The following is a 72,089-nucleotide window of genomic DNA, read 5'->3' as shown; positions in this document are numbered from 1 at the left end:
ATACTTATACCATTTTGCTTGTATATTATTAGTTTCTTGACATTTCGAGAGAATTATTGCTCTGCAACTATCTTGAATTGATGACTTCAGTTGCTAAAAAGTTTTTTATTTTAGTCCATGATTAGCTTCAGCTTTTATTTTGAAGTCATTGTCTAGTGGAATTTTGTGGTGTGGTTGACCAAATTCAACTGATCACTTGACTATGCTTCATCACAGCACAAAATTCCAAAGAAAATGGCTTCAATATATACGCCAAAAACAGTTGTGGATTTTATAAAAAAACCTTTTTGATATTGGAGTGCTTATTCATCAATTCATTTGCAAATGTGTTCTAGAAACATTCCTTAACAATCTACATAGTACCAACCACAGGCAGGCTAAAGGAGAACAGGGAAATCCACTAACATTGCATCAGAATAAACTCAGGTCTGCTTGTGTTACATGCTGCTACACAACCATGTCAAAAGGGAGCATTTTTCATGGACCTCAGCTGTTCAGTAAGCTCCCTACATGTGTAAAACTTAATGAAAACAATAAAAATCTAATAAAGCCATTTAGTGTAATTTGCTGTGCCACTATTTTTGCTCTGAAGAAGAATATGTCGTATAGTAAATCTGCTGGTTCTGATTAACTACAACTCATGAACTATTCAGTGCAGAAAATCTTACATAAACCTGCCCGAATGTAATTTGTAATGTTACCATCGTAAATATTAATATTTTTGTCACTCATCTGTAGCACACTTTGTAATATCAGATGACATAGACCAGACAAATACACATTAAAAGAAAATACATTTATTTTAAGTTGACAGAGGGATAATTCAGACTTTTCTCACAATTATCTTTACAATTTCCTGCAGTTAATTTGTAGTTCATTTAAATTTGCTCTTCAAAGATGAAAAATAAAATAAAGTAGCTTGTTGAGCTAGCGATCAGTAACAGATTCTTAAGAAAACAGTTTCCACATCATATGTGCTATTACCAATTTCAGTGCTTAGTTCCACACATTGATGGTAGATATTTATTGTATTTTATTTTATTTATCCATCCATAGACAATAAATATTGTATGTATGTTATCTAAATGTACACATAAATTTATGGGAAACAATTTAAAGAAAATAAAATATACAAATAAGTAAAAAAAGGACAGGCAAAATAATAAAAGGTCATGCAATACATTGTAACACAGGACAATACATGGTCGTACAATACATATTAACACAGACTAATGCATAGTCATATAATACATTGTAATACAACTTTAAATATGTGTATGCTTATGGTATTAAAATAGCATAGTCTGATTTCCATACAGCTTACCTTTTGTTCTCTCTAAACAGCAAATCCTTATATGTTCTACAGTAATTAAGCGAAACTTTTACATCATGGAACAGCAGTCCATTAGACATGCAAATACAATAAAAATTTTGGGGTGAAAGACAGTATTTTCAGTTTTTCCTTAATATAAACATTATCAGAGTATGTTTATTGGCCTCCATAGTTGTTTATTGAGTAGAACCATTATTCGAGTAAAAAATTTTTGAATTCTACTTTAAAATTCGTTTTCATCTTCTAACTTTCTGATGTTGACTGGCAGTCTGTCGTAAAATTTTCTACAAATATGGTTTGCTTACCTTTGAGTTTTTAGCAGTTTTCATGGATGTCTCCCAGTCTATGGCTTTGTCACCCAACACCAGATCAAGATCTATGTTGGGGCTTATTTTCCCAAATTGCATATAATTTGTATTATTTGAATCTAGAGTCAGCCAGTTTGTATTGAACCAAGAGTAGACATCCTTTAGGACTTGATCAGTAGCTGTTTGCAGCAGTTGCTTTGGTGAACTTATTATCATACTAGATCATCTGTGAATAGTATGACATTTGCTGCACCATCTGATACTTGGATGTGATTTATGTAGACAAGATACAAGTTGGGACAAAGAATGCTGCTTTGTGGTACTCCTACTTGCACTTCGTTTTGCATCTGATATTAAATTTAGTATAGTTTGGTTTGGAGTAAGCTGACAGTTTGGCTTCCAGAAAGATAAATGCAACATAGATGCAGTAGTGGATCTCATCTAAAATGTCATAACAAACTTGGACTCTAAAAATAAATGTGTAGGACTATTTATGGATCTAACAAAGGCATTCAACTGTGTAGACCACAAAGCTTTAGCAGAAATATTAGGAGTATATGGCATAAGAGGAAATGCAGGAGACTGTATTCTCTCATACCTGACAAACAGGACCCAATATACTGAAATTACAAAAACTACTGGCGAAAAAATAAGATCTAAAGCAAGAATTTTACATTTCTCTGTGCCAAGGGCTCCATTCTTGGCACAATACTCTACATTCTGTACACAAATCACATCCTAAAATGATTAGGTATGGTAGTATATTTACCTATACAGATGACGTAACTCTACTGTTCACAGATAATGACACAGAGGAGCTAGAAATATAAGCCAATGTAGAAGTAAATAATGCCATCCAAAGATTTAGTGAATTAAACCTGCACACCAATATTACTAAAACACTTCGTGTAAACTTCAGACTTCAAAACTTTCACAGCAAAGATATCAATGTATGCATAGATGAGTACATAGCAGAGAACACCAAATATATAAAATTCCTTGGGATAATTATTCATGAAAATGTAAACTGCCGCATTTTGTTATCATTCAGCAGGAAGCCATTTGCTTTAAATCAATAGGAAGCTTGAGCCATTCTCTCTGCAACAAAAGTTTTGAGGCTACTGAAATCATTACTACAATGAAAGAAAGTTGTATCATCTGCATATAGTACTGTCATGGACTCGTTGAATGATGGCAGATCATTGATCATTATTAGGAACATAAAAGGCCCCAGTATAGATCCCTGTAGTACACCTGTTTTAATTAATTCAATACTGGACTTTTCTTTACCTACACAAATAGCTTGCTTGCATTCCTGTAGTGATTTTAATAGTTTAAGGCTGTTACCTCCAAAGCCATAGTACTGCATTTTTTCTAGGAGTATTTTATGCTCTCCACCATCAAAAGCCTTACTTAGATCACAGAAGGTGACTTGATCAAATCCTTTATTCTCACATACTTGATGTATCTGTTGGACTACTGAGTCTATAGCAACAAAAGTAGACAAGTTTTTCCTAAAACCATGCTGTGATTCAGTAATTATTCCTGCAGTTTTGAAGTACACGGATAACTGTTGGTATATTACACATTCGAACATATTAGAGAGAGCTGGGACTATGGAAACTGGTCTGTAACTTGAAGGTGAGTCAATATCTCCTTTTTGTATACTGGGACTACACTAGACACCTTTAGCTCATCAGGACAATATCCCTCAGATATACACCTATTTATGCAGTGTGTTAAAGCATACACAATACAATCTATTACATTTTTAGAATGTTACAAGAAATGTCATGTAAGTCTACACTCTCAGATGATTTCAGATGTTTAACTATTTTTAGGATGAGACTAGGTGGGACCTCAGAGAAGGTAAATAAACATACTAGTATTTACCAGTGGTTTACAGACATTTTTTTAAAGAATCTCAGATGAGCTAATGACAGGTTTGGTGATAGCATTTCCTATTTCTTGTACTGATTTAATAAAGAAATCATTGAATTTCTGAGGGCATATACACATTTTTCTATTTCTTTCATCTTTAGTAACATTATGTATTAGTTCCCATGCAGCTTTGCATTTATTTGTGGAATTCTCTATACTCTTACACTGAACATAGGCTGATCTGGCATGGTCGGTCTTCAGATTTTTATGGATACTGTGCAACAACATAACTTGGTTTTACAGATTTGTTAGTTGTGCAGTATACCATGAGTTTTGTTAGTTTATACCCTTGCCTTTGGAGCCCTTGTTGATTATTTTGCATTTCTTTATTGGAATGATATCATTAAACTGTGTCAAAAATACTCTGAAAAACCTTTCAAATATTAGTTTTTCTGACAGATCGTTACATAGACTATAATTTGTGTCACCAGACCATTGGCCAAACCAGCCTCTCTTAGTAAGGGACTTACAAAACCTGTCAATTTTATCATTTGTGACCAATCTAGTGATTACCATTTTGGGACAGACTTATCAATGTTACTCTTATCAGCACAGAACCTACTTCTGTAACATAATGATACAGAATCATGATCTGAGAATGGGAGTACTGTCACATCATATGATTCTTCTATAGTACTGAAACTGACAAAGATATTCTCAAGACATGCTTCATCTCTTGTGGGTCTGTTATTGATAAAGTGCAGATTGTACTGTCTTGTTAGATTTTTGAGCCCAGTGGCACTATGTCTGGCTGTTGTTGCATCAAAATCTGCATTCAATCTCCAACTATTATAATGTCATAATGTAACCATTATGTCTTTCTAAATACATCTAACAGCATGTCCAGTTTTTCTAAAAACACACTTATGTTACCCTTAAGTGATCTGTATAAGGCTATTATCACTAACTTGAAGTTGTCACTAACTATACTAGTGGCTTCAAAATTCTGTTCATCACACTAATAGTCTAGATCCAACCCATTAATGGAGTGGCTGAGTGACTGGATAGTATACTATGCAACACCACCCCTTTAATCACTTTTCTACAGTAACCATTCGATAGCTGTATAAGTTCACTCTCTGTTGCCCAGTGTTCACTCAGATGAAAAGTATCAAATTTTCTCTAGTCCAAAATTATTTACAATGAATTCTTTGTCCTATACTCCTTGAATATTCAGGTAGCAAAATTTAAGATTAGAATTGTTATTGTCTTTAGAATGAACAGTTTGGTTAGGAGCTATAATATCTTTTGCACTATTTTATGGGCTTCTTCTTGCTGTGTACCACTATAAAATCATGTAGACGGACAGGAGGCACTGTTTTCCACTTACCCACAACACTTGATACTGCTTCTTCCGCTGTAGTTCTATTCCTTCCTTTTCGTAGTTATTGTTGCTGGTGTAATTTCTGCTGTGGTTTGTGAAGGTGCTTCTATAGCTGATCCGTTTCCCATTACTGCTTCTGATGATTCCAATGGTAACAATGATGGATCCCATTCTGATGCTGATGTCGGCCTAATTTCTTCTAGAGATGTAGCCAGAGATGTTTTTTCCTCATGTGCTGTTGTTGCAGTCTCCATTTATGTTATCACTGGCAATGACCCTATTGCAGGTAGTACAAGTTTTTTTGCGCATATCTACCCCTACTGCTTTTATTGCTTGGGGAATTTCTTTGGCCAGCACTTTCTTGCCTAGCTTATTTCTATGCAGTCCATATCTTGTAAAATGATCTCTGACAGAGCTGGTTGCCTCAATGTAGGTTGTGTGCATAAAACTGCTGTGGACTTTTCTGAGTTTTCAGTTTGTTGTAATGATTTTACTATTTTCTCATGAGTTTTCAGTTAAGTCATGTTGGTGAGAAATACTTACAACTAATACTTTTGCTTGTGACATTGTTCCTAGTGATTCTTTCAGTGCTTTTACAGCAAGGCTACTCTTGTTTTTATACACCTCGTTATGTCCTCTGATTATGACACAGTTCACACCACCTTTTACAGCAGTTTCACAGTTTTTCAGCGCTTCTCATAAAGGAGCTCCAAGTTTTGTAATTCTAGTGATTTTATAGTCTGACTGGATATTGGACATGATTGTAGCTAGTCCCTTACCATGACTCATTGTTAGAATGTAAATTTCTTCTTTTTCCTTAACTGTTTGTTTTTCTGTCTTCCATTTCTTGTTGTCACATATTGTGTTAACACCATGATTATGTTTAGTAGTACTGAAGCAATTTTGAGGACAAGAGCATTGTGGTCTGATAATCCCAAATCAGTATTTGTAAAATCTACTTCTGTAGAATCTACATTTGAAAGCATATTATCTATAAGACAGTATACATTATGTATTAATCTTGTGGGTTTCTGCATGGTGGGAAAATAGATTGAAACTACATATTAAATTTAAGAACTGGTCTTTTGGCCTAATTTCACTCATAAGATTAATACTGAAGTCCCCACAAACAATTAAAGTGGCTCTTTGAGTAAAGAGAATGTTAAGCAGTGTTTCTAAATGATTAATGAAAATGTGCATATCCCCTGTAGGTGGTCTGTATATTGCTATAACTATGACTTTTCCCTGTATTTCATACTACTGCACAGCTGCTGCTTCAAAATGATTTTATCTTCTCGGTGACTCAACTGCACATCTTCTTTTACACCTGATACTTGATTTGGTTAAGATACATCCACTTAATCAGGTTATAAACAAGCAAAGACAGATATATTGTAGTTAAACTATTAGCTGCACAAGAAGCATTTAGCCCTGGGAAGGAGTATGTACAAGAACTGTGGTCAAGTTCAGAAAAATAATTGAACAAATACTGTAATAGTAGTAGCTTTATTAATCTCTGGATTAATTTTACAATGACATTGTACATATCAAGATATTATAAATTAAGAAAAAAATAAAGAAAAACATCATTTACATGTACAGGTATTTACATACTTACAGGTCTAGTGCGGTAGGGATGAGACAGGTAGCTGGTCATGGCCTTATAGTTGTTGTTGTTGTTGTTGTGGTCTTCAGACCTGAGACTGGTTTGATGCAGCTCTCCATGCTACTCTATCCTGTGCAAGCTTCTTCATCACCCAGTACCTACTGCAACCTACATCCTTCTGAATCTGCTTAGTGTATTCATCTCTTGGTCTCCCTCTATGATATTTACCCTCCATGCTGCCCTCAAATACTAAATGGGTGATCCATTGATGCCTCAGGACATGCTCTACCAACTGATCTCTTCTTCTAGTCAAGTTGTGCCACAAACTTCTCTTCTCCTCAATCCTGTTTAATACCATCTCATTAGTTGTGTGATCTACCCATCTAATCTTCAGCATTCTTCTGTAGCACCACATTTCGAAAGCTTCTATTCTCTTCTTGTCCAAACTATTTATCATCCATGTTTCACTTCCATACATGGCTACACTCCATACAAATACTTTCAGAAACGACTTCCTGACACTTAAATCTATATGAGATGTTAACAAATTTCTCTTCTTCAGAAATGCTTTCCTTGCCATTGCCAGTCTACATTTTATATCCTCTCTACTTCAACCATCATCAATTATTTTGCTCCCCAAATAGCAAAACTCCTTTACTACTTTAAGTGTCTCACTTCCTAATCTAATTCCCTCAGCTGTCTCTGACAGCAAAGGAGTCATAGTAAGAACGCTTTTAAGCATTAGCTTGTAGTAATTTAGGGAGACAACAGAAAACCTAAATCAGGATGACTGCATGCATATTGGAGTCTCCTTCCAACACCTGTCTATAAAAACTGAGACAAAAAGATCACTTCTGGTTATAGTCTTATTTGACTCTCTCCAGTTTTTTTAAAAAGGTTTTGAGAGAGTGGTTCATAAGTATAACAATGTCATTACTTGTTTTTCACAACACAACTTGCTAATTATCTCTCCGTTTTACTTTCTTAAAACATTCTAAATAGAGTACACCACACATAATATAGCAAATGAAATCCCATCAGAACTTAACAAAGAATATGCTGTTGAAAAAATATGTGACCTCATCAAGATTTTTGGTTGTATATGCCATAAATTTCTACTTGGAAAACTAAAATGATATGGCATCCATGAACTCCCTTGTGTGTTGATTGTAACACAATTCGGAATGAACTAAAAAGTTATGCCAATGCTAATGGCCTAACAAGTGAGGGTGGTGCTCTGGGCACTTTTACTATGGTGGTATAATTTTCTGAAGGGCAAAAAGAGACTGAGAGAGGAAAGGACTAAAGAAAAGGCGAAAGGAGAATGTGAAAGAGGGTGGAGAAGATGAAGGCAAATGAGTGGAGGGTGGAGATGCGTGAAAGGAAATTAAGAGTTATATAACTTCATTTGCCGATGCCCAGATTTATCAACCACAGAGTACAGTGAGCAAACCAAATGGTATACACACAGAAGATCTATTGTGTTGCCAATGTAATATGAAATTTGTATGTCAAGAAAGCACTATGATCAGCTATACTGATGTGGAGATACATATAGCTATCTGTCATAAACTACTCACTGCATTCTGTTGTTGATTTATTTGGACAGTCATTTGGACTTCTGAGGATGGAGTTACATAACTTCAAAATTGATAACGTGTTGTTGTTTTCATCTTCAGTCCAAAGACTAGTTTGACACAACTCTCCACATTAGTCTATCTTGTGCAAACCCCTTCACCTCTACACAACCACTACAAAATACATTATTTGAATCTCTTACTGTATTCAAATCTTGCTCTTTATTTATCAATCTCATTATTCCTTTATGCCTATCAATGAATCCCTTCTTTGAGTCAAGTTCTGCCACAAATTTCATTTCCCCAATTCAGTTCAGTATCTTCTCATTAGTTAATCAATCTAGCCATCTAATTTTCAATATTCATCTGCAGTACCACATTTCAAAAACTTCTGTTGCCTCCAGGTCTGAATTCTTTATCAGTCTTTCCATTTAAGGCTACATTCCTAACCACTGAATGTATATCAATGTTGAAAACTGTTTTTGGCCTACTAATGCAACAACACTTAGAAACTATTTTTTTACACTTCACCAGTTTTTAAACAGAAATTTGTCCATGAAATGAAAACAGTTACCCAGAAGAAATGTTTTTAGGTTAGATTTAAAACTTGCTTTGCTACCTGTCAGACATTTTATGTTATTGTGAAAGTGATTTAGTTGCTGTATGTTGAATCCCTTTCTGAGGCCCTGACAGCTTTAGAAATGGATAATTAAGCTCAGTTTTTTCTCAAGTGTTGTAGGTATGGACATCACTGTTTTTACCAAATTATGATAGATTATTTACAATTAATTTCATTAGATAATACGTGTGTTGTGATGATGCAGTTAAAATATGAAAAAGAGGTACCTACTTTACAACTGTGGGTGAACACCACATATTATTCTTACTGCTTACTTCTGTGCAATCAATACTTTCTTTCACAGTGGTGAGTTACCCCAAAAATTATTCCATAACACATTACTGAGTGTAAATAAAAATCAGGATACTGATTTTTTTTTTTTTTCAGAGACTAGTAACTATACAAAGAACAAAAGAGTCAGAAGTTAACTGTTTGAGAAGCTCAGAAATATGCATCTTCCAGTTCAAGTTTTCATCAACGCACACACCCGAAAATTTGGAGCAGTTACTGACTTTCGTTCATATGCTACATTAATTGTGGGTATGTTTCTATTTCTTACACAACACTGTGAATATAGTGTTTTCTCAAAATTTAGAAAGAGTGCACTTTCAGATAAACACTTAATAATTCTTTGAAAACATTATTAACAATCTCTGCTGTGGTTTTTCCTCTAATGGGATTTATTATACCACTAGTCTGCAAAAAGGACCAATACTGCTTCTTGAATTGTTAGTGAAAGGTCACCCACATATATAAGGAACAACAGTGAACTCAGAAGTGCTTTGGTGATTTATACCCAGTCACTAAAATTTTCTACTTTTCCAATATCATTTGAACTATTGAGCACAACTTTTTACATTTTGTATGTTGAGTATCATTCAAACCAGCTACACATAAAGTCATTGATTCCATAAAACTTGCTTTCTTATTTAGAGTATTATATGATATACACAATCAACTTCCTTGAAAAGATTGATATCTGGTGATATTTTAATATTTAAGGCTTGCGATATTTGATTAGTGTTTATGGCCACTGCTTCATGAGGCAGCATTGCTGGTGGTCAACTTGGCTCTATTGCAACAGGCTCTCTGACAGGCAATTGCTCTGGTGACTTTACTACATTCAGATGTTTGTTGCATATGCTTATATGGTTAATAAATATTGTTCTTCAGAGTATTAAGGTCGTGTGGTTATTCACTGTAATAATCTCCTACACCCTGATGATCTACAAGTGAATGTGTCAATAGGGTTCTCAGTTGCGCAACCCTTCTGGAATCCAAACAGTGATATGTTTAGTGAATTGTTTCTAGTTTAATGTACAACTCCTCTTGAGTATATTATTTTTTGGATGTTTTGGAAAAAGAAGTCAGTAAGGAGTTCAGACAGTAATTATTCAAGTGTTTCATGTTACGTTTCTTGTAAAGAGGCCATAAGTAAAAGTAATGAAACTGTTGAAATGATCACCCACTGGCTTGAAGTGAATAGATTAATTCTCCATTATGAGAAAATTAATGCAATCCTATTTAGGAACAACAAAAGAAAAACAAGTGAACTGACCAATTTACAAGCGCTAGGTATAAGAGTAGCTGAAAGGGCTAAATTTTTAGGGACCACCGTGGACGGTTGTTTAGGATGGGAAGATCATATTTCCGATATAAGCAATAAACTTAGCAGTGCTGTTTTTGCTCTGAGACATATTAAGCCACTAATAACTAAAGATGATGTGCGCATGGTGTATCTTTCATACTTCAATGCTATAATGAGCTATGGTATAGAAATATGGGGCCACTCGACTGAGGCAATTAAAATATTCAAATTACAAAAGAGAGCAATTAGAATAACAGGAAACAAAAGAACAAGAGACAGTAGCAAGCCTCTTTTACAAAAATATAAGATTCTAACCTTCCTCAGCTCGTGCTCTTTGCTTGGCATCATAAAGATAAATTCAACAAAAATGAAGATGTACACCACCACCACACCAGAAACATCAAGAAATTAAGAATTCTGCAGCATAACACAACTCAATATGAGAGAAGCTATGGTTACATGGCAGTAAAGTTGTACAACTCTTTACCACCACATCTCACTAATGCCAAACCGAAAGATAAGTTTAAACAGTCAATCAAACAACTGCTATTAGAAACCCCTTCACATTCAGAGAATTTCTTTCAAACGAAAATAACTAAAGCAAACAGTATAGTACACTAAAAAAATTGTACACAGGTACAGGAAAAAAGAAAAAGTAAAATGTGTTAACTTCTTAATAGCATTGTTTTATCTAAATATTTAGTTTTCTACAGTATTATTGCATTAAATTTTTTTTTATAAATGTATACAAAATGGGATCTAGAATATGTATGTGCTATATGACTGTATTATACTGTGTATATAAAATGTTGGACCCATAGTATAGAATTATTGCTATTAAATTTTCTGTAATTGAGATACATAGATTATGTATGTCCCATAAAATCCGTTCAGATTACTGTATCTAAAATTTTTTAACAATGATGTAAATTTCCAGAAATGTGGCTGAAATTTATTAGATATCTTAGAAAAACTATAGTTAGAATCAGTAATAGTAATGTTTTTTATTGGAAAAGTGACAAAGCAAATATGTACTTGGACCTGCTTCATAGATGTACATCATAAGCTGCTAAATAAATAAATAACAGTTATATATTTTACTCAGTCTTGAAAAATTCCCTGTCTCAATGGTGATTTACATATATTACTAAGTACTACTTATTAAGTTAGAAGAACTTTACAGAATACCATGAATATCATATATACTAGCTCGAGTGGATACAGAAAAACCTCAAGGAGGGTGCACTAAAGATATCTTGAGCTACCTTTACTTATACTGTAATACAAAAATGCAAAGTTTAAGAAAGTTTTCCTTCAACTGATTATACACATATAGAAGACAATTCCATCCTATAATATAAAAAAGTTACAATTGTGGTTCTCTTCCTTAAATGATGAATTCTATGAACCTATTCTTCCGGCAAAATTGGTTAATTACATAATCAATAGGACAATCATTTTTAGAGTGAGTGTTCAACAGAGCTAAGCCATTACGTTGATCCTCCTTCATTGTTGACTTCAGCCATGTCTTTTTCACCACAATGTTGAAAAAATTCTTTCTAGTGTAGCAATAAATGCAGCTAGAAAGCAAATATTCTGTACAGCATGTGTAAAATAGGATAGTCAGATCTAGGACAAACAGACAACACTTGTGTAACAGAATCATGATCATTAAGGCTATTTATGCTCTTTTTCTTGTATTGGAGAATCTCTCCACCATTAGTCTCTTTTTAAACACAAAGTGCCAGATCATTTCAATAATGTTCCAGTAGTTGTGAGGGCAAAAGTATGTTGGGTTTTAAATGATAATATTTTCTTCAGCAAAATGTTCTCTCATGTCAGTCATAAGATGGTCCAGTATTGGAGTAAAATCAGTTCTTTTCCAATAAGTCATAGCATCATCATTATGATCACAGATTTCCCTGTGTCTCTGTCTGCCTGTAAGATGAGGAACACTCATCTCCACGTCTAACTCTTCCATAATTGCCTTAGCCTGTTCAACAATATGAGCAAAGTGGCTATCAGCATTAGCTGTCATGCCATTGTACACCTCAAGCGTTGAATCTAATTTTGCTTTTGCCATCGCAACATCAATGCTAGGGTCTGGTAAGATTTTACTGACTGGATATGTTATGCTCACAATGTCACTCAGTGTGAACAGAGTGATAATAATTAGAGAGAGCTTGAAGGAGAATATTGGCTTTGGCAGCCATTGTTCTATCCCTCCACAACTGTATTTCTTTAAGAACTTTGCAAACTGTTCTGAGATCAGCTGCAAATTGAATAACAGCATCATGTCACTCAACCAATCTCATTTGACAGTGTGACTGTAGCTAGTGTCTTAGGTGACTCTTCAATGTTGCAAACCACTTGCTAGACATTGTAAAGACTGATACTACTTCTTCAATAGTACCAAGTGAGTTTCTCACACTTGTAACTTTGCAACTGCGAGAGAAAGTGAGGTTGTGCTGATGACTTCGGCATGGTGCTACTTGCGCATTGATAGCTTTCTTTTTTATTGTAGCCACAGCTCCTTTAAATTCTAATGTATTAACTGAGCAGCCATCACAGCCCATACCCACACAGTTCTCCAGTGACAGAGAAAGGCTTTCCATTCTCCTTAGAATCGTAGTACCTAATACTTCACCAGTAACACTACACTCTCGTCTTGACTCTCTTGAGGTTCATCATCGATGTTTACACTACAATCATCGTCTTCATGGATGTCAACAAAACCCAAAAATCTTTCATGTAACATACCATCACCATCAACATATCTTGCAGCTAAACTCAATTGGGCAATGTGCACTATGTCCATAGTCTCATCAAAGATTATGCTGTAATAACAGAATCTTTGATTTCCTCCAGTATTCTTGATAACATCACTGTTTCACAGCTTGAAATAAGTTTGTTACACTTTGTTTTACTTACGTAAGTGGCCTTTGCTTTAATGGTCTCAAGGTGATGGTTTAGTTGCAAGTCTCCAGTGTCAATTCTAAATCTTAGAAGAGTTCTAAAGTTTTCCTGATTACTCACTATACTTTTAATGATCATTTTCATTGTCTAATAAACTCCCATCATCCTTATGCCCCCACATAGGAATATTTTGCTTTCCTTGGAATATGATTGTTTGTATTGTAGGTACAAGATGGTCTCTGTGTTGCCTAATGCTTTTCATTCTCTGTCTTGACAAATGATTTATGATTTCAAGTTCATGGTTGGCTCATGTCACCAAAAATAATTTTGCATCTGTTGTTGCTTGAGCTGAGAGTGGGCCTCGAGGTCACCATCTTTACCAGTAAGTTTGACAAACTTTATTAGTGGTTCAGTCACAAGTTTCTTGGCGATAATGGATTTCTTTCCTCCAACCATTTAACTATTCACAAAAATTGAACAGTGAATGCAAAGAAGTCCCTTTTTAATTTGTGAGAACACCAGCCATGGATACCATTCAAAGTGATTATCATGCACTTGTCTGCATTCACCCCGTACCCTCACGTTGTACTCAGAAATAGGAGAGATATAAACTTTTTCAGGTTTCCTTGGAGCTGTGAGATGCTTGTGTTTTATATCATCACTAATATATACAGACACTATTATCTCCAAATAATTGCCAATATCCATTGGGATTAAAGAAATGAGGTGATGAACTTTGTTGTGGAAGTTTTAACGATGTGCTGGGCTCTGCCTGTACATTTGATGGTGTTTTTGCAGCTGAATGGTGACCAGAATCTTCAGATGTTTGTACTTTTCTTTTTCTTATTGCATAACAATCCATTTTATTATACTGTTACAACGTAAGTAAATTAGATGCCATTTACTCTCGAATAAACACTTTATTCACACTGAGAAATGCAACACTAGTACACTTAACACTAAAACACACACGGTGACACTCCATTTATTTCTAATATCACTAAGTACAGCACTGACTGAAGTCTGTGGTAATAGCCAATAATCACTGCTGTTCATTTTTTATCACTTCCAAGTTATAGCGATGATTGTAGGTTTCAAACAGACCATCTGATAGCAAGAACATTTGCTGCCAGAATGTTCGCTTCCAGACTTTTATGGAGTGTGAACAAACACCTACCATGAAAGTGACAAGCCAATATGTCCTTATGACATATAATGTGAGAGCGAGTTTCCAATGTGATGTCATCCAGCAATTTATGTGTGTGGAACTTTTATTGTTGATTCCATTCCTTTCCAGTGCATTTGATTGAGGGCCTATATAGTAACAATGTGTTTTTAGGAATTTTCTCAAAAGTCACTATTACCGGAGATATACATGTCAATAGTCTCCCATACTTAACTCATATTACGAGTCATGTATGGGGAAACTACTGTTTCATTATTAGTAAAAATATTGTTATGAGGTTTTTACTGAGAAATTACTATGAATTACAATACTTCACAATCAACTGAGCACACTCATTCTTGACTAATCTTTACACTTGCACTTGCTACAACTAGGACTTTTAAGTTATTCATTCTTCAGCCTTAATATTTCTGCTTCTCAATGTAAACTAGCTTCCTATACAGTGAATAGTCTATATTTATAACACTACTTATTGAAGGCTCTCTGCACAAGAAAACAGTAGAATACTCTTGACTTTTCTCTAACAAATGCCAGACAGAATAATGTATCGAGTTCACTAGAATGGCTGTGACTTTTCTCGTAGGTATGTGTTAGCTCTCTATGTGCCAGACAGAAATGAATAAAATATGATGACACAGACACATGTGCTACATAGGAAGGTACAACTACTCAGTAACTTGATTCAGTTGAGTCAACTGATGAAAGTAACGAACAAATAGCATGCAGGCTGACTGGTGGGGGCAATGTGGGTGGCAATGCAGGTGGCCCTGAAAGGAGGGGGTAACACACCCAGTGCACCACCCATATGTATCCTTCACTGCTACTAGCTGCTTAAAGTTTTGTGGAATGACATTTCTAATATATTCTCTTGCTTCTTCAACTGAAACATTTAATTCTGTTTCTACTGATACAAATAAGAATGTGCTCCCAACTTATGAATTATCAGTCACAATATTTCATGTAGTTTGATTGTTACAGTACATTGTAGATTGACTGGCTGCCCTGTCTCCTGCTTGATGATATCCCATACAGTTTTAACCTTATTTTTCTGCAGTGTTAATTTTTTTCACCCATTTATACTTCTTGACATTTGAATGACTTTCTTTAAAATGTTACACAATCATTTTGCAGTATGCAAGTATGTCAGATCTTGATTTATTCTGGTCTTGATATGTATCCTCGTACATGAGATTTTTAGTTTGTTAGGTATTCATAGCTTACTTCTTCTTTTTTAAATGGATTTCTATTATTTCTATTATTGTAATGTGTAGAAGGTGGATGGCAGGAATTACTAAATCACATCTGCATTTAAAAAAAGAAAAAAAGCCTTAGAAATGTTCAAATCTACAAATTAATTTGTGATGTGAGTGTAAAGTGACTTGTTCCAAACCATTTCAAATTATTGTGCAAAATGTTTCATAAACCATGAAAAATAATTAACTAACTAACTCTGGATAGCTTTTTAGCAAAGCGATTGTCAAATGTTGGCACAAATTTATTATCGAATAAATTGAATTTTACATTATCATCTCTCTCTGTATATGCCTCACCCCCTCCACGTACTTTAATGTACTCTTAAAACATTGTCACCTGTTCCTATTAGTAAGCCTCAATGCTTTCTATAAACCTGCCTCAGGGCAATATAAATTTGGATCATGATTAGATAGTCCATTAACTACTGGGGGACATTAATTGTTTCAGACTGAGCACTGTCTATAAAAAAGTTATTATTCCATGCGTTATTATCTTGCTGCACACAAGTTGCAAAATTGACTACTGAAACTTGTTTTGAACACCCAAATAATACTTCCAATTCATTTTTCCTGTCTGTATCTTTTAAGGAATCTACATTGAAATCTCTAGAATCTGCTAATTGTTTCTTCTTGTCTGACAGGTAGTTCAGTAATGCATATATATTTCTCATAAATAGCTGAGAGTTTTCTAGAAGGGCTTTGTAGACTTCTACAATTACCAGGGAAGTGTTGTGCAGTAACATCTCAAAAGAACAGGCTTCTAGGTTACGATCCACAAAAAACTTTTTATTTCAATATTTTTGTGTGCTACAGTTTGTGTGCTCCTGTTTCCTCCTAATACTAAACTCTAAGTTGTTAGCCAGGTTGTTTCTTGCTCCTCCTACTATAAGCACTTAATCCTTTCCACCAAAGCCTCTGTACATGGCCCCTGTGTACTCTGCACCTGGCTAAACTTAGCACTAGGTTTCACAATGATGGTAACCTGGTATTCTACACCTAGCTTTTCTGTAGCAATTTGGTTATACTCCTCGTTGACTGCTACCTAGCAATAATACTCATTTCTTTCTTCTTGACTTTTCTACCAACCTAGATTTAAGGTTGTTGCTATGAGTCTGCTGCATTCTATTTTGGTCAAAAAGTGGTTTGGGGCCCTTCTCCTGTTTTGAGTAACAAGTCAACTTGATTGCTAGTCGAATTTGGAATGTGCCTTCTGAGGTTTTCCCTATTACTTGTCACCTTTTTGAGCTCCCATTGTCTCTTTCATCCTTCAAACTATCCTATTCAAAATACATTATTTCTAATTCTGCCTGAAGGACACTAATCTTCTCCCTCATTTCATGATTTTCTTGTCTCAAATATATTATATTAGAATAAATTGATTATTCATCCCATGGACCCATAAAAGAGGGAATCCTCCTGGGTGTGGAACATGTCAGATAAACTCATTACAAAAATTTAATTAGAAAAACTTGAGTTTCATTAATTTTAATGATCCTCAGTCAATAAACAGTAAAATTATGTACATGAATTAAATTTAAACTTCTAATATTTACAGGTTTAATAGTTACATCTGCTTTCATTAAATCCATCATTCAGACATTTGCCAGTTTCTTGGCTATTACAACCAAGTATTGTCAAAAATTAAAGTAAATTATTCATTTCAGTGATCCTTAGTTAAGAACAGTCAGATTATGTACAAGATTTAAAATTAAACTTCCACCACTTACCGACATCTGCTTTCCATACATCCATCATTCACACAGTAGGTAGTTACTTGGCTGTTACAACCAAGTATTGTCAAAAACTAAAGTGTAATAAATTTTCATTAAAATGGTCTACTGCACTTGTTGAGAAACTCATGGATGGAATAGAAGGAGTTGGCCACCAAAAATTCTTTTAAATTATGTTTAAATTGTGCCTTGTCTGAAACTAAACTCTTAATGGTTGTTGGTAACTTATTGAAAATAGGCATTGCTGAATACTGAACTCCTTTCTGGGCAAGACTAAGTGATTTTAAATCTTTCTGTATATTGTTCTTATTCCTAGTATTGATACTGTGTACTAAGCAGTTAGTTGGAAAAAGAGATGTAGTATTTACAACAACCTTCATTAAGGAATGAATATACTGAGAAGCTATGGTTAATATGCCCAATTCTTTGAATAGGTTTCAACATGATGTTCTTGGATTTACACTACTCATTACTCTTATTATACGCTTCTGTACTGCCGGCCGGTGTGGCCGTGCGGTTCTAAGCGCTTCAGTTTGGAACCGCGTGACCGCTACGGTCGCAGGTTCGAATCCTGCCTCGGGCATGGATGTGTGTGATGTCCTTCAGTTAGTTAGGTTTAAGTAGTTCTAAGTTGTAGGGGACTGATGACCACAGAAGTTAAGTCCCATAGTGCTCAGAGCCATTTGAACCAATTTTTGCTTCTGTACTCTAATTTTTTTTTCTCTACAACTTCATAGGAGAGCCTCATGTGACACTTTACTGGCTTCCCTGCTACAAGGGCCTCTGTGAAACATAAAGACTTGTTTCTCCCATACTAACTAACCTCTGACAAAGTCCACATTTGTGACACATCTCACTACTTTCACAGTAAACTAAAAATCATTACCACATACTTAAACTGTAGTAAAATAATAATTAGTGAGAACCTATCTTTCAGTGTGTTGTACAGCAAAATGCTAGGCAGCAGATGGACACAGAAACATAAACAACTCACAAATTTTTGCTGAATGTAAGTTTTAAATCACAGAAGATACATAGCGAATGAAATCTAAAAAAAAGTAAATTTTTAACAAGAGGATTAAACAGACACTATCCAGAAATTATGAAAAGTATTGCGATGTGTCCAAAACAACGTTTAGTGTTCAGACATATATTTCTTGCTGTTGCCAGTCTGCAATTTATATCCTATCTATTTCAGCCACTGTCAGTTATTTTGAAGCCCAAACAGCACAACTTGTCTACTGCTTTCAGTGTCTCATCTCCTAATCTAACTTTATCAGCATCACATGATTCAATTCAACTAAATTGTTTTACTTTTGTTAGTATTCACCTTAACCTCTTTTCAAGACAATGCCCACTCCATTCAGCTGCTCTTCCAGTCCTTTGCCACCTTTGACAGAACTACAATGTCACTGGCAAATGTCAAAGTTTTTTTCTCCTCCTTGAACTTTAATTCTCTTTTGCAATTTCTCCTAGGTTTCCTTTACTGCTTCCTCACTATATTGGATAACATTGGGGACAAGCAAAAATCCTGTTTCATTCCCTTCTCAACTACTGCTTCCCCTTCATACCCTCGATCTCTTTTAACTGTAGTATGGTTGCTGTACAAGTTGTAGATAACTTTTTCACTCCCTGTGCTTTACGCTTGCTGTCTATACAGTATATGTGGGTGACCTTCTACTAACAATTCAAGAAGCAGTATTGGTACTTTTTGTGAACTAGTGGTATAATAAATCCCCTTAGAGAAAAAACCACAGCAGAGATTGTTAATAATGTTTTCAAAGAATTATTAAGTGTTTATCTGAAAATGCACTCTTTCTAAATTTTGAGAAAACACTATATTCACAGTGTTGTGTAAGAAATAGAATCATACTCACAATTAATGTAGCATATGAATGAAAGTCAGTAACTGCTCCAAATTTTCGGGTGTGTGCATTGATGAAAACTTGAACTGGAAGATGCATATTTCTGAGCTTCTCAAACAGTTAACTTCTGACTCTTTTGTTCTTTGTATAGTTACTAGTCTCTGGAAAAAAAAATCAGTATCCTGATTTTTATTTACACTCAGTAATGTGTTATGGAATAATTTTTGGGGTAACTCACCACTGTGAGAGAAAGTATTGATTGCACAGAAGTAAGCAGTAAGAATAATATGTGGTGTTCACCCACAGTTGTCAAGTAGGCATCTCTTTTTCATATTTTAACTGCATCATCACAACACACGTATTATCTAATGAAATTAATTGTAAATAATACATCATAATTTGGTAAAAACAGTGATGTCCATACCTACAACACTTGAGAAAAAACTGAGCTTAATTATCCATTTCTAAAGCTGTCAGGGCCTCAGAAAGGGGTTCAACATACAGCAACTAAATCACTTTCACAATAACATAAAATGTCTGACAGGTATGGCAAGTTTGATTAACTAATGAGGAGATACTGTACTGAATTGGGGAAATGAAATTTGTTGCAGAACTTGACTCAAAGAAGGGATTCATTGATAGGCATCAAGGAATCATGAGATTGATAAATAAAGAGCAAGATATGAATACAGTAAGAGATTCAAATTATGTACTTTGTAGTAGTTGTGTAGAGGTGAAGGGGCTTGCACAAGATAGACTAATGTGGAGAGTTGTTTCAAACTAGTCTTTGGACTGAAGATGAAAACAACAACATGTTATCAATTTTGAAGTTATGTAACTCCATCCTCAGAAGTCCAAATGAATCAACAACAGAATGCAGTGTGTAGTTTATGACAGATAGCTATATGTATCTCCACATCAGTATAGCTGATCATAGTGGTTTCTTGACATACAAATTTCATAGTACATTGGCATACACAATAGATCTTCTGTGTGTATACCATTTGGTTTGCTCACTGTACTCTGTGGCCGATAAATCTGGACATTGGCAAATGAAGTTATATAACTCCTAATTTCCTTTCACGCATCTCCACCCTCCATTCATTTGCCTTCATCTTCTCCACCCTCTTTCACATTCTCCTTTCACCTTTTCTTTAGTCCTTTCCTTTCTCAGTCCCTTTTTGCCCTTCAGAAAATTATATCACCATAGTAAAAGTGCTCAGAGCACCACTCTTACTTGTTAGGCCATTAGCATTGGTATAACTTTTTAGTTCATTCCGAATTGTGTTACAATCAACACACGAGGGAGTTCATGGATGCCATAACACTTTAGTTTTCCAAGTAGAATTTTATGGCATATACTGTTGTGACTCGCCGCTCTCTCAAAGTGCCGCCGTGCAGTTATGCACGTCCTCTACATGCGGCGCTGTCTGCCAGCCATGCAGCAGCAGCGCTATCTAAGCGGCCAGCCAGCCAGTGGCCACTAGACTTGGAGTCAGTTATGATTTGACTGCTAAAGTGTACACATGTCTTACTCGGTTTACTTGATCTGTGACTTTCATGTATTGCATCTTCCTTGAAATATATTTGTTCAACTTGAAGTTATTACAATTGGCGACAAGGTAGTGATTTTTCTTTTCCATCACTGACCCACATATTTCCATGGGTACTTTGGAGCAATTATTGCAAGGTCTCATAGAACAGCAAACACTTCTCATAAATGCGATTTGTGATTTCGTCGCAGCATCAAATGCTCTCTCGTCGTTGTCTCTACCTACTTTTCCTCCTTACGATGAGATGGCGGAAGACTGGTCGATTAGAAAAAACGTCTTTGACAGCACTTCTTAGTATTTCATGTCGTGGACAAAAAAACATGTAAGTCTCTGTTCCTTTCATGGATTTCACCTCAAATGTATTGGTTGTTGTCGCAATTGGCTCTTTTGAAAGATCCTGCGTCTTTGTCCTTTGCTGAAATGTGCTCACTTCTGTCCGTCTATTTTCAAAAGCAAACACATGTGGTAGCCTCTTGTGTTGCCTTTTATCGTTGTCAAAAACAACTAAATCAATCCTATCATGCTTGGGTTGCTGAACTTCAGGGCCTCAGTAGAAAGTGTCAATTTGTTACTGAAGTTCACAAAGAATCCTACGCCGATTCCATGGTACGGGATGCTATTATCCGATCGGTGCCCGACAAAGAAGTTAGGTAACGTGCCCTTCAGTTGGCAAATCCGACTCTAGATGAAGTCCTATCCATTGCTCAGTCTTTTGAAATTTCTCACGCCTCTGGAGCGCAAATAGAGGCATGGGGCAATGCTGGGGAAATACAACCTCTGTGTGATGTTGACAGAAGATTTTTCTCTTGGGACAATTTGATGCTGAGGTATCTTACAAATCTGTCATTCACACTATTCCCATATTTGTGATTGACCATAGTAATGTGGGGAATCTTTTTGGTTTCAATGCGTTTCGCGTTTTTGGGTTCTCCATAGATGACTCTGTCAATATCGTCTCTGATGCTATTCCTTATGCCCAATTGGATTCCTTGTCGACAACATTTTTGTCCCTTTTTTCTCCTGGGTTAGGCCGTGCAAACGACTTTGAAGCTCATATCATGCTCAAATCCATTGCTCCTCCTAATTTTTTTCGGGCTCGGCCCATTCCCGTGGCCCTTCGTTATCAGGTCAAACGGGAGCTGGATCATTGCACTGCTTCAGGGATCTCGCTTCCTGTCATTTCCAGTGAGTGATCCTCTCCTGTTGTTGTTGTTGCTAAGCCAAATGGTCATATTCATCTCTGTGGCAATTTCAAAGCCACTGTAAATGCTCAATGCCTTATCAACACTTACCCTATGCCTCGACCTGAAGAATCGTTCACTAAACTTGCTGGAGGCCAGTATTTTTCTAAACTTGACCTGTCAGAAGCTTATCATCAATTTCCTCTTGACGCTGCTTCCCAGCAGTTTCTGGTCCTTAACATGCCTTTCGGCCTCTATCAATACCAACGATTGCCATTCGAGGTTGCCAGCACCCCTGCTCTCTTTCAGCGATTCTTGGAACAATTATTGCTCACTGTCCCTGGGTGTATTAATTACCAGGACGACACTGTTGTCACTGGCTCCAGCACTGATGAACATCTTCAAAATCTCTGCACACTTTTTCATGTCTTACAGACTGCCGGTCTTAAGTGTAATCTTCAGAAACCAAAATTTTTCAGGAATCTATCACGTACTTGGGGTTTCAACTCTCTCGGGATGGTACTCGTCTGCTTCAGCAAACTGTCGCTATGATTGATGCCCTTCCTTGCCCTACATCTCTTAAGACACTGCAGGCCTTCTTGGGGAAAATAGCAAACTATCACAAGTTTTTACTGTCTGCTGCTTTGGTGGCTCAGCCATTGCATCGCCTGTTGCATAAAAATGTGCCTTTTCACTGCTCTGCGTCATGCGATGCGACTTTCCAGAAATTGAAGACTATGCTGAAACAGGCCCCGTGCCTGGCTACTTATTGACCTGGCCAACATCTTGTTCTTGCCATGGACGCCTCTCAATACAGGGTTGGTGCAGTCCTTGTGCACTGTTTTTCTGACTGTTCTGAACAACCCATTGCTTATGCCTCCTAAACGCTCACGGATGCCCAACAAAAGTATTCTCAAATTGAAAAAGAATCTTTGGCCATTATTTATGCCCTTCATAAGTTTGGTGTTATTCTCTATGGATCCAAATTTCATCTTGTTACATATCGCAAACCACTTGTTTTCTTGTTTAATCCATCAACGTCACTTCCCGACAAGGCTGCACACCGCCTCCAGCACTGGGCTCTTTACTTGTCTCGTTCCAGTTATGAGATTCATTTCCGGCTGACGGCTCAACATGCGAATCCTGATGCACTGTCTTGCCTTCCCATTGGTCCTGATCTGGCACTCAATAGGAACGAACTTTTGTGTTTCCACCTGGATGTTGCCGAGCAGCGGGTTGTGGACAGGTTCCCCATCACTGGGGACTGGCTGGTAGTTGCTACGGGTTCTGACCCTACCCCCTCCCAGGTTTTACGCTGTATTCAGAAGAATTGGCCAGATTGTCCATCTGCTAAGACTTCCAATTCATTGCGTAACTACTACAATTTTCATTACCACATCATGGCTAGGGATGGTGTTACGCTCTTTTACACCGAAAATCCTTCGCCGCATGTTGTGGTACCTGTGTCTTTGCATGCTTCAGTCTTGTGCCTCCTTCACCAAGGGCACTGGGGTGTCTCTCACACAAAATCTCTGGCACGCTGTCATGTGTACTGGAGCGGAATTGTCTCTGAAATCGCACACATGGTCACTGCCTGCGGCCCTGGTGCATCATAGGCTGCCATCCTGAAGTCATCTTTGTCACCATGGCCTTCATCTGAGAAGCCCTGGGAGCGTATTCATACTGACTTCGCAGGACCTCTCGTTATTGACGCCTGCTCTAACTTTCCTTTCATTGTCTGTTGCACGTCGTCTACCACCGTGGCAACCACCAATGCTCTAGCTCGCATTTTCTCTTTGGAAGGCCTTCCCCCTACTCTTGTTACTGATAATGGTCTGCAATTTGCCTCTTCCGATTTTGCGGATTTTTGTGCCAGTCATGGCGTCATGCATGTCACAGCCCCTACGTTCCATCTACAGTCAAACGGTGAGGCTCAACGACTGGTCAGCACATTTATGGCTCAGATGAGGAAACTCCTGACTTCTTCTGCTGATGATGCGCTTCTCCAATTTCCGGCTTCTTACTGTTTCACCCCCATGGGCGATCACAGCCCGGCTGAGCTCTTACATGGCCAGTAGCCCCGCACACTACTTCATCTTCTGTGGCCTTCCACCTTATGGCCGCAGGTGCCTTCACTTGGCCGGTTCACCGCCGCCGACCTTGTGTGGGTACGGGGATATGGCAGGCGGCCAAAATGGAGTCCTGGCCACATCTTACGACATCGTGGCTGACACCTGTATGAAATCTAGATGGACACGGGTGTTGCAGTGCGTCATTCGGACCAGCTTCGCCCTTGTGTGCCAGCAACGCCTGTTCCGAATGCCACTACACCACCTTCGGCTCTACCTGACACTCGGGATACTGGAATCTCTTATTACTCACAACACAGTCCTCTCACCATCATATCGGTGCCAGCACAAGAACTGACACCACCAGAAGACATGCCCATGCAGGAACCAGATGACCATCATCTGTCGGAGCAACTCTACTCGCCTCCTTCTCCTACGGACGCGGACACATTGCCCATGTCTCGTGTTATAACAACCAGACTTGCCGCAATGGGCAGATTGGTGCACGGGGCCCCAGTAGATTCGACCCCCATGTCTCCTGTCATCTCGACCTGTAATCATCGGGGACACTTACGTCCGTATGGGAAGCCTCCTCCTCGAGACTTTACGGCCAGTCAAACAACACCTATGGACGTCAGCAAATCTACAGGCCACCTCCATCAAGACCTGTGCAAAAAATTCAAAGGGGGGAAAGTGTTGTGACTCGCTGATCTTTCAAAGTGCTGCCGTGCAGTTTCGCGCATCCTCTGCATGCGGTGCTGTCTGCCAGCCATGCAGCAGCAGCACCACCTAAGCGGCCAGCCAGCCAGCGGCCGCTAGACTCAGACTCAGTTATAATTTGACTGTTACAGTGTACACAGTCTTACTCTGTTTACTTGATCTGTGACTTTCATGTATTGTGTCTTCCTTGAAATATATTTGTTCAACTTGAACTTATTACATATACAACCAAAAATCTCAACGTCGTGACATACTTTTTCAACAGCATATTTTTTGTTGTTAAGTTCTGATGGGATTTCATTTGCTGCATTATGTGTGGTGTACTCTATATAGAATGTTTTAAGAGGGTAAAACACCGAGGTTGTGAAAAACAATTCATGACATTGTTGCACTTATGAACCACTCTCTCAAAACCTTTTGAAAAAAACTGGAGAGAGTCAAATGAGACTACAACCAGAAGTGACTCCTTATCTCAGTTTTTATAGACAGGTGTTGGATGGAGACTCCAATACTTATCCAGTCATCCTGATTTAGGTTTTCTGTGGTCTCCCTAAATTACTACAAGCAAATGCTTAAAAGTGTTCTTACTATAAGGTCATGACCAGCTACCTGCCTCATCCCTACTGCACTAGACCTGTAAGTATGTAAATACTTGTACATGTGAATGATGTTTTTCTTTATTTTTTTCTTAATTTATAATATCTTGATACATGCAGTGTCATTGTAAAATTAATCCAACGATGAATAAAGCTACTACTATTACAGTATTTGATCAATTATTTTTCTGAATTTGAGCCACAGTTCTTGTACATACTCCTGCCCAGGGCTAAATGTTTTAAGTTCTTCATTGGTATATGATAATACTGCTTCGTTAACTAGTTTACTGAACATACAAAACTTTCTACCTGTTTTATTTCCTCTTCATACTTTGGTAAGCATAACTGGAAACAATACTTATTTTTAGTTATTTAGTTATTTTAATATTCTATGGATCATTTGCATGATAAACTGTGATGATGTGAAATGAGTCATTAGTATAATGATTTTGAAATCTCATTAGAAGTATTTTCGAAACTAACTAATGCTACTTGTGTAAACAGCAGCTAGTAGTTTAAATACAATATATTTGTCTCTGCTTGTTTATAACCTGATTCAATGTGTTTATCTTAGCCAAATCCAGTATCAGGTATAAAAGAAGATGTGCAGTTGAGTCACTGAGAAGGTAAAATCATTTTGAAGCAGCAGTTGTGCAGTAGTATGAAATACAGGGAAAAGTCGTAGTCATAGCAATATACAGACCACCTACAGGGGATATGCACATTTTCATTAATCATTTAGAAACACTGTTTAACATTCTGTTTACTCAAAGAGTCACTTTAATTGTTAGTGGGGACTTCAGTATTAATCTTATGAGTGAAATTAGGCCAAAAGATCAGTTCTTGAATTTAATATGTAGTTTCAACCTATTTCCCCACATACAGAAACCCACAAGATTAATATTTTATTTATTTATTCATTTATTTATTTCTCATTCCGTAGATCCAGTTAGTGAGTCAATCACAAGGATATGGAACGTGTCAAATTGTACAGGTTTCAATTTAAACTTACAATAAATACAAGGGCAATTCAATACCAAATTGTACAGAGTTTAAGTAAGACATACGATAAATACAGTAATAGATACAATGTCAGCTAGATAACATAACAACCATTTAACAGAAAAAGGAGTTTCAAATAAAGGTTAAAGATAAGAGCAGAAAGTTAAATCAGATATTAGGCCTACAAGAGTAAATACAGGTACAGCCAATTTGTTGTTACAAAAAGTGTGCTTAATGCTCAAATGCACAATAAAATCAATTGATCTACTTCTAGACACAATAAGTTTAGTGATGGTATACATTTTCTTTCAGATATTCATCCACAGTATAAAAAGATTTCTCTGTAAGGTAATCTTTGAGAACTTGTTTAAATTTTGGCAGTTCTGTATGAACACATTTGATATGTAGTGGTAGAGCATTGAACAGCTTAATACTGGAGTAGTAGACTCCTTTTTGTACCAGAGTGAGACGTTTCATTTCGAAATGTAGATTGTTTTTGTTTCTGGTGTTATAGCCATGGAATTTACTGTTGTCTCGGTAGATAGAATAATTTTTGCACACAAAGGTCAGCAAGGAAAAAATATACTGTGAGGCAGTTGTTAGGATACCTATCTTCCAAAACAAGTGCCTGCAAGAATGTCTTTGATGGACCCCACACATTATTCTGATTGCCTTTTTTTCGATGGTGAAAACTTCTTTTGCAAGTGGTTGGTTCCTCCAGAATATGATAGCATATGACATCAATGAGTGGAAGTAGCCAAAGTAGGCAACCTTAATGGTGTCAACTTCAGCCACTGAAGAAATTACCCGTAATGCAAATGTTGCCGAGCAAAGTTTTTTACATAGATGAAGAATGTGAATTGACCAATTAAATTTACTGTCTATGTAAGCACCCAGGAATTTTGTATCTTCAACTTTCTGTATTGGTTGTTCTCTACATTTTGTGTTAATTTCATCGAGATTACTTTGTGATGAATGGAATCTCATATAATGAGTTTTATCTGCATTGAGTGAGAGACCATTTGAGGAAAACCAATTTAAGATGTCATTAAAAACAGTATTTCTAGTTTGTTCAAGATCATGATCAATCAAATCGTCAATTGGAATTGTGGTATCATCGGCAAACAGGGTAAATTTGCTGTTTGTCTCAGAACATAGAGGAAGATCATTAATAAAGACGAGGAAAAAGCAGTGGGCCCAAAACGGAGCCTGGAGGCACACCACACATTATCGTGCCCCATTCAGACGAAGCAGGTTCTCCAGAAGAGCCATTTAGCATTACAGTCTGCTTCCGATCCTGTAGATATGATTGTAGCCACAAGCCAACAGTACCACCTTAACCATAGTATTCTGCCTTTTTCAAAATAATTTGGTGGTTTACACAGTCAAAGGCTTTCGTAAGATCACAAAAAATACCCACTGGAGACATTTTTTTGTTAATGGCTTCTAAAACTTGGTTGCTGAAAGAGAATATTGCCTATTCAGTACAAAGACCGGTACGAAAACCAAACTGATTTTTGCTTAAGATACTGTGGAAGTTGAGATGGTCTACAATCCTCCTGTGCATGAGTTCTTCTAGAATTTTCGAGAATGTAGTTAATAGGGATATTGGGCGATAGTTTGTAACAATGCTTTTATCACCTTTTTTAAAGAGAGGACTCACTACAGCCAACTTTAGTCTGTCAGGGACAATCCCTTCTTGTAGGGACGTATTGTATATGTTGCATGAGACAGGACTAACAAATTTATAACAGTGTTTCAGTATTTTACTAGAAATATTGTCCACACCAGCAGAATTTTTATTTTTTAATGATCTAATTACTCTTATGACTTCGCTTACAGTAACTGGAGGTAAAGATAACTGTGGGATTCTGTTGCTAATAGCTTTCTGTAGGAGGGACAATGATTCTTCCATAGAACCATTACAGCCTGTTTTCTCTGCTGCTCTCAAAAAGTGGTTATTAAATATTTCTGCAACCAACTCAGGTTTCTTTATGATACTGTCCCCTGTTTTAATCTCTACCTGAGACATGTTCCCTTTTGTCCTCCCAGTTTCCCTCTTTATTACATTCCACATAGTTTTAATTTTATTTTCTGAGCTTTCAATTTCTGATTTTATGCACATACTTTTAAATTTATTTATAACGTTCTTGAGAATGCTACAGTAAAGTTTGTAGTGTTGTCATTTCTTTGGATCATTACAAGTCCTGAGAGAACTGTATAACATCCTCTTTGTTCTACAAGATGTTATTATCCCTGTAGTGATCCAAGACTTCTTGGCATTGCCTATATGACTATTTCTAACTACTTTTTTGGGAAAGATGGACTCAAATACAGACATGAATTCATTTAAAAATGAATTGCACTTTTTGTTTACATCTGTTTCCCTATAAACTGGGCTCCAATCTACCTCTTTTAGGCTGTCATTGAATTTTTGAAGGCCCTGTTCATTTATTATCCTAAAAGATTTCCAAGAATGCTCGGAACTGTTGCATACACTGATGTAATTGAGCCTAAGCAATTGACCACCCTCATCAGAAAGGCCAAGGATTGAATGTACAGTGATCTCATTGCATTTAGACTTATCTATAAATATATTATCTATCAGACTTTTACTGTTAACAGTAACCCTAGTTGGGAAATCTACTACTGCCATCAGATTATAAGACTCCATTAAATATACTAAATCAGCTTTACTATTGCTCTCATTTAGGAAATCAACATTCAAGTCACCAGTAATTATCAAGTTCTTGGACTTTGAGTACAGTATGGATAATAAAGAATATAAGTGCTTAAGAAATACATTCAAATTCCCTGAGGGAGATCTATACAGTGCTAACACTACAGCCGTGAAGTCATTTACAGTAATCTCAACACCACATACTTCAATTTGTTGCTCTATACAATGGCTCTTTAAATCTAATGCATTGTAAGATATGTTGTTTTTTTACATAAATTACCACTCCACCTTTTTCCATGATGGTTCTAGAGTAATGCACTGCGTGACGGTAACCACTTAGCTGTAACCTTTCAATATCTTTCACATGATGTTCACTAAAACATAATACATCAGTATCTTTTATTCCTTGTGGTTCCTTTAACAGAACAGTAATGTCATTTTCTTTATTACCAAGTCCTCCCACATTCTGGTGAAAAGTCATCATTTCTTTGGAATTAGAGACAGATGTAAACTTTTGCCTAAAAAATTATCTGTAGCTACAGACACAGTACATTCATTACTAACAATTTCCTGAAACATTTGAGTTTGAAACCGAGTCTGACTTGATGGCTGGAGCCATTTAAGTGCGATTGGTTCCAACTTTGGGGTACATTTGTGGACAAGCACCTGCAATAGGATCATTGCCAATGATAACACAAATGGAGACTGCAACAACAGAACATGAGGAAAAAACATCTCTGGCTACATCTCTAGAAGAAATTAGGCCGACATCAGCATCAGAATGGGATCCATCATTGTTACCATTGGAATCATCAGAAGCAGTAATGGAAAATGGATCAGTTATAGAAGCACCTTCACAAACCACAGCAGAAATTACACCAGCAACAATAACTACGAAAAGGAAGGAATAGAACTACAGCAGAAGAAGCAGTATCAAGTGTTGCAGGTAAGTGGAAAACAGTGCCTCCTGTCCATCTACATGATTTTTTATATAAAAACAAAGATGAGGTGACTTACCGAACGAAAGCGCTGGCAGGTCGATAGACACACACCTGCCAGCGCTTTCGTTCGGTAAGTCACCTCATCTTTGTTTTTATATATAATTTTTCCCACGTGGAATGTTTCCTTCTATTATATTGATACATGATTTTTTAGTGATACACAGCAAGAAGAAGCCCATAAAATAGTGCCAAAGATATTATAGCTCCTAACCAAACTGTTCATTCTAAAGACAATAACAATTCTGATCTTAAAATTTTCTACCTGCTCCCTGCCGCCGTTGGATAAGCAGCTGAGCAGCAAGTCGTATACTCCTAGCTCACTCATTTGTTACATAGTTTAATTCTTAATTTCTTTGCGTGTTTTTGGTTCTTGTATTGTTTAATTCATAAATTTCGGGCGTATTATAGTATTTGAGAGTGTAGCATCGTGTTTTAGTACCTGAATAGTGTAATTTCGCTTAGTCTCCTTCCGCCGCCGAGCAGTGTCAGCAGTGCGCAAGTAGCAGCATTACTGCATTTACTAGGCAATCTTGTATTTTAATAACCGTTTAAATTTTGTCGATTTGTTTGCGCTCTCTGTAGATTAGTTCAGACGTTCTTAGCAAAACAGTTTTTAGCATGGATAGGGACTGCAACTGCTGTGTTCGGATGCAGGCTGAGTTGGCATCCCTTCGCTCCCAGCTTCAGGCAGTGTTGGCTTCGGTCACACAGCTTGAGGCTGTTGCCAATGGACATCACTGTGGGGGTCGGGATGGGGGTTTGTCGGGGACGGCCAGCTCGTCCCACGCATCCCCTGATCGGACTACGACTGTGGTTGCCCGGGATACTGCCCGCATTGAGGCTGATCCCTCACCTGTGGTAGAGTGGGAGGTCGTTTCAAGGTGTGGCAGGGGGCGAAAGACATTCCGGAGGGCTGAACGGAAAGCCTCTCCAGTTTGTCTGACGAACCGGTTTCAGGCTCTGTCTCAGGCTGATACTGATCTTCGGCCTGACATGGCTGCTTGTCCTGTTCCAGAGGTTGCCCCTCAGTCTGCAAGATCCGGGCAGTCGCAGAGGGTGGGCTTACTGGTAGTTGGGAGCTCCAACGTCAGGCGCGTAATGGGGCCCCTTAGGGAAATGGCAGCAAGAGAGGGGAAGAAAACCAATGTGCACTCCGTGTGCATACCGGGGGGAGTCATTCCAGATGTGGAAAGGGTCCTTCCGGATGCCATGAAGGGTACAGGGTGCACCCATCTGCAGGTGGTCGCTCATGTCGGCACCAATGATGTGTGTCGCTATGGATCGGAGGAAATCCTCTCTGGCTTCCGGCGGCTATCTGATTTGGTGAAGACTGCCAGTCTCGCTAGCGGGATGAAAGCAGAGCTCACCATCTGCAGCATCGTCGACAGGACTGACTGCGGACCTTTGGTACAGAGCCGAGTGGAGGGTCTGAATCAGAGGCTGAGACGGTTCTGCGACCGTGTGGGCTGCAGATTCCTCGACTTGCGCCATAGGGTGGTGGGGTTTCGGGTTCCGCTGGATAGGTCAGGAGTCCACTACACGCAACAAGCGGCTACACGGGTAGCAGGGGTTGTGTGGCGTGGGCTGGGCGGTTTTTTAGGTTAGATGGCCTTGGGCAAGTACAGAAAGGGCAACAGCCTCAACGGGTGCGGGGCAAAGTCAGGACATGTGGGGACCAAGCAGCAATCGGTATTGTAATTGTCAACTGTCGAAGCTGCGTTGGTAAAGTACCGGAACTTCAAGCGCTGATAGAAAGCACCGAAGCTGAAATCGTTATAGGTACAGAAAGCTGGCTTAAGCCAGAGATAAATTCTGCTGAAATTTTTACAAAGGTACAGACGGTGTTTAGAAAGGATAGATTGCATGCAACCGGTGGTGGAGTGTTCATCGCTGTTAGTAGTAGTTTATCCTGTAGTGAAGTAGAAGTGGATAGTTCCTGTGAATTATTATGGGTGGAGGTTACACTAAACAACCGAACTAGGTTAATAATTGGCTCCTTTTACCGACCTCCCGACTCAGCAGCATTCGTGGCAGAACAACTGAGAGAAAATTTGGAATACATTTCACATAAATTTTCTCAGCATGTTATAGTCTTAGGTGGAGATTTCAATTTACCAGATATAGACTGGGACACTCAGATGTTTAGGACGGGTGGTAGGGACAGAGCATCGAGTGACATTATACTGAGTGCACTATCCGAAAATTACCTCGAGCAATTAAACAGAGAACCGACTCGTGGAGATAACATATTGGACCTACTGATAACAAACAGACCCGAACTTTTCGAATCTGTATGTACAGAACAGGGAATCAGTGATCATAAGGCCGTTGCAGCATCCCTGAATATGGAAGTTAATAGGAATATAAAAAAAGGGAGGAAGGTTTATCTGTTTAGCAAGAGTAATAGAAGGCAGATTTCAGACTACCTAACAGATCAAAACGAAAATTTCTGTTCCGACACTGACAATGTTGAGTGTTTATGGAAAAAGTTCAAGGCAATCGTAAAATGCGTTTTAGACAGGTACGTGCCGAGTAAAACTGTGAGGGACGGGAAAAACCCACCGTGGTACAACAACAAAGTTAGGAAACTACTGCGAAAGCAAAGAGAGCTCCACTCCAAGTTTAAACGCAGCCAAAACCTCTCAGACAAACAGAAGCTAAACGATGTCAAAGTTAGCGTAAGGAGGGCTATGCGTGAAGCATTCATTGAATTCGAAAGTAAAATTCTATGTACCGACTTGGCAGAAAATCCTAGGAAGTTCTGGTCTTACGTTAAATCAGTAAGTGGCTCGAAACAGCATATCCAGACACTACGGGATGATGATGGCATTGAAACAGAGGATGACACGCGTAAAGCTGAAATACTAAACACCTTTTTCCAAAGCTGTTTCACAGAGGAAGACCGCACTGCAGTTCCTTCTCTAAATCCTCGCACAAACGAAAAAATGGCTGACATCGAAATAAGTGTCCAAGGAATAGAAAAGCAACTGGAATCACTCAATAGAGGAAAGTCCACTGGACCTGACGGGATACCAATTCGGTTCTACACAGAGTACGCGAAAGAACTTGCCCCCCTTCTAACAGCCGTGTACCGCAAGTCTCTAGAGGAACGGAGGGTTCCAAATGATTGGAAAAGAGCACAGATAGTCCCAGTCTTCAAGAAGGGTCGTCGAGCAGATGCGCAAAACTATAGACCTATATCTCTTACGTCGATCTGTTGTAGAATTTTAGAACATGTTTTTTGCTCGCGTATCATGTCATTTCTGGAAACCCAGAATCTACTATGTAGGAATCAACATGGATTCCGGAAACAGCGATCGTGTGAGACCCAACTCGCCTTATTTGTTCATGAGACCCAGAAAATATTAGATACAGGCTCCCAGGTAGATGCTATTTTTCTTGACTTCCGGAAGGCGTTCGATACAGTTCCGCACTGTCGCCTGATAAACAAAGTAAGAGCCTACGGAATATCAGACCAGCTGTGTGGCTGGATTGAAGAGTTTTTAGCAAACAGATCACAGCATGTTGTTATCAATGGAGAGACATCTACAGACGTTAAAGTAACCTCTGGCGTGCCACAGGGGAGTGTTATGGGACCATTGCTTTTCACAATATATATAAATGACTTAGTAGATAGTGTCGGAAGTTCCATGCGGCTTTTCGCGGATGATGCTGTAGTATACAGAGAAGTTGCTGCATTAGAAAATTGTAGCGAAATACAGGAAGATCTGCAGCGGATAGGCACTTGGTGCAGGGAGTGGCAACTGACCCTTAACATAGACAAATGTAATGTATTGCGAATACATAGAAAGAAGGATCCTTTATTGTGTGATTATATGATAGCGGAACAAACACTGGTAGCAGTTACTTCTGTAAAATATCTGGGAGTATGCGTACGGAACGATTTGAAGTGGAATGATCATATAAAACTAATTGTTGGTAAGGCGGGTACCAGGTTGAGATTCATTGGGAGAGTGCTTAGAAAATGTAGTCCATCAACAAAGGAGGTGGCTTACAAAACACTCGTTCGACCTATACTTGAGTATTGCTCATCAGTGTGGGATCCGTACCAGGTCGGATTGACGGAGGAGATAGAGAAGATCCAAAGAAGAGCGGCGCGTTTCGTCACTGGGTTATTTGGTAACCGTGATAGCGTTACGGAGATGTTTAATAAACTCAAGTGGCAGACTCTGCAAGAGAGGCGCTCTGCATCGCGGTGTAGCTTGCTCGCCAGGTTTCGAGAGGGTGCGTTTCTGGATGAGGTATCGAATATATTGCTTCCCCCTACTTATACTTCCCGAGGAGATCACGAATGTAAAATTAGAGAGATTAGAGCGCGCACGGAGGCTTTCAGACAGTCGTTCTTCCCGCGAACCATACGCGACTGGAACAGGAAAGGGAGGTAATGACAGTGGCACGTAAAGTGCCCTCCGCCACACACTGTTGGGTGGCTTGCGGAGTATCAATGTAGATGTAGATGTAGATGTAGAATATTCAAGGAGTATAGAACAAAGAATTCATTGTAAATAATTTTGGACTAGAGAACAAATTTGATACTTTTCATCTGAGTGAACACTGGGCAACAGAGAGTGAACTTACAGCTATCAAATTTGACAACTAGCAAATGGTTACTGTAGAAAAGTGAATAAAAGGGGTGGTGTGGAATTGTATACTAACCAGTCACTTAGCTACTCCATTAATAGGTTGGGTCTAGACTATTTGTGTGATGAATAGAATTTTGAAGCCACTAGTATAGTTAGTGACAACTTTAAGTTAGTTATAATAGCCTCATAAAGATCACCTAAGGGTAACTTTAGTGTATTTTTAGAAAAACTGGACTTGCTGTTAGATATATTTAGAAAGTCAAAATGGTTACATTATGACATTATAATAGGTGGAGATTCAAATGTAGATTTTGATGTAACAACAGCCAGACATAGTGCCACTGGGCTCAAAAATCTAACAAGACAGTACAATCTGCACTTTATCAATAACAGACCCACAAGAGATGAAGCATGTCTTGAAAATATCTTTGTCAGTTTCAGTACTATAGAAGAATCATTTGATGTGGCAGTACTCCCATTCTCAGATCATGATTCTGTATCATTATGTTACATAAGTAGGTTCTGTGCTGATAAGAGTGACATTGATAAGTCTCCAGAATGAGATTTTCACTCTGCAGCGGAGTGTGCGCTGAAATGAAACTTCCTGGCAGATTAAAACTGTGTGCCTAACCAAGACTCGAACTCTGGGCCTTTGCCTTTCGTGGGCAAGTGCTCTACCATCTGAGCTACCAAAGCACGACTCACGCCCGATACTCACAGCTTTACTTCTGCCAGTATCTCGTCTCCTACCTTCCAAACTTTACAGAAGCTCTCCTGCAAACCTTGCAAGAGAGCTTCTGTAAAGTTTGGAAGGTAGGAGATGAGATACTGGCAGAAGTAAAGCTGTGAGTACCAGGCGTGAGTCGTGCTTCGGTAGCTCAGATGGTAGAGCACTTGCCCGCAAAAGGTAAAGGTCCCGAGTTCGAGTCTCGGTCGGGCACACAGTTTTAATCTGCCAGGAAGTTTCATTGATAAGTCTGTCCCAAAAATGGTAATCACTAGATCGGTCACAAATGATAATATTGACAAGTTTTGTAAGTCCCTTACTAACAGAGACTGGTTTCGCCAGTGGTCTGGTGACACAAATTATAGTCTATGTGAAGATCTATCTGCAAAACTAATATTTGAAAGGTTTTTCACATTATTTTTGACACAATTTAATGATTTCATTCCAATAAAGAAATGGAAAATAATCGATAAAGGCTCCAAAGGCAGGGGTATAAACAAACAAAACCCATGGTATACAGTGTAATTAACAAATGTGAAAAACCAAATTATGTTGTCGCACAGTATACATAAAAATCTGAAGACCAACCATGCCGGATCAGCCTAGGTTCAATGTAGGAATAAGTACAAAAAAGCCACTGTGGAAGCCAAAAGAGCACATAACTTCAGCATTATTGAGAATTCCACGAATAAATGTAAAGCTACGTGGAAACTAAAAACTAGTGTTACTAAAGATGAAAGAAATTAAAAAAAAATCTGTGTATACCCTCAGAAATTAAATTATTCCTTTATTAAATAAGTACAAGAAGTAGGAAATGGTATCACCAAACCTGTCATTAGCTCATCTGAGATTCTTTCAAAAAATGCCTGAAAATTGTTAGTAAATACAAGTATGTTTACTTTCTCTGGGGTCCCACCTAGTCTCATCCTGAAAATAGTTAAACATCTGAAATCATCTGAAAGTGCAGACATGTATCACATTTCTTGTAACATTCTAAAAAAGTAATAGATTGTATTTTGTATCCTTTAATGTACTGCATAAATAAGTGTATATCTGAGGGATATCTTCTTGGTGAGCTAAAAGTGTCTAGGGTTGTCCCAATATACAAAAAAGGAGATATTGACTAACCTTCAAGTTACAGACCAATTTCCACAGTCCCAGCTCTCTCTAAAGTGTTTTAATGTGTAATGTACCAACAGTTATCCATGTACTTTGAAAATGCAGGCATAATTAGCGAATCACAGTGTGGTTTTAGGAAAAACTTGTCAACTTTTGATGCTATAGGCTCAGTAATCAAACACATACATCAAGTGTGTGAGGATAAAGGATTTGCTCAAGTCACCTTTTGTAATCTACTTAAGGCTTTTGACTGTGGAGAGCATAAAATACTTGTAGAAACATGGTATACTATGGCATTGGAGGTAACAGCCCTAAACTACCAAAATCATACCTACAGGATCACAAGCAAGCTGTTTGTATAGGTAAAGAAAAGTCCAGTACTGAATTAAGTAAAACAGGTATACACAGTGATCTGTACTGGGGCCTTTTATGTTCCTAATGATGATTAATGATCTGCCATCAGAACTATATCTAGATGATACAACTTTCTTTCATTGTGGTAATGATGTCAGTAGCCTCAAAACTTGTGATACAGAGGCAATGGCTCAAGCATCCTATCGGTTTAAAGCAAATGCCTTCCTATTGAATGATAAGAAAACACAGCAGATGGTTTTTAGACTAAAAGACAAGCCTCCTTCAGATGATCCTAGTTGTTTAAAGTTTTCAAGAGTATATATATATAGATGAAAAATTATCCTGGGGTCAAGATGTACAATATATTAGCGGTAAATCATCTAGAGAGATGAATTTGCTATGGTGACTTATGGACTGTGTACCTCAAAATTATGTTAGAATGTCATATTTTGCATTTTTCTAAAGCATCGTAACATATGGTATTATTTTATGGGGGAACTCGAGTTCAGTGTGTGACATCCTAATACCACAAAAGGAATCCATTAGGATAATTACTGGTTCTCCATATAAAGCACAGTGAAAACCATTGTTCTGTGAACAAAAAAATCATGACTGTAACAAACCTATATATTTACTATGTTTTACTCCACACAAAAAAGAAGTTACCAGAAGCAAACCATAGAGAAAATAAACATTTCTACAACACAAGAAGGAGCAGATGCACTTATACTCCTTACCACAGATTCTGAAAGTCACTTAACAGCTATGAACTGATGGGGCACAAATTATTTAATAAGCTTCCGCAATATGTACAAGATCTATCTGAACAAGCATTCAAACAAAAACTGTATGAATAGCTAGTTGCTCACCCATTCTACGACATAAATGATTACTTCAAATGTAATATAATTTTGTAGTGTTAATGACACGCCTCTTGTTCTCTTTGAATTTACAGTTATGTTGTATTATATGCCAGACGTTGCCTATTGCAGTAATGGCCAAATGACAAGAAAAATGCTATTATTATTATTTCTCTTTCCTGTCTCAGACGTTATGTCTGGTTAAAAATGGAAGGTGACGCGGACCTTGATCAAGCGTGACTTCCTTTTAACTGTACGGTATATGTTACATTGCATTTAGGAACTTTCGGGTAATTGAACATGTATCAATAATTACAGATTTCTGTAGTTGTATATATAAGTTTGGATGTAGCTGTATTGCATTGATGTACTGGTGGATATTGTGTGGTATGACTCCTGTAGTTGATAGTATAATTGGTATAATGTCAACTTTATCCTGATGCCAAATGTCCTTGACTTCTCAGCCAGTTTGATGCATTTTTCAATTTTTTCTCCTGTTTTCTTCTGTATATTTGTTGTATTGGGTATGGATATTTCGATTAGTTGTGTTAATTTCTTCTTTTTATTGGTGAGTACGATGTCAGGTTTGTTATGTGGTGTTGTTTTATCTGTTATAATGGTTCTGTTCGAGTATAATTTGTATTCATCATTCTCCTGTACATTTTGTGGTGCATAGTTGTATGTGGGAACATGTTGTTTTATTAGTTTATGTTGTATGGCAAGTTGTTGATGTATTATTTTTGCTACGTTGTCATGTCTTCTGGGGTATTCTGTATTTGCTAGTATTGTACATCTGCTTGTGATGTGATCTACTGTTTCTATTTGTTGTTTGAAAAGTCTGCATTTATCTGCTGTGGTATTGGGATCTTTAATAATATGCTTGCTGTAATATCTGGTGTTTATTGTTTGATCTTGTATTGCAATCATGAATCCTTCTGTCTCACTGTACATATTCCCTTTTCTTAGCCATGTGTTGGATACGTCTTGATCTATGTGTGGCTGTGTTAGATGATATGGGTGCTTGCCATGTAGTGTTTTCTTTTTCCAATTTACTTTCTTCGTATCTGTTGACGTTATGTGATCTAAAGGGTTGTAGAGGTGGTTATGAAATTGTAGTGGTGTAGCCGATGTATTTATATGAGTGATTGCTTTGTGTATTTTGCTAGTTTCTGCTCGTTCTATAAAGAATTTTCTTAAATTGGCTACCTGTCCATAATGTAGGTTTTTTATGTCAATAAATCCCCTTCCTCCTTCCTTTCTGCTTAATGTGAATCTTTCTGTTGCTGAATGTATGTGATATATTCTATATTTGTGGCATTGTGATCGTGTAAGTGTATTGAGTGCTTCTAGGTCTGTTACTCCATTTCACTACTCCAAATGAGTAGGTCAATATTGGTATAAGCTTTTGTCTTGTTTCTTGCTGTCAATTCTGTTTTCAGTATTTTTGTTAGTCTTTGTCTATATTTTTCTTTTAGTTCTTCTTTAATATTTGTATTATCTATTCCTATTTTTTGTCTGTATCCTAGATATTTATAGGCATCTGTTTTTTCCATTGCTTCTATGCAGTCGCTGTGGTTATCCAATATTTAATCTTCTTGTTTAGTGTGTTTTCCATTGACTATGCTATTTTTCTTACATTTGTCTGTTCCAAAACCCATATTTATATCATTGCTGAATACTTCTGTTATCTTTAGTAATTGGTTGAGTTGTTCATTTGTTGCTGCCAATAGTTTTAGATCATCCATGTATAGCAAATGTGTGATTTTGTGTTCGTATGTTCCAGTAATATTGTATCCATAATTTGTATTATTTAGCATGTTGGATAGTGGGTTCAGAGCAAGGCAGAACCAGAAAGGACTTAATGACTATCCTTGGTATATTCCACGCTTAATCTATATTCGCTGTGATGTGATATTATTTGAATTTGTTTGGATATTAAGTGTGGTTTTCCAATCTTTCATTACTATGTTTAGGAACTGTATCAATTTAGGATCTACTTTGTATATTTCCAATATTTGTAGTAACCATGAGTGGGGTACACTATCAAAAGCTTTTTGGTAATCAATGTATGCGTCGTGTAGTGACCTTTCTTTAGTTTTAGCTTGATTTTAGCTTATTATTATTATTATTATTATTATTATTAAAAGAAGAAAAGCATATGTTATAACTTCAAGTTGAACAAATATATTTCAAGGAAGATGCAATACATGAAAGTCACAGATCAAGTAAACAGAGTAAGACTGTGTACATTTTAACAGTCAAATCATAACTGTGTCCGAGTCTAGCGGCTGCTGGCTGGCTGCTTAGGTGGCGCTGCTGCTGCATGGCTGGCAGACAGCCCTGCATGTAGAAGATGCACATAACTGTACGGCAGCACTTTGAAAGATTGGCGAGTCACAACACTTTTCCCCCCTTTGAATTTCTTGCACAGGTCTTGATGGAGGTGGCCTGTAGATTGCTAACGTCCACAGGGGTTGTTTGACTGGCCGTAAAGTCTCGAGGAGGAGGCTTCCTGTACATACGGAAGTGTCCCCGATGATAACGGGTCAAGATGACAGGAGATGTGGGGGATGAATCTGCTGGGGCCCCGTGCACCAATCTGCCCGTTACGGCAAGTCTGGTTGTTATAACAGGAGACATAGGCGATGTGTCCGCATCCGTAGGAGAAGGAGGCGAGTAGAGTTGCTCCGACAGATGATAGTCATCTGGTTCCTGCATGGGCACGACTCCTGGTGGTGTCAGTTCTTGTGCTGGCACTGGTATGATGGTGAGAGGACTGCGTTGTGAGTAATGACAGATTCCAGTGTCCCTAGCATCAGGTAGAGCCGAAGGTGGTGTAGCGGCATTCGGAACAGGCATTGCTGGCACACGAGGCCAAAGCTGGTCCAAATAACGCACTGCAACACCCATGTCCATCTGGATTTCATACAGGCGTTGGCCACGATGTCATAAGATGCGGCCAGGACTCCATTTTGGCTGCCTGCCATATCCTCGTACCCATACAAGGTCGGCGGCGGTGAACCGGCCAAGCGAAGGCACCCGGGGTCATGAGGTGGAAGGCTACAGAAGATGATGTAGCGTGCGGGGCTGTCAGCCATGTAAGAGCTCAGCCGGGCTGTGGTCGCCCATGGGGGTGAAATGGTAAGAAGCCAGAAATTGGAGAAGCGCATCATCAGCAGAAGAAGTCAGGAGTTCCCTCATCTGAGCCTTAATGTGCGGACCAGTCGTTCAGCCTCACCGTTTGACTGTGGATGGAACGGAGGGGCCGTGACATGCATGACGCCGTGACTGGCACAAAAATCCGCAAAATCGGAAGAGGCAAATTGCAGACCATTATCAGTAACAAGAGTAGAGGGAAGGCCTTCCAAAGAGGAAATGCGAGCTAGAGCATTGGTGGTTGCCGTGGTGGTAGGTGACGTGCAACAGACAATGAAAGGAAAGTTAGAGTAGGCGTCAATAACGAGAAGCCAATAAGTACCTAAAAAAGGTCCCGTGAAGTCAGCATGAATACGCTCCCAGGGCTTCTCAGGCAAAGGCCACGGTGACAAAGATGACTTCGGGGCGGCGGCCTGTGACGCACAAGGGCCGTAGATAGCGACCATGTGTAGAATTTCAGAGTGGATGCCAGGCCAGTACACATGATGGTGTGCCAGAGATTTTGTGCGAGACACATCCCAGTGCCCTTGGTGGAGGAGGTGCCAGACCGAAGCATGCAAAGACGTGGGTACCACAATACGCGTCAAATCATTTACGGTGGAAAGGAGTATAACACCATCCCAAGCCGTGAGGCGGTAACGCAAAGCGTAGTAGTTTTGCAATGGATCAGAGGTCTTAGTGGCCGGACGATGTGGCCAACCCTTCTGAATACAGCGTAAAACCCGGGAGGAGGTAGTGTCAGAACCCGTAGCAGCCACCAGCCAGTCCCCAGTGATGGGGAACCCGTCCACAACCCGCTGCTCGGCAACATCCAGGTGGAAACACAAAAGTTTGTCCCCATTGAGTGCCAGATCAGGACCCATGGGAAGGCAAGACAGTGCATCAGGATTCGCATGTTGAGCCGTCAGCCGGAAATGAATCTCATAACTGAAACGAGACAAGTAAAGAGCCTAATGCTGGAGGCGGTGTGCAGCCTTGTCGGGAAGTGACGTTGACGGATTAAACAAGGAAACAAGTGGTTTGCGATATGTAACAAGATGAAATTTGGATCCATAGAGAATAACACCAAACTTATGAAGAGCATAAATAATGGCCAAAGATTCTTTTTCAATTTGAGAATACTTTTGTTGGGCATCCGTGAGCGTTTAGGAGGCATAAGCAATGGGTTGTTCAGAACAGTCAGAAAAACAGTGCACAAGGACTGCACTGACCCCTTGAGAGGCGTCCGTGGAAAGAACAAGATGTTGGCCAGGTTGATAAGTAGCCAGGCATGGGGCCTGTTTCAGCAGTCTTCAATTTCTGGAAAGCCGCATCGCATGACGCGGAGCAGTGAAAAGGCACATTTTTATGCAACAGGCAATGCAATGGCTGAGCCACCAAAGCAGCAGACGGTAAAAACTTGTGATAGTTTGCTATTTTCCCCAAGAAGGCCTGCATTGCCTTAAGAGATGTAGGGCGAGGAAGGGCATCGATCGCAGTGACAGTTTGCTGAAGCAGACGAATACCATCCTGAGAGAGTTGAAACCCCAAGCACGTGATAGATGCCTGAAAAAATTTTGATTTCTGAAGATTACACTTAAGATCGGCAGTCTGTAAGACATGAAAAAGTGTGCAGAGATTTTGAAGATGTTCATCAGTGCTGGAGCCAGTGACAGAAATGTCATCCTGGTAATTTATACACCCAGGGACAGTGAGCAATAATTGTTCCAAGAATCGCTGAAAAAGAGCAGGGGCACTGGCAACCTCGAATGGCAATCGTTGGTATTGACAGAGGCCGAAAGGCATGTTAAGGACGAGAAACTGCCGTGAAGCAGCATTGAGACGAAGTTGATGATAAGCTTCTGACAGGTCAAGTTACGAAAAATACTGGCCTCCTGCAAGTTTAGTGAACAATTCTTCAGGTCGAGGCATAGGGTAAGTGTCGGTAAGGCATTGAGCATTTACAGTGGCTTTGAAATTGCCACAGAGATGAGTATCACTATTTGGCTTAGCAACGACAACGACAGGAGAGTACCACTCAATGGAAGTGACAGGAAGCAAGACCCCCTGAAGCAGTGAGACAATCCAGCTGCCATTTGACCTGATCACGAAGGGCCACAGGAATGGGCCGAGCCCGAAAAAACTTAGGCCGAGTAGTGGGTTTGAATGTGATATGAGCTTCAAAGTCGTTTGCACGGTCTAACCCAGGAGAAAAAAGGGACGAAAATGTCATCGACAAGGAATCCAATTGAGCATAAGGAATAGCATCAGAGACGATATTGACAGAGTCATCTATGGAAAACCCAAAAATGCGAAAGGCGTTGAAACCAAAAAGATTCTCCGTGTTACTTTGGTCAACCACAAATATGGGAACAGTGTGAACAACAGATTTGTAAGATACCTCAGCATCAAATTGTCCCAAGAGAGAAATCTTCTGTTTATTGTAAGTCCGTAATTATCTAGTGACAGGTGACAGGATTGAAGAACCCAACTGAAGATACATCTGAGAATTGATGATAGTGGCAGCAGAACCAGTATCCATCTGCATGCAAACATCTCGACCAAGTATTTGGACAGTGAGGAATAATTTCCCTGAAAGGGAAGAAGTACAGTTGACAGACAAAACACAGAATCAGAAGCAGCGTCATGTTCATGAACATCATGTATGCGGTTGGATTTGCAAACGGATGACACATGACCCTTTTTTTTTGCATTTGTGACACACAGCCCAATGTTGTGGACAATCTTCTCGTGAATGTTTCGTAAAACGCTGCGGACATGAAGGAAGTTGCTGTAGGTTTCGCTGCAGTTTCTTAGAGGTTGGTTTATGGTTAGGCCGAGGCTGTGCTTGGGAGTGTACTGCGGCCAAGTCGGCCGGCTGGGACATGCCACATGCTTCGTCAACATCACACAGAGGTTGTATTTCCCCGACATCGCCCCATGCCTCAATTTGCACTCCAGCACACAAGAAATTTCAAAAGACTGAGCGATGGATAGGACTTCATCTAGAGTCGGATTTGCCAACTGAAGGGCACGTTGCCTAACTTCTTTGTCGGGCACCAATCGGATAACAGCATCCAGTACCATGGAATCGGCGTAGGATTCTTTGTCAACTTCAGTAACTAATTGACACTTTCTACTGAGGCCATGAGGTTCAGCAGCCCAAGTGTGATATGATTGATTTGGTTGTTTTTGACAACGATAAAAGGCAACACAAGAGGCTACCACATGTGTTTGCTTTTGAAAATAGACGGACAGAAGTGAGCACATTTCAGCAAAGGAAAAAGATGCAGGATCTTTCAAAGGAGCTAATTGCAACAACAACCGATACATCTGAGGTGAAATCCATGAAAGGAACAGGGATTTACATGTTTAATAATCAGATCAGTCTTCTGCTGTCTCGTCATAAGGAGGAAAAGGAGGTAGAGACAACGGAGAGAGACACCCCGCATTTGATGCTGTGACGAAGTCACAAATCGCATTTGTGAGAAGTGTTTGCTGTTCTATGAGACCTTGCAATAGTTGCTCTAAAGTAGCCATGGAAACATGTGGGTCAATGATGGAAAAGAAAAATCCCTACCTCGTCGCCAATTGTTATAACTTCGAGTTGAACAAATATATTTCAAGGAAGACGCAATACATGAAAGTCACAGATCAAGTAAACAGAGTAAGACATGTGTACACTTTAACAGTCAAATCATAACTGAGTCCAAGTCTAGCGGCCACTGGATGGCTGGTCGCTTAGGTGGCGCTGGTGCTGCATGGCTGGCAGACAGTGCCGCATGTAGAGGACGCACGTAACTGTGCGGCGGCACTTTGAAAGATAGGTGAGTCACAACAGCATACTTCATGCATGAAAAGTTTTGTACAGAAAACTGTGTAGATTTTATAAAAATCCTGACAAATGAGTCCTGGGAGGAAGTGCTGTCTCCAACAGATATAAATGGTGCATATAACTCATTTTCTTGAGCTTTCATGGGATATTTTGAAATGTACTTTCCAAAGAAGCTGTGAAGAACAAGATCACATGGCAATGTGAAGCCAAGTTCTTATCTCACAGCTGGCATAAAAATGTCTTGTGGTACCCTAAAGAGATTTATTTCTGCAATGAAAATATCTAGAGACCCAGGCTTCATAGAATATGATAGGAACTGTAAGAAAGTGTATTGAAAAGTAATTACCAAGGCAAATTTTATGAGTAATGACAACTTAAAAAGACAGTTTGAAGACAAATCAAAAACTATACAGGCTATCGTGTGGGCTAAAACAGGGCAGTGATGTGAAAACCAGGATATCATTCTCAAAAATGTAGAAAAGGTCAAGATCAAAAAACAAGATTTTCCAAGTTATTTCATGAACATAACAATTTCATTAAGTTCTTCATTTACAAACCAAGAAAAACCAGAAAATTTAAAAACTGTGTTTAATAAGGATAGAGCCAACAAATAAATATGAAGTGTTAAAAGCAAAAAAAAGCTTGTAATCTAATATTCCAGCAGGAGGAGATGCAGAGCCACTGTCTGTCATAACAGTGACAGCTCCACATGCTGGAAGGCCCTTGGCATACATAGCCAACCCATCATTTAGCAATGGAGTGTTTCTGGGAAGGCTGAAAATCTCAAAAGCAAAAATTAAATTTAAAAATAGTGATAAGTCCCGACTGGGACTCGAACTCAGGATCTCCTGCTTACATGGTAGATGCTCTATCCTTCTGAGCCACCAAGGACACAGAGCATAGTGCGAGTGCAGGGACTTATCTCTGGCGTGCCTCCCGTGACACCCACATCACATTCGCAACTTATTTTCCCGCACTATATTCATAGTGCCCCCGCCCATTCTATTCATTAAGAAGATGGTCAATGTCCATATATATATATATATATATATATATATAAAAAAACAAAGATGATGTGACTTACCAAATGAAAGTGCTGGCAGGTCGACAGACACACAAACAAACACAAACATACACACAAAATTCAAGCTTTCGCAACAAACTGTTGCCTCATCAGGAAAGAGGGAAGGAGAGGGAAAGACGAAAGGATGTGGGTTTTAAGGGAGAGGGTAAGGAGTCATTCCAATCCCGGGAGCGGAAAGACTTACCTTAGGGTGAAACAAGGACGGGTATACACTCGCACACACACACATATCCATCCACACATATACAGACACAAGCCGTCCCATTGTAGCTGGTTACCAAGCCCCCACAGAATGTATCTCTGCCTACGTAGATCAACACCTTCAACCCATTACATGCAGTCTCCCATCCTTCATCAAAGACACCAACCACTTTCTCGAACACCTGGAATCCTTACCCAGTCTGTTACCCCCGGAAACCATCCTTGTAACCATTGATGCCACTTCCTTATACACAAATATTCCACACGTCCAGGGCCTCGCTGCAATGGAGCACTTCCTTTCATGCCAATCACCTACCACCCTACCTAAAACCTCTTTCCTCATTACCTTAGCCAGCTTCATCCTGACCCACAACTTCTTCACTTTCGAAGGCCAGACATACCAACAATTAAAGGGAACAGCCATGGGTACCACGATGGCCCCCTCGTACGCCAACCTATTCATGGGTCGCTTAGAGGAAGCCTTCTTGGTTACCCAGGCCTGCCAACCCAAAGTTTGATACAGATTTATTGATGACATCTTCATGATCTGGACTCACAGTGAAGAAGAACCCCAGAATTTCCTCTCCAACCTCAACTCCTTTGGTTCCATCAAATTCACCTGGTCCTACTCCAAATCCCATGCCACTTTCCTTGACGTTGACCTTCACCTGTCCAATGGCCAGCTTCACATGTCCGTCCACATCAAACCCACCAACGGCAACAGTACCTCCATTATGACAGCTGCCACCCATTCCACATCAAACAGTCCCTTCCGTACAACCTAGGTCTTCGTGGCAAATGAATCTGCTCCAGTCCGGAATCCCTGAACCATTACACCAACAACCTGAAAACAGCTTTCGCATCCCGCAACTACCCTCCCAACCTGGTACAGAAGCAAATAACCAGAGCCACTTCCTCATCTCCTCAAACCCAGAACTTCCCACAGAAGAACCCCAAAAATGCCCCACTTGTGACAGGATACTTTCCCGGACTGGATCAGACTCTGAATGTGGCTCTTCAGCAGGGATACGACTTCCTCAAATCCTGCCCTGAAATGAGATCCATCCTTCATGAAATCCTCCCCACTCCACCAAGAGTGTCTTTCTGCCGTCCACCTAACCTTCGTAACCTCTTAGTTCATCCCTATGAAATCCCCAAACCACCTTCCCTACCCTCTGGCTCCTACCCTTGTAACCGCACCCAGTGTAAAACCTGTCCCATGCACCCTCCCACCACCACCTACGCCAGTCCTGTAACCTGGAAGGTGTACATGATCAAAGGCAGAGCCACGTGTGAAAGCACCCACGTGATTTACCAACTGACCTGCCTACACTGTGAAGCTTTCTATGTGGGAATGACCTGCAACAAACTGTCCATTCACATGAATGGACACAGGCAGACAGTGTTTGTTGGTAATGAGGATCACCCTGTGGCTAAACATGCCTTGGTGCACGGCCAGCACATCTTGGCACAGTGTTACACCGTCCGGGTTATCTGGATGCTTCTCACTAACACCAACCTGTCAGAACTCCGGAGATGGGAACTTGCTCTTCAGTATATCCTCTCTTCTCGTTATCCGCCAGGCCTCAATCTCCGCTAATTTCAATTTGCCGCCGCTCACACCTCACCTGTCTTTCAACAACATCTTTGCCTCTGTACTTCCGCCTCGACTGACATCTCTGCCCAAACTCTTTGCCTTTACAAATGTCTGCTTGTGTCTGTGTATGTGTGGATGGCTATGTGTGTGTGTGCGAGTGCATACCCGTTCTTTTTTCCCCCTAAGGTAAGTTTTTCCGCTCCCGGGATTGGAATGACTCCTTACCCTCTCCCTTAAAACCCACATCCTTTCATGGCAGGTCAGTTGGTAAATCACGTGGGTGCTTTCACACGTGGCTCTGCCTTTGATCGTGTACACCTTCCAGGTTACAGGACTGGCGTAGGTGGTGGTGGGAGGGTGCATGGGACAGGTTTTACACCAGGGGTGGTTACAAGGGTAGGAGCCAGAGGGTAGGGAAGGTGGTTTGGGGATTTCATAGGGATGGACCAAGAGGTTACGAAGGTTAGGTGGATGGCAGAAAGACACTCTTGGTGGAGTGGGGAGGCTTTCATGAAGGATGGATCTCATTTCAGGGCAGGATTTGAGGAAGTCATATCCCTGCTGGAGAGCCACATTCAGAGTCTGATCCAGTCCTGGAAAGTGTCCTGTCACAAGTGGGGCACTTTTGGGGTTCTTCTGTGGGAGGTTCTGGGTTTGAGGGGATGAGGAAGTGGCTCTGGTAATTTGCTTCTGTACCAGGTTGGGAGGGTAGTTGCGGGATGCGAAAGCAGTCTTCAGGTTATTGGTGTAATGGTTCAGGGATTCAGGACTGGAGCAGATTCGTTTGCGTCGGCATGAAAGGAAATGCTCCATCGCAGTGAGGCCCTGGATGTGCAGGATATTTGTTTATAAGTAAGTGGCATCAATGGTTACAAGGATGGTTTCTGGAGGTAACAGATTGGGTAAGGATTCCAGGCATTCGAGAAAGTGGTTGGTGTCTTTGATGAAGGATGGGAGACTGCATGTAATGGGTTGAAGGTGTTGATCTATGTGGGCAGAGATACATTCTGTGGGGGCTTGGTAACCAGCTACAATGGGGCGGCCGGGATGTTTGGGTTTGTGAATTTTAGGAAATAGGTAGAAGGTAAGGGTGCGGAGTGTCGGTGGGGCCAGGAGGTTGATGGAGTCAGGTGAAAGGTTTTCTAGGGGGCCTAACGTTCTGAGGATTCCTTGGAGCTCTACCTGGACATCAGGAATGGGGTTACCTTGGCAAACTTTGTATGTAGTGTTGTCTGAAAGCTGACGCAGTCCCTCAGCCACATACTCCCAACGATCAAGTACCACGGTCGTGGAACCCTTGTCCGCCGGAATAATGACGATGGATCGGTCACCCTTCAGATCACAGATAGCCTGGGCTTCAGCTGTGGTGATGTTGGGAGTAGGATTAAGGTTTTCCAAGAAAGATTGAGAGGCAAGGCTGGAAGTGAGAAATTCCTGGAAGGTTTGGAGAGGGTGATTTTGAGAAAGAGGAGGTGGGTCCCGCTGTGATGGAGGACGGAACTGTTCCAGGCAGGGTTCAATTTGGGTAGTGTCTTGGGAAATTGGATCATTAGGAGTAAGATTAGGATTATTTTTCTTCGTGGCAAAGTGATATTTCCAGCAGAGACTACGAGTGTAGGACAGTAAATCTTTGACGAGGGCTGTTTGGTTGAATCTGGGAGTAGGGCTGAAGGTGAGGCCTTTGGATAGGATAGCGGTTTCGGATTGAGAGAGAGGTTTGGAGGAAAGGTTAACTACTGAATTGGGGTGTTGTGGTTCCAGATTGTGTTGACTAGAATTTTGAGGTTTTGGTGGGAGTGGAGCTGGAAGTGGGAGATTGAGTAGATGGGAGAGACTGGGTCTGTGTGCAATGAGAGGAGGTTGCGGTTTGTTGGAAAGGTTGTGGAGGGTGAGTGAGTTGCCTTTCCGGAGGTGGGAAACCAGGAGATTGGATAGTTTTTTGAGGTGGAGGGTTGCATGCTGTTCTAATTTGTGGTTGGCCTGTAGGAGGATGCTCTGAACAGCCGGTTTGGATGTGGGAGAGGAAAGATTGAGGACTTTGATTAGGGATAGGAGTCGACGGGTGTGTTCATTGGCTGAGTTGATGTGTAGGTGAAGGTTTAGGTGGGTGAGGGCTATGGATTGTTCGGTTTGGAACTGGTATAGGGACTGATGGAAAGAAGGGTTACAGCCAGAGATGGGAACTTTAAGTTTGATATATATAGACACACACACACACACAGGGTGGTCCATTGATTGTGACCAGACCAAATATCATATTTCTTTCTATGGGGAAAGTTGAAGGAGGAGGAGGAGAAGGATATTAGTGTTTAACGTCCCGTCGACAACGAGGTCATTAGAGACGGAGCGCAAGCTTGGGTGAGGGAAGGATGGAGAAGGAAATCGGCCGTGCCCTTTCAAAGGAACCATCCTGGCATTTGCCTGAAGCGATTTAGGGAAATCACGGAAAACCTAAATCAGGTTGGCTGGAGACGGGATTGAACCGTCGTCCTCCCGAATGGAGTCCAGTGTGCTAACCACTGCGCCACCTCGCTCGGTAAAGTTGAAGGATATTTGCTATCGTGATCCACTGACAATGCCTGACAACATGCATCAGCACATTGTCAATGCATGTGCGAACATTACGGTAGGCGAACTACTCACTGTTGAGAGGAATGTTACACGTGTTGCTAAATGCATTGATGTTGATGGGCATCATTTTCAGCATTTATTGCATTAATGTGGTATTTACAGGTAATCGTGCTGTAACAGCATGCATTCTCAGAAATGATAACTTCACAAAGGTACATGTATCACATTGGAACAACCGAAATAAAATGTTCAAACGTACCTATGTTCTGTATTTTAATTAAAAAAACTACCTGTTACGAACTGTTCATCTAAAATTGTGAGCCATATGTTTGTGACTATTACAGCGTCATCTGTCACAAAGCGAAAAAAGTGGTCCAACTAAAACATTCATATTTCTTTACATACTACACGAATATGTAATAAAAAATGGGGGTACCTATTTAAAAAAAATGCAGTTGATGTATGTTTGACCTATGGCAGTCCCATCTGGTGGGTCAACCATAGTGCCATCTGGTTTCCCCCTTCAAGCTAGACAAGTTTAATTCTTGGTAGTTTTTTCGTTTGACGCTTACTTCTTGTGATATTAGAAACAGCAGTAATGAGCTACACTGAACAAATAATCAAAAATATAGAAAAAGACAACAGTGTAGTAGGAGAAAATTTAGATCTCAGCAAAGCATTTGACGCATTAAATCATAGCATTCTTTTAGAATAGTTTGATGTGTCAAATATTTAAAGGACAGGGAAAAAGAGGTTTGAAATGTACCTAAAAACAGGACACAGACTGTAGGACTGATGTAACCTTACTCCAAACCAAACTAAACTAAATTTAATATCAGATGCATAACAAAGTGCAAGTAGGAGTACCACAAGGTAGTATTCTAGGTCCCATCTTGTTTCTTGTCTATATCAATCACATCCATGTATCAGATGGTGCAGCAAATGCGACACTATTCGCAGATGGTCTAGTATGATAATAAGTGAACCAAAGCAACTGCTGCAAACAGCTACTGATCAAGTCCTAAAGGGTGTCTACTCTTGGTTCAGTGCAAACTGGCTGACTCTAGATTCAAATTATACAAATTATATGCAGTTTGGGAAAATAAACCACAACATAGAACTTCATCCGGTGCTGGGTGACAAAGCCATAGACTGGGTGACATCCACAAAAACTGCTGGGAAATCATGTTGATGAAAACTTAAATTTTAATTATCATGTAATGAAATGTTCATAGAAACTTAATTCAGTGTGTTTTGCTCTTGGAATTATTACAAGTTTTTGTACCTCAGAGGGTGTCAGGATGACAGATTTTGTTTATTTTTTTCAGTCTCTTGCAATATACAGAATAATATTTTGGGATTACACCACTTGCTAGCAGTACCTTCATTACAGGTATGTGTTATATGCCAGGGTCATCCTCGCTGATTTTTAAACAAATGTCAACTTCCATAACTATGATACTCAAAACAGCACAGCACTCTACACTCATCAGATGAAAAGAACAAAACCTCAAAGGAATGCAAACCATATTGGTAGAAAACTTTATGACAGACTGCCAGTCAACATCAGAAAGTTAGGAGATGAAAACAAATTTTAAAGTAGAATTTTAAAAAATTTTTCTCAAATAATGGTTCTACTCAATAAATAACTATGGAGGCCAATAAACATATTCTGATAATGTTTATATTAAGGAAAAACTGAAAATACTGTCTTTCATCCATAAAATTTTTATTGTATTTGCATGTGTAATGGACTGCTGTTCCGTGATGTAAAAGTTTCATTTCATTACTGCAGAATGTATAAGGATTTGCTGTTTAGAGAGAACAAAAGGAAAGCTGTATGGAAATCAGACTATGCTATTTTAATACCAGAACTATACGCATACTTAAAGTTGTATTACAATTTATTATATGACTATGCATTAGTCTGTGTTAATATGTATTGTACGACCATGTATTGTCCTGTGTTACAATGTATTGCATGACCTTTTATTATTTTGTCTGTCCTTTTTTTACGTATTTGTATGTTTTATTTTCTTTAAATTGTTTCCCATAAATTTACATGTACATTTGGATAACATCCATACAATATTTATTGTCAATGGGTGGATAAATATAAACGATCAGTGTGTGGAACTAAGCACTGAAATTGGTTATAGGATATATGATGTGAAAGCTATTTTCTTAAGAATCAGTTACTGAACAGTCGCTTATCAAGCTACTTGATTATAGTTTTCATCTTTGAAGAACACATTTAAATGAACCACAAATTAATTGCAGGAACTTGTAAACATGATTGTGAGAAGAGTCTGACTTACCCCTCTGTCAACTTAAAATAAATGTATTTTCTTTTAATATGTATTTGTCAGGTCTATGTGATCTGATACTACACAGTATGCTACAGATGAACGACAAAAATGTTAATATTTACATTGGTTACATTACAGATTACTTTCGGACAGGTGTATGTAAGATTTTCTGCACTGAATAGTTCATGAGTCACAATTAATCAGAACCAGCAGATTTACTATATGAGATATTCTTCTATAGATTAAAAAATAGTGACAGCAAATATTGTTTTCAGCAGACTTTATGCTTGTAGGGAGCTTACTTAACAGCTATGGAGTGGGGCGGGGGAGGGCAGAGCGTGGCGGGGAGGGACGAGGCACGGAGGGGCGTGGTGGGGCGAGACTGGGCCAGGAGCATTGAGGCGTTGCGTTGCGGGCTGAAGTGGGGTGGGGTGGGGCTTGGCAGGGCGGGGCTGGGCAGGGCGGATTTGGGAGGGGTGGGGTGGGGTGAGTCAGGGCTTGGCGGGGTGGGAGGGGGGGGGGCAGCAGGGCGTGATGGGGCGTGGCACAACAGGGCAGGCCGGGGTGGGGCAGATTGTAAAACAGGACATACAGTGAACTATGGCAGAACTAACATCAGACTTTAATGCTGGGCAGAGTACAAGTGCATCTGCAATGTTAATGTGTGTGGTGGGTGGTGGGGTGGGACGGAGCTTGGTGGGGCGGGCCGAGGTGGTGCGGGATGGTGCAGGGTGGTCCGAGGTGGGGCGGTCTGGGGCGGTGCAGGTCAGGGTGTGGCAGGGCGGTTCGGGTTGGAGCATGGCGGGGTGGGAAAGCACGGGTGGTGCAAGGAGGAGAGCAGCAGGGCGGCGCTTTGGGGTGGAGCAGGGCGGGGTGGAGCAGAGCAGGGTGGGGCAGGCATGGTGTTGGGAGGAGTGGGGGTGGGGGGGGGGCAGGGTTGGGCGGACTGTAAAACAGCAGGAACAGGCAGTGAACTATGGCAGAACTAACATCAGAATTTAATGCTGGGCAGAGTACAATTGTATCTGAATAGTGCACCAAAGACTCCAACAATGCATGTATGTGACAATGTTAACACCACAACATCAGCAGCTATGACTGATATGGGCACATGACCTTCAGCACTGGACATTGGCAGAGAATTGCGTGGTCTGATGAATCCCAATACCTTTTTCATCATGAATCTGGCATTTTCCAGGGAAACAGCTCCATGTCAACTCTACTGTGGGATGGAGACAAGCTGTCAGGGGCTCCATTATGCTCTAACATACATTCATGTGGACATACATGGGTCCAGTGGAGCTCGTGCAAGGCACCATGATGGCCAAGAAGTATTGTGCACTGGTTGCAGACCACATACACCCCACCATGACAAGCATATTTCCTGATGATGGTGGCATTGTTCAGCAAGATAATGCACCATGTCACAATGGCAGGGATGTGATGGAGTGGTTTAAGGAACACTGTGGTGAGTTCCAATTTATATGCTGGCACCCATCTCACCAGATATGAGCCAAATCAAACACATCTGGGGTGTGATTCAACATGGCATCAGAGCTCATTGTCCCTCTCCCTGGAATTTATGGTAATTAGACAATTTGTGTGTGCAGACGTGGTGCTAACTCCCTCCAGCAGCCTACCAAGGCGTGGTGGGGCGAGGAGCGGTGCAGCGGGGCACTGTGGAGTGGGGTGCGGTGGAGCAAGGTGCAGTGGGGTGCGGCAGGGCGAGGCGCTGCAAGGCAAGGCATAGCAGGGCGAGACGAGGCGGGGCGAGGCATGCCACAGTGATTTGAGGCTAGGCGCGGCAAGACGGGGAGAGGCAGTGCAGGGTGGGGCGGGGCAGAGCGTGGTGGATTGTGGCAGGGCAGGTTAGGGCAGAGTAGAACGGGACAGTGTGGGGCAGGGCGAAGTGGGGGGGCGAGGGGGAGGGGCAGTGCAGGTGAGGCAGGGCGGGGCTTTGGGGTGGGATGGGGTGGGGCTTTGGGGTGGGGGGGGTGCTTTGGATTCAGGGCTTCTGGTGGGCAGAGCAGAGCTTTGTGATGGGACGGGACTTTGGGACAGGATGGGGCAGGGTGGGGCCGGGCATGGCGTGGGGGGCAGGGTAGGATGTAAAACAGTAAAGGCAGTGAACTATGGCAACATCGGACTTCAATGCTGGGCAGAGTACAAGTGCACAAAAGAATCCAACAATGCATGCATGTGCCAATGTTAACACCACAACATCAACAACTATGACTGTAGTGAGCACATGACCATCGGCACTGGACATCGGCACCTTGGTGGAGCATTGCATGGTTTGATGAATCCTGATACCTTCTTCATCATGCCAATGGGACAGCACGAATCTGGCGTTTTCCATGGGAACATCTCCTTGACACATCTACTGTAGGATGGAGACAAATTTCCAGTGGCTCCATTATGTCCTGGGGAAGAATCATGTGGACATCCATGGTTCCAGTGGAGCTCGTGAAAGGCAGCATGATGGCCAAGGAGTATTGTGCATTGGTTGCAGACCACATACACCCCACCATTATGATCATATTTCCTGATGACAGTGGCACTGCTCAGCAAGATAATGCACCATGTCACAAGGCTAGGAGTGTGATGGAGTGGTTCAGGGAACACAGTGGTGAGTTCCAATTGATGTGCTGGCACCCATCTCACCAGATATGAGCTGAATCAAATACATATGGGATGTGATTCAACATGGCATCAGAGCTCATTGTCCCACTCTCCAGAGTTTACAGTAATTAGGCAATTTGTGTGTGCAGATGTGGTGCCAGCTCTCTCCAGCAACCTACCAAGGTGCAGCGGGGAGGGGGGCAGCAGGGCATGGTGTGGTGGGGCAGGATGTGGTGGGGGGGGCGCAGTGGGATGGGGCACGGTGGGATGGGAAGTTTTGGGGTGGGGCGCGGCGTGGTGGGGCAGGGCGGGGTGGGGACCTATGATCAGCCACAGCAAACACAAACACACATCCTACTGGAGGCAAAATTTCACTGGCAGGAAGGCCAACATGACCCATGACCCAGCTGTGTCTGTTCCACTCACACTGTGCGATCACCCAGACACAAAACATGGTCTGCAATAGTTGGTCTACGTCACCGCACTACCAATTTTGCTCATGTTCTAAGTGACAGTGGTATACTATGTATGCTACATCACTCAACAAATCAATACTTTCTGATCAACACCAGCCTGGAATCAAGTACCATTCCAAGGGAGAATCCAGCAACAGATATCCCTGCACTGGCTGGCTGCCTAATAATGTGCCACAAACGACTCTTCTATCAAACTTCACGAAATTGTTACACACACCATAGACCTCGGTCACTGCGAAAAATTTTCATAGCAGTTCTTGGCGGTGGATGCTGATGATCCACTCTTGGGTACAGTTTTCCAACCTCACTTTTATCTCTCCCAAGATTTGACTGAAGGAACCCATTACCTAACCAGTAGCAGAGAACCAGTACAAGACATCACCAGTAGTATGCCACTTATGAACAGCCTGCTTCATAGGACATTACTCTGCAAACACCTTACCCTCACTCTACACATGAAAACCATCTACAGCTACTAAATGATCATAGTACATTAGAATCTAAGACACAGAAAGATCATGATGTATCTTGAGGAAGTGAGAAAGCAGAAACTCAGACTGTGTAACAAGAACTGCAAACAGTCTGCTGCAGTTCTTTCCTTAGGAAATAAGTTAGTCACCATGCATTCCTATCTACAACATCTTAAACAGGAATGGCAACACTTTTCCAGCATAATCAGCATGTATGATACAGAAACAAGCACAGCTCCAGCAGTGGACACATACACACAGCAGAGACAGAACGCAACAAATGATCCACTGCACACACAGGTCAGTACGATGAATTTTTCTCACAGTGTGCATGCCATCCTCAGCGTGTGAGACACCGCCCTCCCCCCTTGTGTGTGGGTACATGATGAAAGATGCTCCCCCCCTCTCCTGGATATGGTAAAGTTAAAATTTATTAAAAAATGAAACCGCGATAATGACAGAATCAAAGACCAACAATAAGCGTCAGCAAAGACATTAGTTATGAATGCAAAATAAAGCATAGACAAATGACCATAAAACATCATTCACTTTTTTGTACATGATTTTGTTTCACTCTCTCATATGCAGAAGTTTGGTTAAGATGCACTGCTCGGAATATGATGGGCTATGAGTGTTTTGTATCATATGTGTTTCTGAGTCAGAGAAGACCTAATAACAGTATTAAGTATTTTACTTGAAGTGAAATAGAACCAAGCTAAGAATTCCTTCACATTTTATATCATCATGAGAGGCACTGGTGTTCCCTGGAGTTGGCTGCCTGCATCCACAATTAAAATGGAGGAAAAGAAGTCCAGTGTTGTCTTTTCATAAAATTAACAGAAGGAGAAGCTTTCAGAAGATGATAAATATAATTAACATATACATAGTGATGGACACAGAAAAAGAAATGACACAAGGTAAAGTGAATGAACAATAGCAGAATTTCGTACACACAGAACATTTAATAATAATACACTGTACTAATATTTTCTTTTCATTGCAATCGAAAGGACAATTACCAATCAAATTTCCTTCATTCCTTCCATTTCATTTTTTTAAATTATTACAATACAACTGGCAACCTAAATGCCATGACTTCAGGACACCGTTTGTAAGTAGGGTTTGTTAACTATTGTTACAATAAGAAATTTCTGTGACATTGTTATTAACCATAAAAACTAAGTGTCCGTATTTTGTGTTTGCATAAATCACTACAGGGAGCAAGTAAAGCAAAAAGGCCAAAATTAAGGAGAAAAATTTGATTCAGAATCTGAACATCATCACACAAGATCTAAATACAATGAAACAAGAGCAAGTATTCAAGGATTTGCATGACACAGTTTCACAGAAGTTCAATGACTTAGCCAAAAATCTCTGCACTGAAATAGACAGAAAATTGAATGATATGAAGAAAACAAGTAAAGCATGAAGTACTTTCGTAAGTTAACAGTAACATTAAGGAGTTAAAACAGAAGGTAGATTCTTTTAATGACCATCATTATTTAGTAGAGCAACAGATAAAGAAAATCATAGTGCGAACACAAACACTGAAGCCACACAGAACCAGTTGTGTTCAACAGTAAAAAAGGTAACCACCGTCATTAACAAACTAAACAAAGGTTATGAAGCATACCTCTAGCTGCAAAAGAGCTTACTTTAAGGGTAGCAACATTAGGAGTTGACTCAGCATGTGCTGAGAAGGAGAGAGAGAAGATCAATGAAAATCTAAGTGATATCATTACTCAAGCTGAAGCAGGTACCCTAGATATAAGTAATAGCATTGCAGAGAAGTTAGTAACCAATTCTAAGTTATACATAGATGTAGTAGATAAAGCTATTCAGAAAAAAGGAAATGAAACAGTGAACAAGGTAAACATTAACCTACAAGTCGTGGAAGGTAGGATCTGCAATCTTTTAGAAGAAAATATTACTGAATCTAGAAATATGCACATAAATAATACACAGGCTACAGTCAACAAACCACAACCTGTTGTTATCTATCCACAAATTGTCATGAGTCCTACAGCAGGTACCAGTGAAAGTTGTTGAGTGCAAAATGTAAACATACCCACAACTCCAACATCTGAGCAATTACCAACCGGAGTTACAGGTAACTACAATAACAACCTAAATACTGCAGAAAAAGATACCATATGCAATTGGCTAGCTCCAAGGAATAAAAAACAACTACAAGCTTATTTAGGACTAGCATCCTTTTTTCATAAATTCGTACCACAGCAACTCACGAACAGAGATGCATTACTCAGCTTGCTATGAAAAAATAGGCCTTGGTTATGGGATGATAAGTATCAGGGGGACTTCAATAACATAAAGTAGGCGTTGTCAATGCAAATTCTTAGCCACCCTGACATGTCCAAGGATTTTTGTTTATGCACAGATGACTCCTCTCAGGGGCTGGGGGCGTGCTTGTTCCAGATGCAAGAAGAAGACTGTAAAGAAGTACCCAAGGTCATGAGTTTAATCAGAAGCAGAAAGATCTTACTCTGTGTCAGAATTGGAAAGTTTAGCTGTAATATGGACATTTAAAAAATTTTAATATTTTTTGTGGAGTAATAATACCAAAGTTTACTGAGACCATCAGTCACAGTCATTTCTTTTAACATGTAAATTATTACACTGTAGATTAGCTACGTGGTGTCTATATTTATAAGAATTCAGTTTCAAGATCATTTATATTAAAGGAAGTCAAAATGTTATTGCAGATGCCTTGTTGAGGTTACCACAAAGTTTAGATGAATTTAGTGAATTAACAGAGAAAGACGCAGAAATGAAAATGTTATTAATGCAAGGTGCAACACAACAGTCTGATTACCATAAGTTTTGTAAGCAAATGAAAATTATACAACAGCAAGATCACATATGGAGTAAAGTCATGCAAAACCTTAAGCAAGATTAGGGTGGAAAGGTAAGTAAATAGTATCAGGAGTACAAGGGCATTTTTTTCCATAGGAAACGTGAAAAATCTGATCAGTGGTGTGTGTGTATTCCTGAAGATTATATCAATGAATTTATAAGACACACTCAAGAAGTATGGGGCCATTATGCAGTAGGCCAACGTACTGAAAAAATTACAACACGTTGTTATTTTCCAAATTTGAGAAGGCTAGTCCTACAGGTATTAAGAAACTGTGCAATATGTCAAAAATCAAAACAGTCCAATGTGTCAAAATATACTGAATTATACCCAATACTCACAAAAAAATCCTCTAGGTATAGTATCCCTGGACATAGCTGGCCCATATCCAAGAAGTAAAGGAGGTGTAAGATACATAGTGACACTATATGATATTTTCATGAAACATATCAAAATGTCTGCCATTAAAAATGCAACAGCCACAAATATCAGAAAAAATATGAGGAAGACTATTTGAGAATAATAGGTAAACCAAAGGTACTGCTAACTGACAATGCTTCATATTTCATTGGGCAAAAGTGGAAACAATTTATGACCTCACAGGGCATAAAACATGTATGAGTAAACTTTTTTCACCTGGAAGCAAGCCCAGTAGAATGAGTCTTTAAAGAATTTAACCAGTTTATTAGGGCATACACCCCTCGCAAACACACCTGATGGGTAGAATACATAACTCTTTTCATACAAGTTGTAAATAAGCTTCCAAATTCTTCAACAGGTTTCACATCTAATGAATTTATGTTCTGGACAAAATAAACCAATGAGTGGGAGTCACTCATACCAAAGGTATTCACCACAGAAATTCCACTACAAGACAAAATCAAACAAGCTATGATTACTCACAAAACAGGGCTGAGTGTAGAAAGAAAATTTATAACAAGAAACTGAAACATATTACACAATTTTTTGAAGGGCAACAAGTCCTCTTATAGGTGTACTCAAAATCGACAAAAATTGGCAAACCGAATAAGAAGTGGCAATTACACTATTCAGGACCATATATAATTTCTAAAATACCTTACCCTGGAATGTACAGATTAGTCTATGAGTAAACAGTGAGAGACAAGGGTCTCCACCATCACAAAGACAAAAAAGCTTTCATAGAATGATGAATCAAGGTACCATTTTTCTTTTTATCACAAGATAATTGTTCATAGTTTACATAACTCTAACTGTAATTTTTTTCTGGAGTGTGTTTTGGGATGAAGTAATGTGTAAAGTGTAAGTAATTCTTTTTATTTGTACACGTAAGCATAAAACCAAGCTTATGACTCAGCTGTGTGTGCTCAATGATACGTGCTGACATCAGTAGTAGGAGAGGAGCGACTGACCTGTGTGCATTCCTGACAGATGGGCAGAATGTGCAACCAAATAGGAATGTGATATGTACAAGTACCTAACTTAAATACAAAGTAAATGGATATACTAAGCAATTACATCTACTGTCCAAGAACTAAGAAACCTATTGATATATGTACACAGAGATTTAATTAAATACTAAGATATGTACCACATATTTACAAGCAAAAGGAAGCATTATGAAGAAATATATGAGATGTGTAAGCTAAGAGGAAACGATAAAATACTGTAGGAAATATCAAATATTCTCTTTGCAGAGTAAATGATCATAAATGGTAACAGAATAAATGAATGTCCATGAATTTAAACAAAGTATGGAAATATCTGCGGACAGATGTAATGAAAGTAAGACCCAGGCACTTTCCTTTAGCTTAAGAGAGAATCATGACTTAGAAAGTATAAAATTTTTAGGTGTTATAGTAGACAACATGGGAACCACACGTCAAACATTTATCTGCCAGACTCTCAAGAGTTATCTATTTAATTAGAAACTTAAAAAGACGTGTCCCTAATAGTTTATAAGATTAGCATATTTTGCTTTCTTTCAAAGTATCATATCATATGGAATCTTATAGTGTGGCAATAGCAGTCACGTAAAGGGCATTCTACTTTTACAAAAAAAATTAGTAAGAATAATAACCAACTCAAATAAGTTAGAACACTGTAAACCATTGTTTGTTAAATTGCAATGCCTGACGGTAATAAACTTGTACATCTATAATGTTCTATTGTATGTTAGGAACAATATTTCAAATATATCATTAAGAAGGGATGTACATAGCCATAACACCAGGAACAAATCATGTTTAGATGTACCATATCAAAGACTATCCAAGTCACAGAATTCATATTTAGTTCTTGGACTTAAGTTGTACAATTAGTTAAATATAGATTTAAAAGAGTTACCTGTCAATATCTTCAAAGCTAAGTTGTACAGAATACTAGTAAATAATCCTTTCTACACAGTAGACAAATTTTTTGAAACTGAAAATACTGTCTTTCAACACTGTATCTAATGGATGGCCTTATGTAATCCAAACTAAATTGTATTTAGTAATTAATGTTAAAAATGTAAGTTATCTTGATGTTGTCTATTGCTTTATGAGCTGAACGACAATAAAATTTGATTGATTGATTGATTGATCAAATGTATCAGTGGCCACCAAGCTATGTAAAGCAAATAGTTTTAAGTTAGTTTTAAGTATTTTTATTTCAGCAATCAGTGCATTGTCATGGTGCAGAAGAAGAGAATTACGTTGAGAGTAGTAGGTACCAAATAAAGAAATGGACTGTACCTAGAGTGGAATGACCTGGAATGTCAGCCATAAGTATAAGCTATCATGTTATATATTGTTGTAACTCAATACGTCCATGAATTTTCACTGAAAACCAAACTCTGGGAGCGATGAAGTAATTTCTGAGTATTGTGCGTCACAATGCCTGATAACAGTAATAAGTGAACTATAGTTGTTCAAGCCAATACTTACCTCATTGACAGATGCTGTTGGCCAGGGTTCTCTCCACTGAAAATGTAATAATGATGCCCAAGCCATAAGAATGGAGATCTTCTGCACCTAGGATGAAGACAAACACCACGGCAATCCTTTAATATGTAATACTCAAGTGAAAGTGTGACACTCAATGTGGAATTAACACTAAGGGATGAGTGCACACACATATGATGGTAGCAACTAGCATGTTGACTGTTAGTGGCTTGTGCTTAGCTGCCAAATATACTGGTGCGCAGGTGCAAAACCCGGTAATGAGACCGAAGCAAACTGAACATTTTTTCTCAGGGTTCTAAATTCAAATATGTAATGAACTATCATATTATGTATACAATCTTTTAATTTCTAGTAGAACTCTAACATACATAGGATAAGCTGACATATCCATTCCATTAAATAAAAGAGAAGCCAACAAATAAAGAGCATCGACCCCTATCAACAAATATAAATATAAGTTACGTACATACAAAAACACTGTACATCTCCATATCATGTCAACATACAGTGTGGGGGCAATTGTGTAGGCACATGGTTAAAGACCCCCCAGATATAGTAAAGTTAAAATTTATTAAAAAAATGAAACAGCGATAACAAGAGAATCGAAGACCAACTATAAGTGTTGGAAAAAGACATTAGTTTTGAATGCGCAGTAAAGTGTAAACAAATGACCATAAAACATAATTCACATTTTTGTACATGATTTTGTTTCACTCTCTCATATACTGAAGTTTGATTAAGATGTACTGTTCAGAGTATGATGGGCCACAAGTGTTTTGTATCGTATGTGTTTCAGAATCAGAGAAGACTTAATAACAGGATTAAATATTTTTATTTAAGTGAAATAGAACCAAGTTAAGAAGAATTCCTTCATAATTTATATCATCATGAGAGGCACTGGTGTTCCCTGGAGTTGACTGCCTGCATCCACAATTAAAATGGAGGAAAAGAAGTCCACTGTCATATTTTTGAAAAATTAACAGGAGGAGAAGATTTCAGAAGACAACAAATATAATTAAAATATATAAGGTGATGGACACAAAAAAAGAAATGACACAAGGTAAAGTGAATAAACAATAGCAGAATTTCGTGCACACAGAACATTTAATAATAATAAGCTGTACTAATATTCTCTTTTCATTGCAATCGAAAGGACAATTACCAATCAAATTTCCTTCATTCCTTCCATTTCATTTTTTTTAATTATTATAATAATACACTGCTGCCACCATCCCCCCCTCCTCCCCCTGTGATTCACATATGACATCCCTTATAGACTACAAACAGCCAAAACTGCTATTGATGAACTACTATAAGCTGGAATTGTCTGTCTCTTACAGTTCATGGGCTTCACTCATACATCTTTTTTGAGGGAAAAAATGAGAGATACAGACTATGTGAAAATTATCAGGCTATTAACACACATGCACATCCTGACGGCTACCCAATGCCTAACATTCAAGATTTTACTCACATCTTAGCTGACACTTCGTTGTTCAATTTTCTAGAGTGTAGAAATCTTATCTTCAAATTCCTATGACTACTGAGGACATATTTAAGATAGCAGTCATCACACTATTCAGGCTCTATGAATATCTGTTCGTGCCTTACTGTTTGAAAACTGCAGCATAAATGTGGAAACACTTCATTGAAAGTATCCTCTTCAAGTTTCCTTTCTGTTGTGCGTACCTGGACAATATTTTGCTTTGTATGGCCTCACCACAGAACATGAGGAACATCTCACCCTCCTTTCCAAGATACCTGTCTAATTTGTTGAAGTGATAAACGACAATAAAAAGTTCCAATGTAGGAGATCCAAAGTAATATTTCCGGACCACTCTGTTTGTCATAACAGGATTCACCCCATGACCTACTGCACAGAATTCACCTGTCACCTTCCAGGGCCTAAGAATTATCATGAATTACACTTTGGCATGATTTATTTTTACAGGTGTACTTACCCCAAGTGGCAGCCACACAGGTACAACTGACAAAGACACTGGATAGCAAACATACATGTGGCAAGTGTAACCTCATGGGGATCACTCAAAAGCAATAAGCATTTGACCATATTAAACTCAGTTTATCACATGCTACAATGTTAGCTCATCCACTCACAACAACTCCCTTGTCAGTTACTTGTGATGTGAATGACAGCACATTCAGAGTAGTTATTCAACAAACAGTTAGCAGGTGAACAACAAACATCCCATTCCATCTTTAACTCTTACTGAATCTTAATGTAAATGGTCAGCTTATGATATAGAATTGCTTGCAATACAGGAATCAATGCAGCATTTGAAAGATGACCACTTACTATTTATACAGACCACTGACCACTGACAGATTCAAAATGTAATCCAGCAAAAGACTACTCTCCACATCATTTCTGATATGTTGATTACATCACACAGTTCACAACTGATGTCCAACAACTCAAGAGCATGGTGAACATTGTGGCTGACTACCTCTCTCAAGTACACTTTCAACTGACATTAATTACAATGAGGTCACCAAGGAACAGTGTAGATATGCAACATCCTGCAAGATACCAGGACTGGTCTGGAGCCTGAATGGTGCCCCATTCGAGAGTCTTATGTGTAAGTCTGGTGAGGTGTGTCTCAGATCTACCTCAGACCACTAATTCCACTCTATATGCATAAACCTATTTTTGACAGCTTGCACAGACTACCACACACAGCGGTCAACCCACAAGTGAACTAGTTACTGACCTATTCATCTGGCTGAATGAGAAATGAGACTGTAACTTTTGGACTCAGGGTTGCGCATCTTCCCAACAATGCAATGCTGGACAGCCTATGCAGTCCACACAGTCTATACAAACTACCTAAAGGCTGGTTACAGCATGTTCATCTTGATTTGGTCAGCCCCTCCCAGAGACAGAAGGTTCTCAATACATTTTTTCTGCCACTGATCATGTCACCTGCTGCATTCAAATCACTCCCTTGTCAGACATAATGGTGGAAACAACAGCAAGAGCATTCATTCACTTGTGGAGATCATGTTTTGGCTGCCCTACCTCATCACAACCAATCAATCTGTGACATTTGACACATTCCATTGATCAACATTTTCTCTCATCTTCAGTTATTTCCATTGTTATACGTACACAACAGTTGTTATGCAACATCATGAGTGGTGTCTGTTCTGTTGCACATGTCCGACAGAACACCATACCATCTACACAAATGTACTCTATAGGTTTGCTACTTTCAATTAAAAGTGAAAGCAGACTGCCAAAAGAACATTTCTATAAACTCTGAAAAGGCTTTTTATATATCAGGAAAATATTCTCTCATATAACAGTTTCACACATAAACAGTTTTAAAAAATCGCTGTTAGTGGGATTTACACTTGGGATCCTTTGTATGATGACGATACACTCTACCAACTCATCCACACTATCCACATGTGTTAACTGTCCACAGATATGCTTCTCGTTTTCTCTGGTAGTTCTGGTGTTATTTTTAACTAATGTTTATGCCCATTCTGCTGGATGACAGCATATAGTATGAACTAAATCGAAGTTTTGGTTGATACTCTATAAAGGTAAATTTACAGCATCCATATGAAGGGAGATGTAATACAATATTTTCCTGCATTTGTTTGCTGATGATACTATGGTGTATGGCAAGGTGTCAAAGTTGAGTGACTGTAGAAGGACACAAGATCACTTAGACAAAGTTTCTAGTTGGTGTGCTGAATGGCAGCTAGTTCAAAATATAGAAAAATGTAAGTTAATGCAGAATCTTTCCCCTGGGTGCCTTTGGGTGTATGCTTCATGTACAAAAAAGATTTCCATGCCTCTTTAGCAGATATTCTGTATGGTGAACTGCTAAACCTGCCGACAGACTTCATTTCACCAGCGACTAAGGAGCTACTTGCTGTAATGAACAAAATGAGATAACACACTGCTTGGCTCAGAACACAGCCTGCTGCAGGGACAGAGCTTGCCAAAAAGTTTTGTACACAAAGCCTCAGGAAGCTGAACATGTCATTTTGCAGGATGATACCATCTGACCCGCACTGCGGCACCATATTTGGGTCCTCACATGGTGCTAAAACAAACAACTAATACCTTCAATATTTTCCTACATGGCAGGCCATTGAATTGAATTGAATTGAATTTATTTGATCCTGTAACATTACATTGTGTACAGTAAATGTACGTGTAATATAGGACATGTCAAAGTATTAACATTCTTTATCACTTATTTTTCTACACCTTTAGCTTACCTTTTTACATCACTGGTAATGAGTAACAATATATACAAATTTAATGGCATAAGTATTCTGCAACACTGTAAAACTCTTTTTCAGTGAGATAGTCTTTAAGTTTCTTTGGAAAGTCATTGTGAAGTACACTATCTTGCAGGTTTTTGGGCAGACTTCTTAGTAGTCTGATACCAGAGTACTGGTATCCTTTTTCTAGCATTGCCAGTCAGTGGGGTATGCTCCGTACTTCATTCTTCCTTCTTGTATTGTGGGTGTGTACACCAGCATTTGTAATCCAGTCCTCACTACCTTTTGTGATGTACATTATTGTTTTGTATATATACAACAATGAAAAAGTTAAAATACCTAATTTCTTGAAACAGTTTCTGCACGTTTCAGAGGTCTTTCTTCTTAAAATGGTCCTAATTGCTTTGTTTTGTAATGTAAAGACTCGTTTTGTCTCTTGTTTGTTTGAGTTTCCCCACACAGTCACTCCATACTGTAAGTATGGTTCGAAAAGTCCATAATACACTGTACACAGAAGGTTCTTGTCTGAATACTGTGATAGCTGCATCATTAAGAATATGACAGAACTCAGTTTCTTACAGACATTATTAATATGTTTTTTCCATTTCAGTTCATTATCCACAAGAATACCTACGAATCTAGCAGATTCTACTTCTTCCAGCCTTGTTCCATCAACCTCTAAATCCATGTCTACAGCCTTTTCCTTGTTTTTAAACATTGCATACATAGTTTTTTTTAGATTTATAACCAGTTCATTTTCCAACAGCCACTGAGCTGTGACATTTGCAGATATGTATACTCTTCTCTCAAGCTGTTCCATATTTTGGTCACTATTTAGTATTGTCATGTCATCAGCATACAATATTTTCTTTTCTTCCTCCTCAACGCCTAAATCATTGACAAATACAATAAATAACAATGGCCCCATTACCGAACCCTGCGGCACTCCATATTCGATGAATTTGGTTTCCGATTGGTACGAGTTTCCTAATGATACATACTGCTTGTGGTTGCACAAGTATGATTTTACCCATTCACCTGGTTGCCCCCGAATGCCATAGTTGCTTAATTTTTGTATCAGCATTTCATGGTCAATGGTCACAAATGCCTTTGAAAGATCCAGAAACATTGCAGAGACAACCTTTTTTTCATCTAAGGACTGTAAAATGTATTCTGTTAGACAGACACTTGCTGATTCTGTAGATTTACCCTTTCTGAAACCATGCTGTGAGGGTATGAGAATGTTATGTTTGTCCAAATAGTTAACTAATCTGGTATACATAAGCATTTCTAGGATTTTTGAGAAACCTGATATCAGTGAAACTGGTCTGTAGTTGTTGGGATCATCCTTACACCCTTTCTTGTACACTGGCACTACCTTTGTTGTCTTCAGTTTTTCTGGAAAAATTGCATCTCTGAAAGAACAGTTTGCTATGTTCAGCAGTGGTGTTATTATCTCCTCACATACCAGCTTTATTACATGATTTGATATTTCATCATCACCAGCTGATTTCTTGGACTTCAGTTTCTGTATAGTTTTCCACAATTCATCTTCCGTGACTGGTCTTAAGAACATAGTACTGCATGATCTTTTTGGTACCTCAATACCCTTCTGTTTTTGACTATTTGTTTCCAATTTTAAGTTTTCTACTACTCTGATATAGTTATTATTCAGTATGTTTGCTATTTCCATACCATCTGTGACCACTGTGTTGTCTATTTTAATTGACCTAATACCTTCTTCTTGCTTGACCCATCTTTTTCCTTTCTTTCAGCATTAATTGCATTCCAAGCTGCCTTTGCCTTGTTTTTTGAGTTCGCTATAGTGGTGTCAATTGCTCTTGCTTTGGCTTCTCTTATTGTTTTTCTATACTTCTTTTTTAACATTTTATAGTTTTCAGCTTCGCCCATCCATTTCACATCCTGAAGCTTCCTTCGCTGTTCTAGTATTTCACTGGTAATCCACTGTGTTTGATCTTGCTGCCTTTCTTGTCTCTTTACTTTGTGAAATGCTACATTAAAATGGTACTTAATTGTTGAAATAAATGCATCATATTTTTCATTTACACTCTGGGCCTGTAGGGTTTCATTCCAGGTTTCCTTACTTAACATTGTTCTAAAGATGTTGATATTTTGTTCACTCATGATCCTAATTTCTTTGGTTGTTTGTTTTGGTTCTGATACTGTGTCATTACTTCTGCAAAAGCTGATTAGTTGTCCATGATGATCAGATATTTCTGTCTGAACTACATGTGACTCATAGTTACACATATTAGTAATTATGTTGTCAATAACTGTCTCACTTTGTGATGTCACTCTTGTTGGTGCAGTTATTGTCACATATAATAAGATTTCTCTTCATATTCATTCTCAGTAAGCTAGCAACTTTTTTAGAAATATGCTAATATTGCCACATGGTGACCTGCACACACAAAACACTCTAAAATCCTCTGCCATTATACCAGTAACTTCGAAGTCTTTTTCTCTAGTTATGGGTAATGTAGCAGCTTCACTGTTTACGTTCTTTGATAGTGTACCTGTTTTAATATATATACAAACGCCACCACCCTTATATTTAGATCTGCAGAAGTAACTAGCTAGTTTGTAGTCCTTTATTGCAACATTATGTATTTTACTTTCAGTTAGTCCATGTTCACTTATGCATAATATGTCTGGTCTTACTTCACTCAGGAGTACTTCTGCTTCTAATTTTTTGTTACCAAAGTATTGAATATTTTGATGGAGTACTTTTATGTAATTTTTCTTTTGTTGGTTTACATGTTGTGAGCTGTATTCTGGGGCAAGTTCTTTAGTATCGTCTTTTTTTGTGTGGTGCTTATATTTTTCTTTTCCAGCTGGAGTGTATGATTTTTCACCCCCTTCAGGCCATATTAGTTTCCCTTGCATCTAATGACTTTGCAGACATCTGCAAACATTCTGCTGAACGTTACAGACCCCAGTCTTTTTAAATGCAAGCCATAATTCGCTAGTTTGTTTTCACATAGGAATTTGTTTGGGTCTATAAAAATAGCCCCAAGACGATCACATTGTTCTTTAAGGGCACATTTTATTTTGGCGATATATTTTTCACTCACCGACCTTCTGTTTATGATTCCGCTAAGTATCAGACGAGATCCTGCATACATATTTCTTGCAGAACGAATCATGTTTCTTGTTTCGCTTGCCATTTCTTCCTCACTGCTGCTCCTTAACGAATTCGTTCCAACATGTATAAACACCCCATTATAGTTATGTCTGGTTTCAGAATCTGGTTCTGTAGTATCTTGTCTTGCGTTTACCATATTTTTTAAAATGTTTAGCGAGTTGATGCGTTCTAATTCCAGGTCGTACGTCGATCTTGCAATTGGGGACAGCGATATTCTTCAGCAGCGAATCGCCAATTATTAAAAAGTCATTTTCCTTTTGTTGCGTATCTGTCGCCTTGTTTTTCCTTTTGCTGTATGTCACCACCTTCCATTTATATTTATCTTCCGGTTTTTGGCTTACTGACTTTACCGAGACATCAACGGGAACACTTGAAATGTTGTTTTTAAAGTACGATCGGTCACTCGTATTTTCGCGATCTTCTTGCTTTTCCGTTTGATGGCTTTTACACACACAGGACTTCTTTTCTTGTATTAATGTATCGTTTTCTTTCTTGATGGTCGAAAGTTCGGTTTTTAATGCCTCAATGTCACTTCGTAGTAACTTTATAATTTCGTTTTTTGTATCAACTGCACTTACAAGATCGGCCGTTTCGTCACATAAACAACCGTGACATGTCCACGGAAAATCATCGCTGACGAACTTTAGATTTACTTTCGCGCACTTTTCGAGTAACCAGAAGTTGCATTTGATACACAGAATACCCTTCATCACACGCTTTTTACATTCTCTACGCGAAGAACTGTTCATTTTTTGCCTTTTTAGCGAGAGAGAAGCGTCACTACACTTTCCTATCGGCGTCATCTTGTTGTTTCAGTGAACTGCCTTAAACTTATATGAATTTTCCATAACATGACCAGCACGTCAGGTGCAGAAGCTGTATGGACTGATGCCACTACCTTTCTCATTCCAGAGAACAATAGAGCATTAGATGTTTCAAACACCAACAACACATTTATAGTGACACTTGGCATGCAGCCATTCCAGCCAGACAACATAAAAGTGGAACTGGTAGATAACTTCATCACGGTTGTAGGACAGCATGAAATAAGCCAAGGTGATAATGTTTTTCTTTCCCTGACAGTTCACTAGCAGCCACAGACTTCTGTGTGATGTCAAGCAGGCCGTGTTTACATCAGAATTATTGGTTGATAGGTTTCTAAATGTCACTTCTCCTAGGACAAAACACTTGCCTCCAAGTACTCAGTGGAGCCAGATGTAGCTGCTTCTACTACTCCCATCACTTCCTCAGTCCAGCACCCTCCCACCACAACCTGATCAGCTCCAGGCAGAACAACATTCTCGCTGCAGACATCCCTACTGACCTCCACCCTATTTTCAGCCAACATCAACTGTATTGAGACAAGTCAAAGCTTAAAACTTCACGTTCTCTTTCTTCTCTCTCACTGAGAAAAAACCTAGCCATGTCCTGTGTACCAGTCAGCCATGGTACAGTTGGTAATGTACACATGTGCAAAGGTGATGCTGACAGCTGTGCCCTCCATTGATGCCTCCCCCAGTACTCCACACTCCCTGGGGGAGGAGTGGTAAGGAGCCTCTGTGAAGACCTCACTGTCAATAACACAAGTGCAAATGAATAAGCTCATCTTTGGGCAGCAGGTTTTGTTCCCATGCAATGAGTACCTTTGACAGTTTTAATTGTCTGTGAACAACGGTCTAGTGTACATACATTCTAATTGTATCTCCATGTGGCAAATAAAGTGTATTATAACAGCATCAGTCTGTTCTCCACATTTCATTACAAGCACTTCTTGAAAGGAATTCCACATGTAAATCATCTGCCTAGTGTCATGTCATATCTCGTTCTTTATGTTGTTGATAGCACTTACCACAATTGAGAATTTCTCAAAAGCCTAATGGAAAAGAGCAAACAGAACTTCTAAACATCCTATATCTGTTTTAAAAACAATTAATTTGTTGTAAATGAAGATAAAACTGAAAATGTAATTTTTAGCTTGCATTAACATGAAACTATCATGTATCCTCTGTATGCACTAATCTATTGAGAGACATGTATTCATTATGCAGTTTTCAAGAGTGAAAACATGTTGCTCCATTTATACTATAAATAAAATATGTACTCATCAAGTGGCAACAGAATGCACACGTAAAAGATGGTTGTAACTGGCTCCTTCTTCAGGCAGAAGGGTTGAAGGGGAAGGAAGAAAGGTGAGGATTCCATGTCAAACGTTCCATCCCATACAGCCTTGGCGTCTGAGGCAAACGTATTTGTTTACAACAATACATCACCATTCTCATCTCAGCCTTCACTGTACATAATTACCCCACCAGCCTAGTTAAAAAGCAGACTTCCCAGGCCATCACATCCAATTCTGGTACTGCTGATCCCTCCAAAAAACAGCTTCAGAGCACACCATTGGTGACTCAGTATTATTCTGGTCTGGAAAGTGTTAATCACCTACTTTGACAGGGCTATGACTTCCTAAAATCATGTCCTGAAATGAGATCCACTCTGCCTGAAATTTTGCTCACTACATCAAGAATAGCTTTCCATCAGCCTCCCATCTCTGCAATATTTTTGTCAGACCCTATGCTCCTTCAGCACCCTTCTCTGTAACTTATGGCTCCTACTCCTGTGACCGCCCTGCTGCAAAACTTACCCTATGCACCTCCTACCACCATCTATAATAGCACTGTAACTGGCAAAACAAAGGGAGATCCTCCTCTGAAATGACACATGTCATACACCAGCTGTTATGTAAATGCTGTTCGACCTTCTACATTGGCATGACAACCACCAAATTATCAGTTAGGATGAATGAGCATAGGCAGAGGGTGTATACTGGCAACTCACAATATCCTGTTGCA

The sequence above is a fragment of the Schistocerca piceifrons genome, chromosome 4 (genome assembly GCF_021461385.2).
Source record: "Schistocerca piceifrons isolate TAMUIC-IGC-003096 chromosome 4, iqSchPice1.1, whole genome shotgun sequence".
Classification (NCBI taxonomy): domain Eukaryota; kingdom Metazoa; phylum Arthropoda; class Insecta; order Orthoptera; family Acrididae; genus Schistocerca; species Schistocerca piceifrons.
Note: the sequence above shows the minus strand (reverse complement) of the source record.